Below are 72,089 nucleotides of genomic sequence, written 5' to 3' on the forward strand. Positions count from 1 at the left end.
TAATAGAGCTGTTAATCCTTAAACGGCTGAAAAGTTATTCAAGAAACATACCTAAGCAAAATCAAGATTAAACACTTTATAGAATAAATAACACCAATTCCAATCGGCATATTCTGCTTAGACAAAAACGGGACAAAAAGTGCTTTGACACGCGGACAATCAGACAGAGTCAGACACTTAAATTTTCCTATTAGGGGACAAAAAGTGCTTTGACACGCGGACAATCAGACAGTGTCAGACAGTAAAGTGATCCTATAGGGGTTCTATATTCGATTGCGAGTAATGCAACCCTTGAAAATCTAACTGAATTATTTTCAATGGTAGAATATTCTTGCATACACAACTTTCCTCTATAAAAGACCCAGTGCTGGGCATAGGGCTCCTGACTGCTCCAATGCGGGTTGGTGGACTTTAACGACTATTATCAAAAATTAGTGAAAATAGCCGGGACTTATACCAATTTTCTGGCTTTGGGCTGGTACTCGGTATTCTTCAACAGAAAACCCCAATACCTAGCAAATTTTGGTCCGACACGGGATTAGAATCCTTATTTGTTTGATTGTCCTACCTTCCAGCTCTACCTAAGCAACCAATCAACTTCATTTATTTATTTATTTAGAACCAAAAATTTAAAAATAACATGAAAAGTACACGACGTGCACAAAAACAACTTATCTCTAAAGATATATCTTCCAGAAGCCCTAAACTTTTGGCATAGAGTTAGTTGAAAGGACAGAGAATAACATACCCTACTTTCTTTTAAAGGAATCAAACGGTTCCCACACAATTTGTAAGAAAACGTAATAAACGCGGACAAAGAAAACTGGCAACAGCTAGTTTGAACATAAGTGTTGACCATGTTAACTTAATCAGAATTTATTCATACATAAATAACACCCGGAGTATACCTACCTAGTAAGGTATGATTAGAAACGGCCAAAGAACCATCTCGGAAAATATATTCCCAAGAACCTGATCATACCGACGATAGTGCTAGCCGTCAATAATCGATCTTAAGCAATTAAACAAATGACCATATGTGCGAGCCGTCTTGCTATAAAATTACTTGTTCCGCGTGAGGCAGCAACATCTTTTTATAGGCACTGCTACTCAAACTTAGAAACCCCCTACACAGAGTCGTAACCAAAAGGAACTACTGTTACCTAAGAAGAAATCTTTAAAGGATGGGTCCAGCGGAGTTCACTTGCTACTTATACCATTGATCACTACTATACTATTGTTCACATAACTCGAATATGAGGAGGATTTTTACGTTTAACGCCATCTTTCTGATCTATGGCTCTTTGGTTAAAACCCTGTACCACCACTCGATGGGTCAAGTAAATCGCTGAAGGTCGGCATGCAGTGGGCAATGTCAAAAGAATTCGACCTTTATTTAAAAAAATAGTATTAAGAGAGATTTAGATGAGGTTTGCTTTTCACATGGACAACTGTATGTTGCGTGTTCCCGAGTCGGCAAACAAGATAGTCTTTATATCTACGCAGACAGTGGACAAACAAAAAATAATGTTTATTCATAAGTATTGCCAAATAAACTTATATGTATGTAATGTATTCTTTATTTTGTCGCTCATTTCTCAACCATTCCATAAAAATTTGTCACAGCGAAGCGTGGCACATTTTTTCGACTATTGTTGCAGGCATCGGAAAGTACTGTAGGTGGCGTGAATTTGGTGCATGTCGATGTCATTATGTAACAGAATTAAGTAACCTAATGACTTATGGCGGTAATTGCGGTCTTGTTCTTGAAAAAGAGATGATGGACCAGCATTCTATCCCTATCCCTACTAATATTATAATTGTCAAAGTAAGTTTGTTTGTTACGCTTTTACGCAAAAACTACTGCTACCGATGCTCACGAAACTTTGTACACATGTTTTTTGAAGTGTTAGAAGTAATATAGGATACTTTTTATCCTGACATTAAGCTATGTTCCTTTGGGAGAGGGGATGAAAGTGTTTGACGATTTTACACCATAACTCGGACAAATTATAACCGATTTAAATAATTATTTTTGTACTATAGAGGTTATAAAATGTGTTTAATTGTGTCCAAACTTTGTGTAGATCTGAATGTGGTTGGAGATAGAGGACAAAACTCCTCAGCAGCAGCAAAACCCTCGCTTAAGGCTTATAAGCTTAAGGCGATATGAATACTTTAAATTTTTTTTATAACAACAACTAAATTGAATGCCACATCAAAAAACAAAATCAAACGTAGACAAAGTCTCGGGCAAGTCAGCTAGTACTATTATAACTTCTTAATTTTTTTTTTGTATTAAAGCTTTTTGCGACAGAGTGTCCGGGCAAGTAATATCGCCATGCTTATTTCTGCCGCCAAGAATTACTGTGTTCCGGTTTGAAGGGCGTGGTTGACGATGTAATTAAAGGCACATGAGGCTTTCTCCGCCTCAGTTTGATAGACACAGGGTTGCACTTTGTAGGTCGTGTTCAATCAATCAATCAATCAATTTTTTATATTGCTTGAATGCATATGCAACTTGTTCCTCTCATGCCCTGCGAAGTGGAGCTCTGTTTATAAGCAACGATTTCTATTTACCATCTGTTTGATACGTCCATTATTATCATCATCATCATCATCATCATCATCTCAACCAATTGACGTCCACTGCTGGACGTAGGTCTTTTGTAGGGAGTTCCACAATACACGGTCCTGGGCCGCTTGCCTCCAGCGGCTCCCAGCTACTCGCCTGATGTCATCTGTCGATCTCGTTGGGGGCCGACCTACGCTGCGTTTACCGGCCTCGCCATTCCAGCACCTTAAGACCCCAACGTCCATCGGTTGTCCGAGCTATGTGCCCCGCCCATTGCCACTTCAGCTTCGCGACTCGCTGAGCTATGTCGGTAACTCTAGTTCTTCTACAGATCTCCTCATTATTATTATAATACAATTTAAAGGAAATACTTTCACGGCTTAGCTACAAAACAACAATGAGCAAAAGGCAAAAGCTAATTTAGCTGACTGCGATCGTTTTTTTTCTGTTACACTACAAATTATTTGTATATTTATACATACACTTTATTTGTACATCGAAAAAAAAAAAAAAGGAAAATTTTTGTCCTTGACTGCAATCTCACCTAGTGGTAGTATAAGATGGTCATAATGCAGTATAAGATGGAGGCGGGAGTATGACAGTTATATTTAACCCCTTCTCCGTTGAATTCTTCGCTATTATCCGCTACACATATAGTCTCCCATCTATTTACAGGCATAAATAAGTATTGCTTACCGCCGCTACTAGGCACATCTTTCGATAATTTGGGGTTATTCGTGATAAGGAATTACAATTTTCGGTTGTTGTAATTTAAGTTTTTAAGCTCCTATTGAAAAATTATCACTGGCATCAGTCTATTCCTGATATAATAAAGCGGTAGACTTTTTTTGTATGCTTATCATGTTAAAACGCGTAAAAATATAAAACTTCAAGAGCGAGTTCAAAATCTGCCAATGGGTTAGATGGCTCGTTTAAAATTAAAGCAACACTACGACCTGTACCGATGCGGGTGGAACCGTGTGGGTGGACAATGCATTTCTTATCATTTTTTATTTTCGCTAAAAGTGCAAACCTATCTAAAACTGAATTTAAATACAATATTGACCGAAAGAATCGAATATGTAAATTATCAAAAGTATTATCGAAATTATTTTATGAATTCTATAAAGTTATGTGAAATAATTTTGAGAAAATTAAACTTTTTGTATATACTCTTATAAATATATATATATTTTATTGGTATAATTTTCCCTAAAATCCCTTTCTAGCTACGTCCTTGCAAGAAGTTACCTCACCGCAAAACTGGTATAGAAAACTAGATTTCCACGTTGAAGCGTTTAGAACGATTAGGCTGAGTTTGTTGATACGCTATCAGCTGTTCAAGCGCAGTCCGCCATGGTATTGCGCCTCGGACGCATGCGCACAACGCTCATCCGCGACTTCAGACGTCGCAGGCGATTCCCAAGAAAATTCAGACTGAATATAAGTCAAAATAAAATTGAAAAAACAGAGATATTTATTAAAATGGATTATAATTAAAACGCGATGTCACGTGGCACGCGTAAAATTGTTCGAGTGTCAAAATTTTTACTCGCTGGCGTGACAGTATTTTGTGTTAGTTGGATAGCCAGTGTCAACGAGTGGCATTCGGGGTTGCGATGGAGTGAGCGGCGTGTACAGGAGAACCTGTCAACTATGAGGACCATTGTCGGCTACTCGGAAGCCAAGCAGGCTGAGCTTGACAGGCCTTCCCCGGTATCCTGCAGCACGCTCCCAGCTTTCCCGAAAATACCTTTTATTGTAAGCATTTACAGTTTGTAGAGAAATTGGCAAAGCAAGTTTTCTAACATATCTAAAATAACAAATAGATAATTCGATATTCAAAATCTAAAAATAACATGATTTGTAAATAATATGAACTCTTTCAGTACCTAATATGAAATCACGATTAAGCTTACGATATAATATTATGGAAACATTTTAAAGGAGTAAGTAGTAATTGTTATTTATATTTCTAATTTGAAAAAAATATTTTCAGTCTATTAATATCCCATAGGGCTTCTTTAACAGAGATATTTAGAGCTCCAACCAGCTCTTTATATGGTTGGCAGTCTTTAAAATTTATTATTTATTTATTAGGTATAGCAAATAAAATTTATGAAATCGTGATTGGTTAATGCTTAGATTATTCCTTTGGAATAAGGAGGATTGGTAATCTGTTAAAGTATTTTTATTTCTTTGCATTTTTAATGTGCTAATGTCAGAAACTACTGATATATTGCCCTTTTTCATGTGAAAGGTTGTACGTACTAAGCGCGGATGAACCCGAGGAAAACTTCTTATACTGATATAAATCATATGGCACTGTTAAATTTAATCTTGTATAATAGCTCTTCATGAAATCCCAACAAAACATGCAACATAATGCAGTGAGGTTTTCAAACATAAAACCCCACGTAATTTAATAAAGTCATTCCGTATGAGTGTTATGCAGCAAAATTGTCCATAAACTCTTTAGTTTCTACCTCACCTACCTACCTAGTGTATAGGAATCATAGCGAACATATACCGTGGTATAACAGACCCAGTATGAAACCTACACATTTTTCTCATGGCGACATCGGCTAACGTCCTCTTCAGTACGTTCGATATGATATTTTCATTACATTTACTCAACCACCTTAAAGGTAATAACAAAAGTATAAAAAAGGTAACTAAAAATAGCCAGTATTTTTCTTCATACATAAAAACATCGCATATTGGTAGTAATCCCACGATTAATTCTGCACATTTTATTAGCTCATAACGCGATTTAATAACATCGTCCTCAGTAAGTGCTATCCGACAAAATTGACCATAAACTTTTTTTCTATAAACAATGCCTGCATTCACATAATAAAAATAACAAGTACCTATCACTCGTAGAATATCAAGCTCAAACTAGCCAATAAAATGCAAATGAGGCAACTTCCTGGCGGATTATTCACAATACAATTACTAGCTTCCTTGGCGAAATTTTATCCATGCGTATTTAATTTAAAATAGTGCACATTTCATCTTTCATACTAGAGTAACCTAAAATATAAACACACCAAACTGTAATGACATGAAATGAAACATATACATATTTATATTTATTTACATATAAATCGGTATATATAAATATATATGTATGCACAGAATACTGAATGACTGACTTGTTTTTGAAGGTCTGACTAGTTTTTATAATTGCTCGTTTATTTTTGTTTTGTGATAACCTCAAAATTAACGTTTTATTTTTAGTCATATTTTATGTTATGAATCAGATTAGCTTGTGTTATTCTTTCTACTTATACTTCCAACTGACTCTAAGTCATAGTTTGTAAAGTATATTTTTATTTTAATCGCGTTATTTTGGTGTCAAACAACGCATAATCAACGTACCTAGTTTGTCGACGTTCTTACTACAAACAAACAGTAATAACCGTCAATCTGAACTTGAGATGCAGTTCTTATTCCATATCGGAAGGGAGTTTACCAAGAGAGACTACCATCAAACGCATTTCGTACGAAATTAAGGTTACAACAGCGATCGAAAAAATTATTCGCTGGGTTACAATGACAGCCTGTTGTTCAAATACTATTAAAAAATAAAATAACCCACTTTTTTCCCCACTATAAAGTACATAGCAACTTCCTGGGCCAAAAAAGTTGTCATGTATTTATTTGTACGTCTGTTTTTCTGTCATACTGGATAACAAGTTAAGTCATATTATCTCGTATATTATCATTAATATGTGATAACAATCCGTATTAGAGCTGTGCCTATGTCTAGTATTTATGTGTAAGCATATTATGTGTATTTATGTATATAATAACATTTCACAGTGCCCGGTCATTGCACCCCACATTGTTAAGCCTCGCAATTTCTTTTAACACAAACAATATGTAGTTAGCACTTATTTACGACGTCGCAATTAACAACACTTAACATGGCTAGAATACTATGTTTTGCATAAAGTCTATGCAAATAACAAAACTCTGAGAAGATATTATGTTGATAAGAGTACAATCTAAGAAATAAGCACATAATTTACTTGTATACCTATTTATTATTCGCGTTTTCTTCCTGGCTGAGACTGGGCATGGTTGCCATCAATTGGCTTTTTCATAAACATGTCCTGAAATAAAACATCGTGGTGCTAATTGAGCATAAAAGTACTATTAAAGATGTAATAGGAACAGAATAATATATGTGCAGAATGAGATAAAGAAAAATTAAGAAATTAATATATACGGGTTGCTGACATCTTGCGCGCCTTCTTAAAGCAAAAAGCAATTGCGACGGTATGTTTGTATCAATACATCTAATATCATGGTTTTGACACGTCAATAAAATAAGGTTATTTTTCCAAAGGTTTGGTAATTTGATGATAATAGAATAATTTGTGTACATTTTTCACAAGCCCAGCGCACGGTATGTATCGGCTTATGTACTGATTTTCAGAGAGAGAATATAATGGTGTATGGACAACAGCGTACTCTGTGCTACTCGTACCATCAACTACGATCACGAATACAATAACATGATTATGGGCCTCCCGTTGGGAAATAAACTTTACAATATTAAATATGTATTAGTGAGGACAGTCCTAACATTTTCATTTCATAGATGGAATCCCTATTGATAGATGCAGAATACAAATGAATCAACTGAATAATGTATTCTAGGCTTAAGGTTAGGCACGAGTGGGCACTGGTTTTAGAAGCCCGGTTGCCGCATAGATTTTACTTTACCTACTTATAACTATTAGTAATGCAGAAATGTATCATATTCATCGAAAATTTACCGATGGGTCATTCGGTTCGATTCGCGGGTTAGGCCAAAATTCGTTATGTTACGCTATGTTAGTTTGTTCTGTTACGGTTGTGTACGAAGAGTGCGGAACTGTTTCCGTGACACATGGCCGTGAAACTTCTGAAAAATATTACTATAGAAAAAACGAGAGATAAAGAGTTTTAGGATTATAAGAGTAAATTATTAAATATTAAATAATAATATTAAATAGTAAACAATTATCAATATATGACGCATGAACGAGAGGGGCCTCAAGGATCTAATAATGCCTTAAGTATTATGATAAAATTTTAAAATTCAAAATGAAATTTGTTTTTTTTTTAAACTCTAACGTTTGTTTTTAATAAAATAAAAACCTTACATTCATTTCTGCTGAGACTTATCTGCTGCCTAACGAGAGAATATCGGGAAAGTTCGCATCCAGAAGTTATTCAGCACAATAAATCTATTATTCCTTCCCGATATGGTCAAATCTCGGCCACTAAGCTGAGAATCGTGCCTGACCTTATCCTTAGTAGATACAAAAAGCCGCATAGTAAAATTTATTCCATCGATATGTTCTAAATACAGTTTTGAATATTTTAAGCTCGAGCAACGTATGAGGTAATACTCATCTTAAATGTTTGAAACTAGATATTTAAAGATTTTTTATTTATTATACGTGGTATTAATTATAATACTAATAATATTTTTTTATTAGGTAACTATGACCCATTTAACAGAATAATTAAAAACTAACCTAATCAAAAAAAAAACTTACATTAGATATTAATATTAAATATACAAAAAGTTACAAATTACAATTTCTGCCTCCAGGCAGCCCTACTTGGAGTTTAATATATAGCTTGTAAATTGGAGAGTCGTATCTATTTATTAATTTATATTCCGCTAATAAGTCGTGTCCTTAGTACCAGTTTTATCCTTTGGATTCGGTGAATCGCCTTGCTAGAAGACACATCAGTAATCTAGAACATTAAAAAAAATTGACGACTTAAGAATCGTCACCAGATTGCCTGCCTTTCGATATTAGAGATATATTCCGGAGAGTGAGCTCGAATTTCTAAAATGTGATCTAGCCTTCAAAACGTGTGGTGTCGTGGGGATCTTACGCTTTTAATATTCCGTTTTTCTTTAAGTTTTATGTTATGATTTTCACGTTCCAAAACAGATTCATCTACCAAATGTATTTTATAAACGAACGCCTCTCTTAGAAGAGAATATATTCTTTACAAACGAAATAAACGTCGTATAAGAAATTTATAAACAATGAAGTACCAATAACAATAAAATATTGATTCCTTCAATGTGCTGGTCACGAAGTAGACATTTCATACAATCCCATACTTTTCAATATAGTAACAATAGTATATATTTCTGTTATCGAAAGTCCTGGAAGGAAATACCACTAACCTAGCTATATAATTTATAACAAAGTTCTTTTAGCTCTATAGTAACCTTTTTAAGTAATTATTTAGAGGTGGGATCAATCAATTTTTTACACTGTAGGCACCGTAAGATAATGGAGTTGAAATGAGGCTAGGAATTGATTATATAGTATTACAGACGAGTAAAATTTTATATTATACCTACTTATATGCCATTTGCCATTTCTGCCATTTTGTTCGTATGATGACCAAAATAATGCCGCAAATAGGAGGTCTTAATCTTTTTATTTCACGCATTTATTTTAAGGGGTTCATGCCTTACAGGTGGACTACGGTCTTAGCCCGATCCGAGTAATGGATTGATATGACGACCTTCCTGGCGCAACGGTGAGCGCTGCGAATTTAAGTAGGAGGTCCCGGGTTCGGTTCAAATTCCCCCTGCCGGGATATAATTTCTGAATTTTTTCTGGTCTGGTCTGGTGGGAGGCTTTGGCCGTGGCTAGTTACCACCATACCGACAAAGACGTGCCGCTAAGCGATTTAGTGTTCCGGTGCGATGTCGCGTATAAACCGATCGGGGTATGACTACCATAACCCCTAACAGGTTAGCCCGCTATCATCTGCATCATCAGCATCACCAGGTGAGATTGCAGTCAAGGGCTAACTTGAAGTTAAATAAAAAAAAAATAAAGAAAATTATAATGATGATGATGAATCAAGGCCTAGATGAGGCAGTAATAAAAGAGGCAGGTGCGAAAGGGGTAGTACAGTTGTGTTCGTAGTTGTCGCACTTTATATTAAATCGCCTAATTAAAAATAATATTTCACTTAGACTTATTAAAAACTATACCTTAATTAGTACCTGGAACAGTACCTTTCAATATACTTAACTACTTCCGGAGGTACACTGTTTACGTTTAATAAAGAGGTTAGTAGTTAAAATAACTGTCCGGAATATGCAAAGTATTTGTCATTAAAATGTAAAACCTTCAAACGTGACTAGGCCTCAAGTCACGTTGCTTGCTGTATTTGACAAAACTCGGACCAAGTCAAAGAAAAAGCGAGTCCCCTTTCAAAGTCACGGTCGGATATCTTGTTACTGTTTGAAGGTAATTTATTTCATACTATTGGTTGCCTACAACTTCGTCCACAATAATCTCGGTTTGTGGGTACAATTTTTTCAGTAAAAAAAGTACATATATTATCTAGGTCATCCGGATTAAAACCAATCTCATAAGTCTAATCGGGGATTTGGGTATAAAGTTGCGTCAGTTTCAGTTAGGAGCTGATTCTTGCACACGCACGTAAGAAAGGTTCTTCTTGTAAATCTCCCGAGAATGGTTCTTTTCAGGAATATAAAGAATAGTATCTTCAGCATCACATTTATCCCTGTTCTAATCTCTGCAACGGTTGAGTAATTCAAACAAACAAACACACTTTTGTATCCATGGGATTGACCAATAGTGACTATAGAAAAAAGTCTATACTAGTGATTATTAACGTTTTCTTCACAAACTTCGAGAACTAAGATTCACCACGCTAATTGATCCTTTTTTGGTCTTCAAAAAAATTTTCAAAATCATCTTAGTATTTTAAGTAACCTACATGCAAATACCGGGTTAGAAACTCTTGTTTTTATAATTAAATATTTTTGCGACACCAAAAAACCTGAAATAAATTCAATAGATCAAAAGATCTCCAGCTCTCTAGGGAAAAAAATACCAGGTATTTATGATATTAGTACTAAGTGGGTACTTAATATTTGTGCGTGTTGTAACAACGAGTTAATTTTTTGCAAATAGAAAACTGGAGAGTGGCATAAGCTATTTTAATCCCGATTTATGTGTATATAGACCATTTTGACACCACCTTATAGAATTACCACCGCTCGCAAGGCACAGTTTATGGATTTTAAGTGAGACATCCACATTTTAAACGAGATAAATCTTTTGTGTAAAATATAAAATATTCAATAAATTTTACAATAAATAAACGGTGGATAAAGATCTCACGGAATTGGTAACCATAAAATTGAGTGAATGCAATAAAAGAAAGATCGGAACAAATGCTCAGAAATAAAATACGCTGGCGTGCGCGTAAAAAGGCGATATATACAGACTTTTTGACGACCGCTCTGGAATGAGCCTGTACTCTGTAGTAACCGTGCACACACGGTAGTTCCCGTGAGGTAAGCTGTATCTTTTTGCCATTTCGTAAAGTGCAGTTTCTACTCGATCGTCGCATGTTTATTATTATGATATTACGCCTTCAATGTCCCACAGCTGGGAAAAGGCTTTCTCTTTAATTTTAGAGATACAATAAGAGTACAAAATTTTTGGATGACCTCCAGTGGCGCAGTGGTGTGCGCTCAGCGCTGTGGTTTTAAGTGGTAGGTTCCGGGTCGATTTATAATTTCTTAATTTTTCCGGTCTGGTTTAATGGGAAGCTTCGGCCGTGGCTAGTTACCACACTACGAGCGATTAAACGTTCCGATATGATGCCGTGAACAAACCGATTAGGAGTATGGGTTTAATATCCCCCGATTGACATCTACCTACTCCTACCTATGTCTACATAGGTCCTTTGTAAGAAGTTACAAAATCCTGGCCCGCTCTTTTCTAGCGGCTCCCAACGACTCGCTTGTCGTCTATCTACCTCGTTGGTACACCTTATCGCCATTACACTTTAGGACCACAACGGCCATCTGTTCTTCGAGCTATGTGCCCCGCCCTTTGCAACTCCAGGTTCGCGACTCGCTGAGCTATGTCGCACTCTCTAGTTCTTCTACGGATCTCCTGATTTCTGATCTCCCAATTTATTTGATCACGTAGAGATACTTCTAGCATAACTCTGAAGCCCATAGTAAGCGACCAAGTTTATGATCCGTAAGTCTGAGTCCAAACCGAGGAACAATGAGTAATACATACATTATGCTTAGGCCCAAACACTGAACTTTCGGTCGCAATTTTTTCGGATATTTTCCCACTCATTACGTTTAAAATATCTTTCCCGATTATACTACAAACAAAATTTTTTAAAAAACTTAAACAGCGTTTTAAAAAGAGATGAATTCAGAATTTGACATTATCTGTCTTACGGTTATTCACTCAAGAACGAATCGCAATTTCATAATAAAAATGTACATACGAAGTGTCAAAATATAATTTACAAAATTAATGTAGTTAGTAAAGTCAAAGATATTAACCGACCGGCCTATTCTCTGTTTGCTTATAAAGCGGCAATGTTATAAGGTTACAAAAAGAGGATAATTTCAAATTGCACCCATATTCTTTGTTCTCCGTAAATGTAAGGGCGCATTTCTCTAATAAATAACATTTGATGATCTAATAAGTAAACCCATTCAATAGAGAAAGAGTATAAAACAATACTTGACACGTTCGAAAGCACAATAGCTAATCAAGCACGACTCCGCTCATGCGCCATTTTGGAAATCGAAGAGTCCTAAGTTCCAAGCACTGTAACACGCAATAGTCAATCTTGATTAATTGGATTAAGATTGAATTTGCATTAGCAACTTAAGAAATATAAGCAGATTCTGTTTAAAAAGCTGGTATAAATCAGTGACTTTCCTCCGAAGCAGAAAACGAATGCTCGATTTATGCAAATGAACCGGCTATAAAGTCGATGCCGGAATGCATTGAAAGTGACACATCCTTAAATTAATTACTGCTAACCACGTTCTGAAGGAGCGATCGAATTAAGATAATAAATGGTAACTGCTACCGGCACACGCACTAAAGACTTGCTAGCCATAACCCGCGGCATTGCTACTCGGTACCTGCCGATCAGAATAGGGCTTGAAACCGGTTTCATTTACCGGTAAAGTTGTTTTCTATTAATTTTTTATCTTACATAATTTTTTAAAATAATTGTTTTATAAATATAACCTAAAATAAACTATTTAAAACTAAATACAATCTAAAACGTCTTCGAAACCACCGCAGCGTGGTGCAGTTCCTAAGATGCTGTCAGCATTGCCCCTTTGGATGGCCAAACTAACTCTATTAATTCAAATTCAAAAATTATTTATTCATGTATGCCTCAGACGCACTTATAAAGCGTTGTAGCGTATGTCCACTTAAACCAAAAATAAACGAGGGTTCCAAATGCGGTCTGGCACACAATGAACTTAGCTGGTAATTTTTTTTAAAACTATCTCAAATTTAATTAATAATTATTACTGTTCTAATTTTTCCTATTTCGATTAACCAAAATTAACCGGTTTTTCCTAAAGGCTAACATCTGCTAGTCACCCTAAAAATGGGCTGGCTCAACTCGGAATGACTAATGTGGAGTCATTTACATATCTTTGAATGGCTGACTGTACTGATTTTTTTCGCAATAAAAGTTAACTAACAACATTTTATTAAGTACAAGTGATCCTACCTAATTTTAAAAGCTACTGAATTATGAAAGCGGTTTTGCCGTTATATTTGCAATGAAATGAATGAAAAGAAAACATAAAACTTAATACGTGGGAAGCAGTCGTTAGGTAACATATTTCTTTTTTCAAACTCCACAAAGTAAAACATTTATTCGTACATTCCTTAGTAGTAGCGGTTTGCAAATTTCCCAATTAGGTAAACGATGACCATAATTTGCGCCACTCACAATAAAAACGGATTTTTTTTAAATAATGGGTCGGCTTACATATTTCTTTTTTTCTGACCATTCATCATTAAATAAATGTTATCATAAGAAATAGTGAATGCTCAGAAATAAAGTTGGCTTCATTTTCGGGAGGCCGAGTTCTAAGTTATGTGCGCTAATATCCCTTTTTTATCAATGAAGGAAAACATCGTAAGGAAACCTGCATGCCTGAGAGTTCTCCATAATGTTTTTCAAAGCGGTTCCACCAATCCCAACTTGGCCAGCGTGGTGGACAACGGCATAAACCCCTAATTGCAAAGGTGACCCTTGCCCTGAGGTGGGCCGATAATGGGTTGATATGATGATGATAATGCATTTGAGGATTGACCCGCGTAACTTTAGCTTTTAGCTTAACTCATTTTGAGAAATATCACCATTAGCACACTCAGTGGCGTGCACTTTATACATGCGCAAAAGCAATGCCTACCCTAAAATTTATATATTTCTCGTATAGCAGTAGGATTTAAAAAAAGATTTATATGATCTCTGAATTTTTACTATTAGAAATATTTAATTCCATGTAAGTACAGTATTTTATTTCTTCGCAATTAAAATAAAAAGCAGTTTGTTATAAGCCCCACTTAACTTGGTCATAAACCCATTTTATCCCCGAGACTCGAACCATAGCCCTCAAAGAAATTACCTCAATATCAAAGTGAAAAACAGAATAGGTAGGTATGTAAAAACACATATTATGCCTTTGTAGCACGATCTACTATTTTTTATTAAGTCTATCAACCAAACCTGCATACTTTACTAAACTTCTATTTAAATATAACTATTTAAGTTATAAACTAGTTTTTAAGTTCTAAATCTAAGCTGAGTACCTACTAACAATAATTGTATATGACTAATAAATGGAACGTGTTAAAGGTAACACGTAGATTTGTATTTAATATCGATTTTAATTGTTTCTTACTTGAATTTGTCATTTTGTAGATCTGCTTACGATACGTTTAAAATATAAAAGTGTAGAAGTCTATAATTACAATTATAGACTTATACACTTTTATATTATAAACGTTCAAGGTAAATATATAAAAAATTGTTTGAGGTGTAGTAGATTTTTCCTATAATAGTATTTTTCTTTCCAGAATCGTACCTGGTCACCCAACACCCAGAACGTATCGTGGCAACATGTGAGGGGGACATCTGTGTCGCTGTACGCCGCATACTATGACGAGAGAACTCCTCAACGCTATATACGCATTCTTGCTAATTTTCGCGGTCAGTAGGAGCATTCCATACATTGCCATCTCTGAACATGCATGACATACCATTGTAATGGTGTGCTCTTCGAGTCCTTTGAGCATCATCTTCGTTTTGTTTCATATTTATTAAAGTGTGTTCACCCCCAATTTTAAATACCAAAGTTGACGAACCAGCGAGATTTGCTTTACTAATTTAGACATAGTCCTAAATAAACATAGCATTTTTATGAAATGAAATGAAATGAAAATACACTTTATTGTACATCTATCAGAAATTAAATTATAAACAAAAACAACACGATAAAACACAGGTACAATAGGCGGCCTTATCGCTAAAAACCGATCTCTGCCAGGCCACCCAACTAAGGAAAGGGAAAAAAAACACAAGCTTAAGGGCTAATTAGGTTGTACACAAGAGCAAAATTACAGTTACCAAATTAAAAATAAATATATATATCAATTATTATATCATACAAAGTACAAGCCTGCAACACAAAGAATAGTGAGTCAGAAGCAAAAAAAAAAAAGAAAACTAATTAGGGTGGCATAAAATGTTTTTTTAAAGAGGTTTTTGAAAATCGGTAGTGACTGCGCGCGCCTAATTTGACAGGGGAGAGAGTTCCATAGCCGAGCAGCTTCAACTGAAAAGGATTTAGAATAGAAAGAAGTACTATGGGAAGGAATTTTTAGCATAAGATTATTTTCAGAACGGAGAGAGCGACAGTGAGAATCACTGAGAAACACCCCGAAGGTTAGGTGGTTGAAGTTTTTTTCAAACACCCCATACTGCATATGCCGTATGGTGACGGCAGATCAGAATATTTTTCTCACGACCCCTCTTCTTCCCGCCGGTGTCGTACGAGGCGACTAAGGGAATATAACGAGCGGGCAGCAGGGTCCTCTGTGCTACTACTACCATCTACTACGATCACCCACCCGCCTGCCCAGCGTGGCGTGGTGATTATGGGCAAATCCCTCAGTTCGGAGCGGCCTTTAGTCCAGCAGTGGACTATAACAGGCGGTTGATGATTATGATGACCGCGAGGGCAAAAAGTTCCTGTTTCAGGGCCTAGTATTTAAATAACTTCAGAGTTCATTTTTCATGCGTTCGAAAAAAAATTCGAATAAATTCAAAATTATGATATTGCCAACTACCGAACGACTATATTCATGCAATAAGTAAGTAAATTAATATATTTATTATATATGTAATGCCACGAATCTTGCCGTGGAGTCCGGTGACGACACCCTGGGTTTAGAACGCGTATTTTTGCTATATTACGCTTTTGATTGGCCGTTCCAGCGATATAAAACGACAGGTTCTACTCTTCAAATGTAAGGCACTGGTCTAGACAACAAGCAGATACTTACCGGTCGTACCGAGGCGATGCAGACCAAGATCTGTTTGGTCGTATTGCCTGGAGCGGTAATAATAGAAGACCAAATTCTAGTCGTTTTCGAATTAACAGCGTAGTTCTGCTATATTCACGTCGTTAGCAACTTTGCAACTATTATGGGCTGGAACCAATGGACATTCGTGTACAACCGTAGACTCGGGAAGCGAGCTCTGCCATTGACTATACCAGATTACGACTGAGAACGATATTGTACGAATACAGTGAAATTAGTTTCAATGATTGATAAAAGTCGTGTATATCCGCGGAGCGTACAATTTTTTTTTTCTAGTATGGGAGACAGGGCAGTATATTATGTACTTTACTTTACTTTACTTTACTTTAGTGTGTAAATTTATGTATCGTTTTTTTGTAATTGCGATTTCCCGTCCATGCATGTATATTCCGATCAATTAGGTAACTCGATGAGATCACTTTTTTAGTGGTCACCTTTTGCCTCTAATTTTTTTATGAATATTCTTAATTCATCCTATACTACGCAATTCAAATGTTTAAATGAATAAATAAAATAAAGTTAAAGTAGAGACCGGGTCTTGCTTTACAAAATTAATGAGAAAATGGTAAAACTGAACGTATTTTCTACCGTTCAAGCAATGTGTATTTTAACAAGATAATCAAGTTTTTGTACATTTATTACTTACATAAAGTCGATCATTATCGTGTAGTGTAGGCGTTTTGTTTAAGAATAAATAAAACAAACCAATTAATTGACGTTCAACATTGAAGTGCGTATTTAAATCTTTCGCTTTATTTTCGTAGGTCTTTTTACAAAAAATTTTTTTGTTGCAAGCGCTGCAGTCTTATAAAAGGGAGATCCCGGAATCGATACCAGGTATTTGGAAAATTTTAAGCCAAAATTTGGAGCCGAAGCCTCCCTGACCACTGGTTCGACAGAGGCTAGTTACTGACAAAGTCACGCCGCTAACCGGTTTTTCCCTACAATTAGGGGATGAATTTGACGTTAACCCGCTAAATTTCAGTCTGTATCATCACTCACCACCAGTCAAGGGCTAACTTGTAGTGGAATAAAACAGTCAATGCGTTGGGAAACTATAGGTACCTATAGATGACGTTAAGTTCCACGTTCGGTATGATTAAACAGTTTATCTAAGTGTATAATTTTCTCCATGTTACTGAGTAGCTATAATTATAATCAACATAGTTATAAAGGTCAAGCAATTTGTAGCAAAATAGGACTAACCTAATATTTACATATATAGCTCTCATGAAATAAAAACTTACCTTAAACAAAACAATTACCATAAACAAGACAGTACAAAAAAAAAGAAAATAGTTAAATTGCTGATATAATTTTAATTCAATCTTACTTATCATTAATACTATTTACTGATTTTGGATTGATACTAATTTTTATGTGCTTTCATTTAACTTACAATGTTAATTTGTGTAGATCCAATCTAGAAATTCATATTTGAAACAGGAATTTCTTTACATAGTATTAAACAAAGTCGCTCCCGCCCTTCTAAGAACGCAACGGACTTTAATGCATTAACCCACAATAACAACATTCTACAAAAGAAATGGGTTTTTTAAGCTATTTAAAAAAAAAAAATTATTGTTCCTTATCCAATTAAGTACATTTAATACGTTGTGCATTTCATCTCTCAGAATTGTCCTTTACAGAATGAATATCTTAGAGGATATCAGTGATTCAAAAAGCGGGGGCATGGGTTCGACATTTAAACTCCTTATACTAATAAACATTGCACCCGTGCGAAGCCGTAGCAGACCGATTGTTATTAATAAAATAGAACTGTGATGTAGGGTTTTTGTATACATGTGTAGGGTTTTTCTCGTCCGGGGAAGTACTTACCTTACGCCATGCTTATTTCTACCGCCATTCAGCATTGCTGTGTCTGAAGAGCCGGTTACAGGCACATGAGGCGTAACAGGTGTTAAAGGACTCTTTTGCTGCAAACTGCATTAAAATCCGTTGCGTTCTTAGTTTAAAAGATCTTAGCGTACAATGTGTCCATCAACCTGAGTAGTATTGATCAGGTTGATGGACACATTGTAGGTAAACTTCGAAAGTTGATTTTTGTTTTGTTACATATGTTCTACTTAATCAATGCATAGACCTGTATCTAGAACAGAAATAGCTTGCATCTTAGATAGTCATGCGGGACGTAGGATACCTAGATACATTCTATTGCAGAAAAGCGATAAAAAGTGCGAACCATTGCCGAATGCCGCGCAAATTAAAAAAGCTTTAAGTGCGAACCAGTGCCGCGCAAATTAAAAAAGCTTTGTTTAAAGAACTAAACAGGAAAACCTTGTAAGGTCGTGCCTAAATTATGTTTAGCGCTTTAGGATATTGGCTTTTTGTCATGCCTGCATGGCACAATTTACTTTGCCAAAAAATTTAAGCTTCCTTTGCGTCGCGTCTGTGGAAACTTCTGGAAGTTTCCCGCGTTATAAAAATCGTAACTAATACGGACAAAGTATCGGGCAAGTTTATAATAATAGCAAATACTGTGTAAAACAAGGAGTTAAAAAACAAGGTTGCAAGAAATGCATCGGTACATTATACTCCTTATCGTGCTTAACTGAGTTAAATATCCTTTTCAGTTGAGTCCCATCTATAATCTAACATGAATAGCAAGGTGTAGAACAACTATACTCGAAAACACCTGTGTAATGTTTTAAAACCTGAGAAAAAAATGATGAATGGCACTCTTAGTTTCTTATTACCTCATCACGAGTGATGGGCGAATTCAAACTGACTACAATTAGAGTCGAAAATATGAATCATTTGTACCGGACTAAACCAATTTGAAATATCAATATTATTTACTAAACAAGTATATTACAATACTTAGTCGATACGGATTTACTTACTTCCAAACAATCTCCTTCGTTACAACTTCGCTAGAACCGCGATAATGATCGCTAGTAAATAGTTCCATTACCTTCTATTAATGTCTCACTGTAAAGGCCTCATTGTCGTAGAAAAAAGGGCTAGAGAGCATAAACCCTCTATGCTGCTCCAGTACGGCCTAGATTTTATTTTATTTATTATAATCATATGTTCATGAAAATAACCGGCACAAAGCTTTAAGTTCTTTCCAAGGTACGGATTAGACTCCGCCAACTTCCTGACTCCAGGATAGTACTGAGATTACCGTAACAAAGAAATCTAATCAACTTTAAACCTCCTAATGGCTTGACCTGGAAATGGAACATAGGAACACACGATCAACGCAGCAGTTAAAAGTAGCTTCTATAGTATTTCTTAATGTTTCGCACTCATCGACTAGGAATAACTCGCCCATCACTATTCTTCGGCATACCTAGGTGGCGCAATTGACAAGTTTTATTAATACGCCCTCGGGCGCATGCGCATCTTGATGCACTGTCGGTTAATTAAAATAAACCTACCGTCATAAATTATTCACATGACATTATTAACGTTGGTGTACATTTTTTATCTGCCAACCAGAAAAGGGAAAAAGAGTTTTATTCTTTAATTATATGTTCCGAGCAATAGGTAATTAGCAGGTAATTGTTGAAGTCTTAATAAATATCAAGAACATAAGGTAAAATAATTGTAATGTTTGACATAAAAAATAGAACAGCTAGATACGTAAAAGCCTACTCGTTTGCCTATTTAATAAAACTACTACCTCTTGGTTCAGTGGTAGAGTTCAAAGAGACAGTATTGAACATTTAATTTTCAACAAAGTAACCAGTTGGATTTCGAAAATATTTTTTGCATTTTGTTAGTCGATTTCTTAGGAGCAGTTTTTTCTTCGCACGTCACTTCGCACTTCTTCGCATTCTCTTCGGTTCTCTAGCATTTAGGTAAAGCAAAATAAGCTGATGGCCACATTCCACTTTTTTATCGGCTTCGTATTTTAAAAGATCACTTTTAGTGATAAGGCCGCCTTTGCACCCTAGCACTAAGTACTATTATTGTTTTCCTTGTATTTTTCCTATTGTGTTGTGTCGCAATAAAGTTTTCTGTTCTATGCTATTCTGATGACGACAACGATGATTAACAACAAGGCTGCTTGGAAGCAGGCCACTCCGCTCTCATCTCTCACAAAACAGAAAAATTCTAAAGAATGTTAAACTTTCAAATGATGTTGGAAAAGAGCAATCTGCATTTGAAACTCATTCCTTGCCGGCTCTTCTCAGTGGAATCTGCCTTCAGAACCGGTGGTAGAGTCACTACAAACAGACTGACTTGACGTTTCAATAGTGCTTACTAATTAGGCCTACTTGAAATGAATGAATTTTGAATTTTATAGAATTTTGATGGTTACAAATTTACCTAGGAACGTGTAAAAAAGTTACTGGACCTAGAAAGTGTAAGAATAAGATGAGAGACGTCGTAAGCAATTAAACAATTGTCTGGCGCATATACACAGGTCATTTATTAACACTTCACAGAATACTTGTTTTAAGTGCTTGCCTGGACCATTTATTTAGATCTGACATTGTTGTTTTATTTCCACCGTACGTGGTGAGGAATTGTAGTGTTTTTGCAAGTAGGTGCGTGTGTTGTTTTTAAATGTTTTAGTCAAGAACGTGTCGGTGTATTTTTTATTTTTTTTATTTTATTATGATTAAACGAATGCAAACTACCTAGGTGATCAAACTTACGGAAATGTGGAAGACGGATTTTAAAAATGGGATTTTTAGTAGGTAACTTGAAGTAGAATCACAGTGCAAATTATTCAATGATACTGCTTGTCGTATAGCCTTCTGTTTAGGAAAGTATGTTTTTCTAGGATTGAGCGGGCATATTAAATAACAAGAGTTTCCACAGCGACGATCAAGTGAACCTTAGGCCGGCGGATAACCAGAGATGATACGATTTGCTTAGGTTCGATATTATTTGGCTAAGATTCGCTGCGATAACAAGAGAGTGAGCACGAGTCCGCAAAATTGATTTGAATAAACATAAAAAGTGACATATTAATAAATCACTAACAAGTGAAAACGTGATAAATATACAGATAACAAAAATAATTTTTCTCAGATTCTAGTCTGTTAAAAAAGTGTTCTGTCTACAACTTATAGATTAGTAGTACAGTAGCTGAAAATAACTCGTTAAAGCATAATATATATTAAAAGTACGAGTCAGATAAGTTCATACTCATTTGTCACCGCGTCGTGTGAATTCCTTTTCGAGCAAGACATCCCTCTCGTCCATAATGTAGTGGCGAAGACGATTTCTTGAAATGCAAGAAATATTATGCGTAAAGTGTTTTTAACACCAAACAAAACCTGCCAAGTGCGAGTTGGACTCGCGCACGAAGTGTTGCGTATTGTTATCCTTAAAACCGCACAAAGATCATGTGTTTGTATGGTAGGTAGCCTCTTGAATGTTTAATTTCTTCTTTGAAGCGGCAACAGAAATAATACTACATCATCTGTGAAAATTTTTACTTTCGAACTGTCACGGTTCATAAGATACAGCCTGCTGACAGACTGTAAGCCAGACGGACAGACAGAGAAGTCTCACTAATAGGGTCCCGTTTTATCCTTTAGATACGGAACCTAAAAAGCGCATGCTGTCAATCTATCTCAGAAGAAAAAAAATCTTTTATGAAAATTGTAACTGACAATTAGAAGCGATCTTTTGGTGGTACGAAGTTCACTGAGTCATCTGGTTTAAACTGTTCCAGTTCTGGGAATCGAACCCACGGCCTTGAACTCAGAAAGCAGGTTCGCTGCAAACTGCGCTGATCGGTGTCAAAATAGTCATATGACCTTGATAGTAACCACTCACTTGACAGTCACTTGAAAGTGATGATGTGTAGTATCCAATCGCTAGGGCATGCGAGGAAGACGACCAACAAAAAATCTACCTTAGACGTAGGTGTTCAAAATCTTCACGTGCCTGTAATTACACCGGAAAACACTCCCTTCAGACACCGCAATACTGCTTGGCGACACAAATAAGCATGGCGGAAATACTTCCCCCTACTTCCCCCTATTCCTTTTTCCCAGGGGAAATACGTCATTCCGAAACCATTCACCTGTTTAAACGTCAACAAAAAATTATTACTTAGACATGTATGTAATTGAGTATTATGTAAGTTTATAATAACATAAATATATATCATAAATATCTATTATAGTAAAGGTATATAAATTTATATCGGTATTTTTGTAGTTAATATGTAAATGTAGTAGGTATGTATGTTCATGTAAGTTTCTTTTTTTTTTGTAACATCCTTTATGCACCACCCACTTTCCACTTTTTTATCGGCTTCGTACGCTCAGTTTGCCTTTAAAAGATCACTTTTAGTGATAAGGCCGCCTTTGCTCCCTAGCACTAAGTACTATTACTGTTTTCCTTGTATTTTTCCTATTGCTATTCACTGCTAACAGAGCATAGGCTGGAACTTTTTATTTAAGTTAGTTGAGTAGTATGTTTCAAATTTTCGAAATTAGTTCGGCTCCGGCTATGGCAGGCGGTTTTGGTATGTTATCCTTACCGGCAGCAACGTAATGCCAAGGATTTTTGTATTTTGGGTATTGTATGTATATCGTATCTTATATTACGTGCTATTGTCTGTAGAAGGGATAGCCTTTCCAGCATAGAATTTTAACATTCCGCTATTTCAAAGCTATGAGTAGATAAGTTATGTCAACATTGTCTAGAGGTAGCCAAATAAGGCTAAAAGGCACTTTTAATTCACAAGAACAAAGTACAAAATTTTACATTTTAGTAATAACACTAATCAAATAAAAAAGTTTAGGTAAAGCGCAAGTTGATGCCTGCGACTTCGACCAAGTAAAATTTACACTTTGCCTTAGAACTAATAAGTTAAAAAAATACCGAATACGGTTACTCAAATTTAATAGTCACGTTTTATTTTTAAGATTTAGAAATACGTGATCTATTTTTTATTCGTAACTTTTCCTATATTTGAAACACACATTCATCCCCCGCTTCACCACTTTCGGATATGAATTTACACCCATAGAGTACGTTGTGAGTCAGTCTGTAATCAGTCGTAACGGTTAATAACTATAAGAACACAATTAGTGGAACTAATAAATAAAATATAAATATAATAATTTGTTAATACTAGAGAATTCGGATAAAGATAAAGTTGGAAATAAAAATTACCATTACTTACTTATCGACTATAGATGAAAATTATATAAATTATCAAAGATCTTATTTTGTAAATTGAAAAATGGAATAATCTTATCAAATTAGTGTATTGTCGTAGGTCATCGATATATCTGCAAAGTTATCGAAATCAGACCATTTGAAGAGGGTCAAAAACAAGTCCAAAGAAGTCGTCTTCAAACATATAGGTGAAACTAATAAAACGCGTAAATAAATTATAACCGGTAAATAAAACCAATGTAAAACCGCAATTTAAAAGAAAAAGAAACACAAAAGAGGTTTATATTGTAAAATAATCTGTTTATAATAACTTATCCGGTGGCTAGAAAGAAACTCCATCGGGTGATCGTGCAGCATCACAGTATGAACGCACGAGTGAGATAAGTTTACACTCATTTGTCACTCGAAGGCGTCGGGCCTACATCGAGTGGATTCTTCCCCGGGCCCGATAAACGCCTCTGCCCATATAGTACTGACACATTAAAACCGCGGTCCTGCTTTTTTCTTATTATAGGATGGGATGTCCAAGCGTGAAAACTCTTTTGTGTGACCTATTTTTTTGTTTTTAAATATACTTGCCATGCTTATTTCTACAGCAGCATTGTTGCAATGCTGTCTGTGTTCCGGTCTGAAGGGTGCTGTTTCCGGTGTAGTCACAGACACATGATGCTATACACTTAGGTCTCAGATTGATGGACACCGAGCCATCTGCTTGGTCAGCCAATTAAAACCAGTAAAAAAAAAACTTACGCTGACAATATTAGTTTATTCATACAACTCTAGTCTTTCATAGACCACTTTTTTATGATTTTTAAGATCATCCTCAGCCTCCTGCTTTAGTTTAGAGGGTTTTCGTACACTACAAGTTAGCGCTTGACGACAATCTCGTCTGGTAGTAGATAGAAGCAGGCTAACAGGAGCATGGGAGTCAAGATTAAAACCTATAAACCTTATCGGTTTCTTTCTTTTCGTGATATTGTACTGGAACAGTAAATACCCTGCCAGCATATATTTCATCGGCACGGCGCGGTGGTAAGCTACGACCAAGAAGCCTCCCACCGGAAATTTAATAGTTTAGTTAATCATTTTTCAGATTTAAAAAAAACCGAACCACGATGAGTTCTATACCAACCATTATCCAATTGTGTACAAACCATTTTTTTTTTGGCACTGCTTATTATATTATGTATTATTGAAAAATATGCAAATAATGTATATTTATTGTAAATTATAGTTTTATTAACGGTTATTATTTTAGTGTTTATTTATACTTCTATCCTCAGCGAACTACTCCTGCGGTATTACTTCTACTTTTACCTATTTACTTAGAGCTTTTGGAATAAGATTTGTATGTGTATGATTTACTTTGGTTATTTTGGGTGAGATAATAGGATGTTACCAAAGATATTTCTTTGAAAGTGTGAGTATGACCACTTCGCACTAACTGTTTAATATATTATAGTAGGAAGTGTCGTCCAGGTGGGTAGACGGCAATCGAAGAACCGTTGTAATGACGGTCCTGGGCGTTGCGATCGCAAGAAAATAGCTCGGATAAATAACTATTATAAACCTACGCGGAACTCCATTTGTCTTGTACGTGCCTTTCACTGCACAAAAGGTGGTAGTTTATTTAATTATAAGAATAAGAATGAAAAATAATATTCTGTAATTTAGTATGTAGTATTATACAAACAGAACCGGGGATAGCCCAATGGGTAAAACTTCGACTTCACTTTCGGGGGGGCCAAGTTCGAATCCCAGCACGCACCTCTGACTTTTCTAAGTTATGTGCGTTTTGAGCAATAAAAATATCACTTTCGTCAGCCTTAGAAAATCTGCATGACTGAGCGTTTTCCATAATGTGAAGTCTACCAATCCTTATTGGGCCAGTGTGGAGGACAACAGAGGTGGAGGTGTGCCTTAACCCCTTTTCATAGTGGTAGGAGACCCGTGCCCAGGAGTGGGCCGGTAATGGGTTGATATGATGATGATGATTATACAAACAAGGTAACAGAACATTGATGGATATTCGAATAATAAACGCTTTTTCTTTTGTTTGCAGGTCGCAACATATCATCTGAAGACTCATTATTCTGCCAAACAAGATCAATCGATCCGAATAAATATTTGGTAGAAGTTGTTGCAGCAAAGCCACAAGAAATATGGTGGCATGAATGGGACAACACACAATCTGAAGTAGTAACTCCCCTTCTTCTTTCATGCCCCTTGACAGAGGCTATTAGTGATACATCGGTAATATCCATTGTCACCCAACCATGTGAAGATCCCTCCAACGGTATAATACTGACCCCACCGAAGACTAAACAAAAATATGAAAGAAACTTCACAATATGTGTAAAAGATATGACATTCAAGAAAGATATATCAAAAAATTTGGTTGAGTGGATTGAAACAAATAAGCTGCTCGGAGTAGATATGATTGATATGTATATAGATAGCTTAAGTGAGGAAAGCGAAGAAGTTCTTCTTCATTATCGCTCGCAAGGCATAGTCCGTTTATTTCATGTTCCTATTAAATATAGTTCCGAAAGATCTCTATGGCAGAGAAGGAGGGATCATATTTTGACTTACAATGATTGTTTGTACAGAAATCTAAGAGAATCTAAATTTATTGTACCCCTAGATGTGGACGAAATTCTAGTGCCAAAAATAGCATATACTTGGGGAGAACTGCTGAAGCGATTGACCAACCAGGGTTGGAATTCAAATCGATATTCCGCAATTTTAGTTCAAAACGTTTTCTTCTTCGACTTTCTGCAAGAAGTCCACAGATATAAATCTAGAAAACACACAAACACAAGTAAAATTTATATGAAAAGAGATGACGTGCGAATAAACGATGATCCAAACTTAGTATTAGAAGAAATTGATTTAATCCATGATAAAGCTGGTTATAAATATGGAGTAGATAGTGAAATTTCAAAAAATACGATACAAAACAAACACAAGTCAGATTGCGGCAAAGAAATGCCAATACCTAAAATAGCCAGTCATACTGTTAGCTCAGCAGTTATTAGCCCTATAGGACATTACAGCAAGAGCTTTATGCTCACAAAAAGAGTGCTGACAGCATTTAATCATTATCCTTTGGCTAGTCTCGGAGCGGCAGGTATCGCTGGATGGTCGGCGCCCTTTAATGAAGTGCAACTCAACCATTACAAGGTAAAATAAACAAATATTAACATCATTAATCAATTTGTTGAGTAATTGCAACTTTCACAATGTTATAATAAGTGTACGTGACTTGTACTGGTTACAAGTATTTATTTCTTTTAAAGAATATTAGAGACACAATAAATGAAAACAAAATAGCAAGCACCTAAACAACAAAAACAAACGAATGTGCAGACTCAAATTTAATATCGAAGGACTTTACTGAAACGATAATGTACTACTTCTTATATCTAAAGTTAGGATAGGTTAGACCTTAAAATATATACAGCATATAATAATTATATACACTATGGTTTTATTAGGTTAAATAAATAGTAGCAGTTTTCATTTTTAGTCGCCACAATACATTGGCTCACATAGTATTTAGCAAAACAAGTTTTAATAATGACGATACCTTTAATATTTTTGACGGCCTCACTGGCGCAGTGGTGAGTCCTGTGGTTATAAGTAGGAGGTACCGGGTTCGATTCCCGCCTGGGGCAATTTTGAAAATGACTATTTTCTCTAATCTTATCTGGTAGGAGGCTGTGGCCGTGGTTTTAAAATTCCTGTATGATGTCGCGTATCCGAAACCTATTAGGAGTTGGGTTAGGGTTGGGTTTAATATAGATGCCACACCCGCAGGTTAGCCATTTACCATCTTAGTATCATCACCTACCACCAGGGAAGTTTGCAGTCAAGGGCTAACTTGAAGTGGAATGGAAAAAAATGACTACTAACGTATTCGCAACGCACGTTTGGATACAAGGGTATTCTAAAAATGGAAAGCATTTTCTTTGTCTAATAAATGTTTTCTATAACATGCAATAGTTCGTGTAGAATATTTAAATTCGAAAATCGTGAAGTCGTGAGAAGATGCTGCGTTATTTAAATACAAAGCGTTCAAAGAGGAATTACAATAATTTTACGAGCTCCCAGCACGATTGCCTTTTCTAAACAACAGTCTTATGTTACAGGAGTCATGCAACTCTACAGTAGTGTCAGAGTGCGAAATATATTCGAAAACAGCCCGGATCGACCATTCAGCAGCTCGTTTGAAAAGACGCCTTACAAGAGCGCTTGCCATGGCACTCTGTTCTAAATTAAATAGTGTCTAAACGTGGTGTCTTTCATTTCTATCAACCCCTTTTCTCCTAATTAATTTATGGATAAAAAGAGAAAAGCTTTAGCCTTTAACTACATTTTTGTGGATTTAAATTACAAAAATATGGCTACAAATACCTAATATATCGAGATAACTAACTAATCGACTTAAAAAGTACAGAAAACCATTGTGGGGCTGAGTAAATATATGCTTTTATTACGAATACATGCTTTCATTAACGAAGGTAAAGTTAAAATTTACCTTTGCATAAAACGCTGTATCAAAACCAATCAAATTCATCGAGATTAAAACTGATCAATTTCATAATGATAAGGTTTCTCCTTCATCTAAAACAAGATAGAAAAATGATTGTTCTCGTTTTTCTGAGTGGTGTACAAATAAAGAGTATAAACAGTTTAAAAAGTGCTTATGCTAGAACAACTTAAAATAAATGTATCTATTTTAAATTTACCAAGCGGTGACAGCCTAGTGGTTAGGACATCCCATCACAAATTCGAAACCCAGAACGCACCTCTAACCTCCTCCTAAGTTATGTGCTTTAACCAATTAGAAAATCACTTGCTTCGACGTTGAAGAAAAGCATCGTCAGAAATTTGCATGCCTGCGAGTTCCCCACAATGTTCTCAAAGGCTTGTGGAGCCCACGAATGCGCATTGAGCCAGCGTGGTGGACTACGGCCTGAACCATTCTCATTTGAATTTGCAAACTTTTGTTTCGTGAAAACAGGTGATATCAAGCGATTAGGTCACTCAAGCAATATCTAGCTTAAAGAATAATTATTAATGCAACAACAACAAAATATGTATCAACAAAAGATAATCTTAATACAGCCGTGTTATGTAGTACTGTAAAAGTAAATTAAGAGGAGAATGCAATTCCTATAAGAAATAACCTGCAATAAAATGATTGATTACCTAATGGTTTTAACTTGGTTACTGTGGCATTAAAATAAAATATCAATGAAAACGTGCATTGGATAAACCCTTTGTATCAACCAAGTATATGCCGTTAGACCTCTCTTTAGCTGCGCTAATGTGCTCTGTCACATCGTTATGCTTTTTGTTTTTGAATGCCATATCTTTACTTTAGAGGACAAATCTAAGTTATGGTCCGTGACAAGTACATTTGCTGATGTATTTGTAACGACGTGTGATGCTGTGGGAATATAAAGGCACATACTTATTCATCTTCATAACTTCCATCAATGATCATTCTCTACTGGGCATAGGATGAATCTTGATGGTTTCTGCCCGTCCAGCTTAAAGAGGCCCCAAGAATGGAGACGCCGCACTTGAAAACACTGATAGACCTCCGTGTCATTCTTAATTATTTAAGTTCCTACTGCAGAGAACATGTTTCTCTATCAATGGGAGAAGGTTCTAGAGATGACGAAATGTTGATTGGCAGCTGTAACAATCTGGTTTAAGATATTTATAATTCCATAAAGGAATTTCCAATAAAATTGAACTTACAGGCTAATTTACAAAAAGAGGGTAAATTGTAAGTTGGTGGTTTTGGAGCACCATCGCATCAAAATCATATCGACGGTCAACTGCTGACGCGAACCGCGGCTATGTCACTACATAGGTAACATGGATTCATCCACAACTAGATGTGACAACTGAAACTGCTACTTGGTTATTTAGTTAGGTAATTAATTTATTTATTTCTTAGATAGAAAATAAATTTTATTTTTAAAATGTTAAATTTTCGTTTTAAGAATCCCACTGTGATCGTAAAAGGAAAAATCGTCTATAAACAAACAACACTTCGCAGTGCATGCAAGGAATACGTCATACATAGTGCGGCACTGTGTCCATAGACCTGAGCCTTGGTGCTAAGCCTTATGGCTTTAATTACTCCAGCAACCATGACCTTCAGATCTGAATACAACAATGCTGCTTGGTGGCAAAAAAAAAACATCGCGTTAGTAGGTACTTCCCCGGATGAGCTTTGTAACAAAAGGCTCAACTACTACAAAAATAAGTATTGGATAGAAGCAGGCGTTACTTTGCGGAAATCCATAATATATTATGAAAATTAAGCTTAATTTGCGATTCTCCGCGAACAGCAGGAGAATCTGTTGAATTCAGACAGCCGATTGGCGCAGTTTGCAGCAATTGTTAAGACAACAGTTATTTATTGTAAAGTCTCCTGAGTATGCTCCGGTTTCAGAGCGAAACGTGCGTAGAGGGTACATTGCCGAGGATCTGTTTGGTGTGGAGTATACGCATTGAAGAAATTATAAATTACACCATACAGATTCTCCTGCTGTTCGCGGAGAATCGCAAATTAAGCTTATTTTTATAACAATTTTGATGAAATGTATTGTGTGAGTTGGAGTGTGTCCCTAGATGGTATAGATACATAACTGAACCCGGTAGGTGGCGCTGAGAGCTGATCTTTTCAATTTTCAAGGCTCCGGATATTTTGTTCGACTTCTGCAAAAATACTGAACCGTTTAGCAAATTTAAGAAGTTTCAGTAAAGGTTGTACCTACTTATTGCAAATTCACAGAAACTCACCAAAAACTTCAGAAAAACTTCATGCACCTAAATAAAAATAAAAAAAATTATAGAAGGTCCTTCGACTATTATACATCACATTTCATCTCAATTCCATTAATTAGTTATTTTTAATAATAAGTAATTATACTCGATTTTTCTAATAAGAGAGTTTTTGTAAAGTTTTGGTTTTGTATTCATGTGAAGACCAAAATAACAAAGGCATTTACAGAAGATAAATAAAATTAAACAAGGTAAATAAAATACAATAAAGAGTAGGTATGTCTTCGACCTCACTAATTCAATGCAACGTTCCCAATGCTGACAGGAAACAGTAATGTATGTAATTTATGAGCTAAATCTGAAATTATCATTGAATAGGAATTCACCAATGTGGTATCAACGTACCACATAAACAACAGTTACCTTGCCTTTAGATTACTTTTTACACGCCTTTTATCGAAGAGGCTACATGGAAATAGTGTCTGAACCAACTTTTTATCGTCATATTTACATAAACAAATACGTCGAATACAGATTATCAATATAATCCATTTAAATAACATGTTGAACCGGTGGATATTTAAATGTTATGATGCCAGTTATGATGTCCCCTCACTGTCATTTACTTGGTAATCATATTGTACATTTACACATATAGGTAGCATAGAGTTAAGGTGGTTGTGCAATGACCCACTCTTACATTCAACAGTAGCAACTGGTCTATTAATATATACTTAGGTACCTATTCAAGAATGTCTCCCAAAATATGGAGCCGAAAAACCGAGTTCGACAATAAATTTTATACTTACCAAAAAGTATATAGATTTTTGTATAAATCTAGCTTGAATACTATTTATTACAACTAGCTTTAAGTCGCGCGAAAAAAAATGCAACTAATTTGATGGAAAATGTGGGTGTACCCCTATAAACTGAATACATGTGTGCGTAACCTTTTCGAATGTAGGTACATGCGTGATAATATGTGTGATTGCGTAAAATTTGCATGCAATAGCAGCAATCGCGATTCCGTTGTCTGTCTCCGACACTCCTCATCGGATCTATGTGAAATAACCCCTCTCGAACAAAAAAGGAATTTAGCGAATCCGTCTATATATTCCGCCGCAGGAACACACTTTAAAAAAACAATTATATATATACATATATATATATATATATATATATATATATATATATATATACATATATACAGTTGTCAAACTTCCCCGAATGACCCCTATCAAAAAGCTCGACTACTACTAAAATCTTAAAACTAAAAATCGATCAATAAATTGAAGATCAAGTCTAGATATACTTTGTCTTTCTTATCTTCCCTTAGGATTGTACCAATTCAGCGGTAAAACTGCTAATTGCGCATTTAAACGGTCAATCCATACGGCAATAAACAAACATCGCAAATTGAATGCTAGTAGCAATTCAAGTCCAATTACTATTTTATCGTTTATCTTCAATGAGTGTTTCATTTTCACGTACATTGCAATAAAATTGTCGCATTGTATAGGTTACTGGATAATTGATTAATGTAGCATCGATACGGCCTTATCGCCGATCGCAGCGTACGCACAATGTCCAATAAAGTAGGCGATTTTATCAGATGCTGTAAATGAATCAGTGCAGCAGTTTGCGGTTCGGGGAACTCAAGATGCGACTAGCTTTGTTTATTTGCTCAATACATTTGCGTATTGAAGTAAGCAATAATATTACGATCTTACAAATACACGTAGAATAACGACAGAATAGTTAAACCCTTAACCTGTTCGTTTGTATTCGATCCAATATTTAAATAAATCGTAATTTATAAATTTTAAAACCCGAAGATCAATATAGTGTAAGTAAACTATTCTTCTTGTCAAGCCCTATGATTTGTTTGTTACCAATATTGATAGAGTTGTGAATAGAAAAATGTAATTCGGCTTTTTTTGGTGGCGGCCATCTTGGATTTGATATTTGTAATTGTTTATAATTGATTTGATACTCATATTGAGGGAGTTGTGAGAACATACGTAATTCGCCATTTTATGACGCCATTTCGTACCGATTTTAAACAAACAGCTAAGAACACTCCCGACTAATTCACCTTTCAAAGGTTAAAACAAAAGAGCATAAATAAAATATAACGATGAGTGCAGCTTAGACAATCACACGGCGACGCCTGCCACTCGACTGAACTAAAATTAAGTATGGTCGTATTGACACATTGTAACTCATGGATAGTTATCTTCAACATGTCTTCAACGAAACTATATATTATCTTATATTTGAATACAAGTAATATATTATCCAACATTTCAACCTTATATAAACAGGAATAAGGGTTACGTTAGATGTAAATAAAAATGGTAGAGTATGATTAATACTCATCATGCAGTGTGTTTGTCCTGTTTTGTTGTACAAATCAACGACGTCTGGAATGGAATTGTACCCTTGGGTACCTTGTCCGGTCTTATAAATGAATCATAACAAGTATAGAGAACATTATATCTATATTAATGCTTAAATCACTGATTACGCTACCCGAATTGTATAAATTTACAAAGTACCTACATATTTTACCCAGCAGTTCCTGACCGCGATGACAAAGCAGTAATCGTTCCAAACACCGACGGTCTTTGCTATCTTTTTCCACCCACCATGATAACAGTGATAGGGTGGAAACGTAGCTGCACAATATTATTTATCTGGAAGTTAAAAGAACGCAGTTTTGTCAACTAGTGATACAACTACTAGTGAAACTATTGTACTTATGTAACATATGTTTAGCAAACCAGGAAGATTTAGTATCTAGAATTTCCACGCGTTACAAGTTATACTTCTTAGACGTAACAAGATAAATATCTTTTGAATTTTTTTATCTTTCGCCTTATTCTACGTTTGTAGAAAAAACGACACTAACAATAGAAAAAAAGGTATTATTTGAATTATTGAAAGTCAACTGTCAAATCTTTTTAGAAAAACTAAAATGATGATTATAGCTAACTTTATGTTGTCGGTTTTTTGTGACGGTGTGCGCGTGCATCGTAAAAATTTACTCTCACTATTTTTCCCTAACGCGCCAAAAGAAGTATAATTTAAAATATATTAAGAAAAAAACCTACCTACATCCATAAAGCTGCAAAGACTATGTTTTATGTATACAATAAATCAACACTTCGTTTATTGGGCCTCACTAGGCCTCAATAGCACTAATAAACGCCGTGTCAGTGGTGCCATTAGAGTTTATTTAATTCCTTGGAACGATGTCAGTACAAGCTGTAATTGTTACTCTTGCACGGCGGGGTTACAGCAGCCATTACATGGTGAAGTGACAAAATAATATTTAGATTATTCACTCTCGCTTTGTCACGTAGGTATGTTAAATTATGCATATTGTAACATAATAAGAATCTGCCTTCCGGTGGTAGAGTCACTACAGACAGACTGACTTGTCATTTCAAAGGTGCTTATAAACTACTTGAACGAAAAAATAATTGTATAAATATATAATATAAAAATAAAATAAATATTTTATTTACTTAGTAGTTTGCCAGTTACACATGTTTATATGCAAACTCCAAATTAAAAAAACAAGTGAATCTAGTAGCGAATTTTGGAGTACTTGGCCTAAATATTCTTCTGCTACAACAAATAATAGGTACATGTTACTTATTGTAGTTCATATCAGCATATTCTTTCTTAATCTCAGGTCAGGTGCTCATACAAACTTGGATGAACGAGGATGAAATTCATGTCGTGAAACTAATTTTATGCCATCAATTTTGTATTGAAAATCTAATTAGAGTTTGTTTTTTCCAGTTTAGTATGAAACTCTAGGTAGCAAGAACACACGTAGCCTCCTTACGGAAATTATTTGCATCAGAATATTGAATTTCCTGCCCTCTAACAACTAAGGACGAGGTAGTGTACTGTATGCAACCAATGCACTATTGAAGTTTATCGTATCCTGCGAATCTAGCCTCCGAGGCTGCAGGCGGTCGATGACCTAGGAACAGCGTTAGGACACCTAGGTTATACCTCTATGGTATAGCTTAAAGTACAAGCTGGATAGCACGACGAACCCGGATGCTTGCTTGATTTATAGGACAGATAGTGGGCCGCCTTTCGAATAGCAATAAACAAGAATATCCTTTTATTATGCATGTTTCTACCGGGAGCAGTTCATATTTGAAATGTTTAAAATACATTATTTGTTATAATGTATTTTAAAAGTATGGTTACAAACATTTGTATAAGTTATAAGAAAAACTACAAAAAGGTGGTTTTAACGCTAAAGTTAATAACGGTATGAGTATAGAGTGACAATTCCTACCTGCCTAAGACAATAGTCACATCTTAATCGCGGTGGGTAGGTATATTTTATATATTATCAGTTAACGGGCAACTTTTTAAAGTTAGAGGGTAAAAACATAGGTTATGTTCGTTAACTTTAAGCTTTAAAACTTTCTTACCAGGCGCAATATGCGCAAAATTATTAACTTACCAAATATGCGAATGGTGTTAAACAGCTATGCTTTGTAGCTATGCTGTAGTTGCGGCTACTTTACGCACAGATTACAAAACAAACCTAGATAAATTTATAAAATCTCAAAAAACGTCGCTAAGGTACGGTAGAAGTGGCAATACTCGGCGCGGACACACAGCTCTTTTCATACAATGGAAAAGCAGTAATAGTTATACTAGTCTCAAAGAATGAAACTACTAGGCCATGATACGCGCCACTTCTGTCACCCTAGTAGTAGTAGCTATTTAAGTTAAGAAACGGCGCACTAACATGGCACGTTCATCTGTTTAAGAGTCGTCTGTCTAAAGATGATGTTTGGACGATCATAGAAAATTAACTAATTAACAAATAAGCTAACGCCAAATGTACGTTTGCTTACTATAAAACTTAAATGTAGCTACTTTATAAACTGCGAGAAAGTTTAACTTAAGACAGCCCTAGTATAACAAGAGCAAAACCCTTATTAATTCTTGACTCTTTGCACGCGTCCTGTCCCATCACACTTCTCGGCCACCCACGCGTTTTAATATGCTTGTAACACGAAATTGTTTTCTATTAAAGGATAAAATCATACTTTGTAGGCTACTATCAGACGAAGAACTGTACATAATAAAAGTTTGTAAGATTGACGTCTTATAAAATACTCTCTGTGTAAGTTTGTGTTGTGGTTTTAAGTTTACGAATGTTGTTATAGGTATCGTGTCACTAACACACACATTTCTATGTAATGTACGCATCAAAAAACATATCGTATGGGCCTAATTTGGCTTATTTGAATAAATATATTTTTGACTTTGTATTTCTGAGAAAAAGTACCTGTTAAAGAATACTTTGGGTTGAGGGAAAAAGATATTTTATCTATTTAAAAAGTGTTTTTACCCGATTTAAAAAAAAATGTGTAGGTTTGGAAATAAAATAATGCGTATCGAATTTCGAATTTAATCACCAAATATGGACAGTATTATTACAGCCCTGGCAGTAAAATATCCAGTAGTATCTACTAACTAGCTAAGTTAGACATAACAGCAAACGGTTAGCAACACATCCAGTTCTAGGCCTGCGCGGGAACAGTTATTTTAACGTCCTTTTATGGTCCAACATTTGCTTCCGGGCAGTATAAGATCTCAAATAGGTAGCTGTTAGTAGATAGTCTGTAAACCTAGTTAGACATTAGGCAGATACTATTACGTATTCAAAGGTTATAAGCAATTCTTTATTAACGAAATACCTTTTCTACATAGTTACATCAAAACAAAGTCGCTTTCGGCGTTTGACTACATCCGCTAATTCCTAGAAAACGTGGGTGTACATACTCTTACAAGTTAGCCCTTGACTGCAATCAATCCTGTTGGAAAGTGATGATGCAATCTAAGATGGTAACGGGCTAACCAGTTGGGAATATGGCACTTTTATTAAACCCGTACCCCTAATCGGTCATCTACGCGACATCGTACCGGAACGCTAATTTGCTTAGCAGTACGTCTTTGACGGTAGGTTAGTAACAAGCCACGACAGAAGCCTCCCATCAAACAAAAGCCATGAAACCAGACCATCCATGTAGGTTATCAAAAAATCTTATCGAGACTATGTCATTTTTTAAATGTTACATTAAGTGGACCTAAGATACCATTTAGAAAATATAAAAAGACTAGCTGACCCCAGCGCCATCTGTCGGGCTGATTTGTGAATCTAAACCATCCAGGGTGCCACCCAAACGCATACCAAAAAATTCATTCAAATCGGTCCAGCCGTCTAGGAGGAGTTCAGTGACACAAATAATTCTCTTAGCAAAAATAATACTAAATTAAATAAATAGACGACCTACCTGGCGCATAGTTGAGCGCTAAGGTTTTAAGTGGGAGATCCCGGGTTCGATTCCCGGCAGGGACAATTTAGGAATTTATAATTTCCGAAATTTCTCTGGTCTAGTCTGGTACCGCCCTACTACCAAAGACATGCCGCAAAGCGATTTAGCGTTTCGTTGCGACGCGTCGTCTGGACACCTATTAGGGGTATGGTTACATCTGCCATACCCGCTAACAGGTTAGCCCGTTACCATTTAAGACTGCACTTACCACCAGGTGAGATAGCAGTCAAGGACTAACTTGTAGTGGAATGAAAAAAAAAATACTAACAAAGATTATAATAACTTAATACAGGCGTTCAAAATACACCATACCACATGTACACTGCACGACACGGCATCGTTGGAGGCAAAACACGGTGTAATGAGCTCCGTGTCAAGTTATGATGAAGACGGATGAATAAGTTTAGTGAATATAAATGAGCTGGTTACGTTTGCTTCAGTTGTATATTTACATGTTTCTCAGAGTTAGACTGGTAGGTCGATGACATTTGCGATGCAGAGATTGCAATTTGAAACTGGTTGTAATACACCCATATACATTTTACATAACGTGCACAGTTCGTACCTTTGTAAGATGCTTCTAGTATGAGTTTAGATGACGTTGAAATTATATTTGTTGCCCTCTAAAACTTCAGAGCATAAGAGAGGCCCTCTAATAATATTGTTATTGTAAGCATAGATAAGACAAAAGCATATACCCAGTGGCGTGCACTGGTTTTCTAACCAGGGTATGCATACAGCAGGAAAATTGCATAAAACGTTGAAAATCCTCTTCTTATACGAGTAATATATAAATTTTAGGGTAGGCAGTGCTTTTGTGTATGTATGAAGTGCAAGCCACTGCATATACCTACCTACCGAGGTATCATATTTATCATCATCATCAATACATTACCAGCCCACGGTATATAATTAGCGTGTTCACCTTCTAAAGCACGGGAACATGGCATAGGTGAAGTTTACCCCCGTTTATTATTTGGATATTATTTCCACTTGTCGTCAGTGCTCTGAGAGTTAAAACAGCTGTGGGAGAAGATAAATTTTTATCCTTTATATAATTAATAATGATAATTGTCTCCTGCCCATGCTAGCCGTGCTGGTGAAATGTAGATTGCTGTTCTTCTCATATCTTTGAGAACATTATGGGGAACTCTCAAAGTTTCCTGTCGACGTTTACCCTCACCATATATAAGTATCATATTTATAAAAGTTAAATATATAAACCAACCTATAAACCTATCATATAATATGAACCTACTACGCATTTACTAATATTGGACCCAGGACTCTCTTACAGGAAAGACTTAATAAAGAACACAGACTTTCCATGATACTCCAATTTTCAAGTAAATAGTGATAATTTTTTTGTTTATAGGTATTAATAAACAAATAAAGTGTCTCAGTGTGAAATTTCACGTAAACCCGTAACAAAAATAGGTAAATGAATAAACTTAACAACTTTTGGCCCGAAACGGAATCGAACTTAAGACTTCAGGCTTACTACTATAAAAACGAAACAGTTATAGTAGGTAGGTAACATTATAAAGTCCCTCCTTTGTTGCATGAGTCAAATAGAACATTTGTGAATAACAGTAGAGACCACAAACGACAGTTACTAAAACCATAGTTAACTGGTCCATCTAACACTTTTTATTTTATTCCAAAGAACTAAAACGGCTGTTAAGCGATACAGTTAGGTATATCGTAATCGTTGACAGAGCCACAGCTGCCAGAGTTTTTTTTTTTTAATAATTGAAGGACCAAGCAGAGGATTGCCAATAAACAGAGGACACTTCGCAGGGCATACAAGGAGCACATCCCACAAAGTGCCGCCCGTTTTCAATCTGAAGTATCATGTACATTGACGGCAACCACGTCTTTCAGACCGGAACACAGCAATGCTGCAGAAATAAGCATAGCGGTACTACTTCCCCGCACGAGCTGAAAAAAGTGTTAACCAATGACAAGCTATGTCAGTGCCTGAGAGCGTGTGTAAAAATTGTTGTTTTAATAAGACCGTAATCTTTTTCCATAGCCATAAAATTGGTACCGAATCCGTAACCACAAAAGTCCACCAGTCGCAAAAAAGCTGTACTATTATTTACTTTCTCACTTTGCCAAATGATTTTCAATTCAATAAGTACCTACTATTAAACAAGGACGTATCACGTTTAGGGGCCATGCTGTCGAAGACGACACGCGACGGTTGGGCTTCATGGTTGTTGACCAAAGGCTGGCGGGAGCACGATGAATAAGCAAGTGCATGCCCACCATAGATGATGCAGTCTAAGATGGTAGTGGGCTAACCTGTTAGAGAATATGGTAGTCATACCCCTGATTGGTTTCTACCGACATCGCACCGGAACACTAAATCGGCACGAACTAATCGGATTCGTCTTTCTCGATAGGGTGGGAACTAGCCACGGCCAAAGCCCCACCCGACGAGACCAAAGAAAATTCAGAAATTATAAATAAGGAAGGAGCAAGCGAGAAGTCAATTAAAGATTACTTAGTGGTTTCACTTCTATCACGTCTATGGAACTATATAATAAGATGAATTATTCTGCAAGAAAAAATGCGCGCAATGTGAATATTTAATATTATTTATTGGAGAATGAATTTTCCATTTAATATACCTAATCTATCTGCTTTGCATATTCTTTCGGCATAATATGTTTGAGGTATTAAACAATGCTAAGATAATTCGAGCTTTTATTAGAAATTATAATAGACTAGCTGTTGCCCGCGACTTCGTCTGCGTTTGTTTTTGTTCTTCTGACGTGGCATTAAATTTAGTTGTAGTTCTAAAAAAATTTAAAGTATTCAGTATCGCTAAGCCTTAAATGAGGGGTTTGCTGTTGTCCGCTGAGGAGTTCTGTCCTCTATCTCTAACCACAGTTAAGGCAAAATTAACCTCTATAGTACAAAAATATTTATTTAAATCGGTTATAATTTGTCGGAGTTATGGTGTAAATCGTCAAACACTCATCCCCTCGCTCAAAGGAACCGAGCTTATTGTCGGTATAAAAAGTACCTATCCTACATTACTTCTAACATTTCCACGAATATGTGTACAAAGTTTCGTGAGGATTGGTTCAGTAGTTTTTGCGTGAAAGAGTAACAAACAAACTTACATTGACATTTATAACATTAAGTAGGGATTATAGATTAGATTGTTGTAGAAGTTTTAGCCTTTCTCTTTGAACTACCGAGACTAAATTACTTAAATATTACCGCAAGATGTCGCTATTCGTATGCTAGAGACCTCTATGAGAAAATCTTGATACCACGCCGTACGAAGGTTTTTGTTGTAAGCTGACAGTCTCAGCAGGGTTTATTAACTGAGCAACTATTGGCTCTCCGGTTCTCCTCGAACGGCTTTATCCAGACGCAGCGTTAAATTGCGAGAGCATACTTGAGGACCTGTTTCATAGAAAATTTAAGTAACGTCCAAAACCCACTGAAATAGAAATATAATAGTATGTAAGATAAAAATACAAACACATTCTTACCTGAGAGTCATGAGAAAAATTAAGTTAAATACTTGGGGCTTTCCCAACGATGGAGTTGGTCTTATCCCAAGAGACAATAACATTGCTGTCAACAGAATCGTTATTTTTTCCTTAGCTGAAAAGTTAATTAAAGCCATAACTTAAAAGCCTGTTTCATACCTGCCGCTACGGTTGTTTTCTCGTGAACCAACTTATTTAGTCCTAGAGACTCTAAATTAATTCCAATTTTCTTGTCAAAACCCTTCTTTGAATAGCTGTAGTTAGGGTATTGGATGTTTACCGAAATAAAACATATTCAAGTAACTTGAAGTCATAATTGATTATGTACCTCGATACAATATTTCTGTTTTTTGTGCTCAAACAGACAGATAGACAGGGTGATTCACCCAAGGAATAGTGGCAGTGCTCAATAAATTAGTAAACTCCTCACAATACGTGCCGTTACAAGAATTACTGCCTTCTGTATACTAGCTTTTCGCGAGAAAAGATTGACTGAAACAACTACCGAAACAATTACAGTTGACTCAACACTCCACATAGCGGTAATCTCGTCCAAGTATTTTAAGACTTTTTTCTTTTCAGCTTTCACCAAATTATCATCATGTGGAATAGTAATGTCAACAATAATTGCACGGTGCACTAATCGATCGCGTAGCACTATATCAGGTCTATAAGATGTGATACACCAGTCAGTGATAATCGTTCGATCCTAGTAGAGCAATTCTCTGCTATTTTCAAAAACTGACTCGGGGTCATACCTTTAAGGTGAGGTAAAGGAAAGGAAAGGCAAGTTATTATTAGCACTTCTCTGTTTTTCATTTTCCGAATTTCGAGTATTTGAATTAGCACTGTTAACCTCTATTTTAACCTTCCACCATCACTTCTTGTTGTTATTAATTAGGTATCTTTATCTGTTACAACACTATCTTTCAATCAATAACACAGTTGCTAGGATAATTTAAATATAAACACAACAAAGATAAATGTCACATTTTTGGTTGAATATCTATGAATCGCTGTTTTAAAGTGGATCGCAATATCTTCAGCAATATCTTAGCATACTTGTTAAGAAGAAAAGCGTCATGCATCTCGACAAGTTGAAAATATTAATAATTGGACCCTGTGATGTAATGAACTTACTTCAAACATTGGATGGCACGTTCGGAGATCGTTGAGATCCTTAATTTTGCTCGAGTTTTAACAGTATAAATTTCCTTCCAGAGTGGGAAGACATGTATAGCTAACTACTTGTCAGAGTCCACAAACATGGATGAAGCTGGGGTACCAAGACCAACGCAAGGTGTGCGAATTGTTGAGTTCGAACTTCCGCATGTCAATGTCAATGATAAACAACTTAAAGTTGACATCGAAATGTGGGACTGCAGTGGCGACCACAAGTAAGTGAAATCACAGTAGTACAGTACAAGTAGTACCTATTAACTGGTTACATAAAAGCCGCCACACACTATAAGAGTCGACGCCAACTAGAAATAAATGATCAAAATCGTGGCACAAATCTTCAGCTGTTACTAATGAAACATTAAAAATATAGTTAATGGAAAGTTGACTAAACGTGTCCATTACATAGCGTAATGTAAGTTCGATCGATTTATTTAGTCCCGTGACAGTACTAAAACTTTATATTGTTTCTAAACAAAAACGTCACGCTTCCTCCTCGGCAACCTTAAGCCGTTTTTATACCGATGGTCATTATACATGAAAGTAGTAGGTAACAGTTTTTAGGCATGTCTATCGATTGAAAACTGGTGGATATTTTATTAGGTAGCCTGTTGTGCCTCACTTTGGCATCGTATTAAGGCAACATTGAACTACAAAAAGTATATTATGCATTACTCAATCTATGATTAAACCAAACTGTGCGAATCTGTTCTTAGTTCCAATCGATTTATTATGGTACAAAAGATACTACCGAAGGGTTGAAATACATTTGATCATATTTCATTGTTATTAGAAGTATAATCAATCAGAAGTACCTATACAATGGCTAGAATTTTTTTATCACCATTTTTCTAAAACTAGGCTTTGTTTAGGCAAAGCCCTTTTTTACAAGTAATTTCATGTGTAACTAAAAAACCTAGAATAATTTATTCCGTAGTCTGCAGCAATGTGCCCACACGACAGTAGTGATGTTTCAATTTTTTTTTACTTTGAAAAGGCTTTAGAAGTCGGTTTTTTAAATATAACATTTATTAAACGGTTGCAGCGCGGCACATTGTCGTTGTGTACTTACCGATTCAACTTGGACAACAACTATTATCTTCTCATTTTATTAACTATGTATTCTCTTATCAGTATGTCCTACCATTTTTTATAAATACTTACTTTAGGTACACATATGTATTTTTAAAAATAAATATACTTAATGAATACAAAAAACTCAATTAATATCGCATAATAATATTCGTAGCCAAGTGCGTATACTGCTCACTATAATTCTTTTTCTAGGCATCATTCCAATGAGTTACAATTTCTGTACCTACTCCATACAAATTTCAGTATACGAAAAAAATAAATTGTGCTTTCGAGAATGAACATAATTAATCACTATTTTTATCAAAATTCAAAATTCAAAATTCATTTATTTCAAGTAGGCCTAATATAAGCACTTTTGAAACGTCAAGTCTGTCTGTTTGTAGTGATATCTCTCAGTTTGTACTTCCCTTTATGCCCGTATCAGGTTCGAGTCGTGTTGGCCGTCCCTCCGTCTCGGCGTCCAAGGTGTCATATTAGTGTGTTCATCTAACACTGCTAATGTAGCGGCGAGGGAAATGGAACTACTGTATAATTATTTTGTAAGCCAGGCAAAATTGACACCTAAGCAATGCGTGGTGTTCTATAATTGCGAAGATGATCAAGAAGACTTTGACTCCTTAAGCCTATGTATGTACCTTTTTTTCATCAATTATAAGGACGCTATATCTATTAAGAATGACCTATTTAAGCTTTAATAAAAAAAAAAACATGTTATTTTTATTGTTTTCTATAAAAGAAATTGGAAATAATAAAGTTAAGCTAGCAGTGGTATCTTTTTGTGACAGAAATCTTACGGGGCAGCTTTGCTTTTTTCTGCCCCCAAGCAGGGAGTGGTTGCCTTTGTAATTACAGGCGCATGAGGCTGCTATCACCTACCCTTCAGGTTGACGGACCTAGTCTTACGTTCGTTAATTATAAAAAAAAACTTAACATTCATTTTTCGCAGCGGTGATAGCCCAGTGGGTAGGACTTCGACTTCACTTTCGGGGGGCCGAGTTTGAATCCAATAACCTCCAACTTTTCTAATTTATGTGCGGTTTAAGCAATTGAAATATCACTTGCTTCAACGGTGAAGAATAACATCGTGAGGAAACCTTCATGCCTGAGAGTTCTCCATAATGTTTGCAAAGGTGTGTGAAGTCCACCGATTCGCACTGGGCCAGCGTGGTGGAATGCGGCCTTAACCCCTTCTCATTGTGGAAGGAGACCCGTGCTCTGTTATGATGATGATGATGATGGATACTTTTCCTCAGGTTGAGTTCTTTATTTTAAAAACTAACGAGTGGGTTTAGGCGATAAACGTCAGAAACAAATAACGACGGATTGATAAAAGTTGTGAGTGTGGCTTGGATGAGGGCACTATAACTCATATTATTTTTAACTGTCCCAAACTTACCTATCCCCTCTATGACGTTCTTCCTCCCAAAGTCCCCCGTCCTTTGAGTGTTAAATGTTTTTTAATGTTTGTTTTCAGTCCTTATTGTAGATTTTTATGTAAATATACAGTAAGTAATAAAATTAAAGTATAATGTACAAAAAATATCCGTGTTAGATATATATGCATGTGTTGTCTGTGCTGCCTTAGGTTAAAGAGCTAACTAGCTAATAACAACTATTTCTTGGTACAAGTTCAAAATTAACTTTTCATTAGTTTCACCGATCAATCTCCTTCGTGCCTTCTTCATCTACAAGACATTGGCGAAGTACCTTGTGCCCAGTTGGCACAGACAAAAGCCATAAACAAGAATTGAATTGAATTGATAAATAATGGAAGTAAATACAGATTAAAAACATGAAAGGTTCCGAGTAACATAGATAACGAAACACCAGCGTACGTGATACACAGGCGTAACAGATGAACAAGAATTCTACCTGAGAAGCCCAACCATATTCCCCCCCAGCCTTTTGCTTCTAGAACGAGCCTGGATGGCTGGAGTAGCGAGCAACAAAAGCGGGGAAGTTCGAGAAACAACAAACTACTTTCACGTGCAGAGGGAATGCAAATAAACTCAGATCTTTAACTAAATGCATAAATTACCGCACTCGAATGTATACGATTTAATTATAATCGTAGGTAGACTTACAATATTATTTAAACCTGACCAGGAAAATAAACAACCTAGCCATAATGCGGATAAAAAATTAACTATTTTTTGCAAATGTGGCGTCCCCAGCATAGATTTTTATCGGGTTTGCTGTGATTTGTATTTCATTTAAGATTTATTACTATTATAATTAATTTTAAATTCCAATATTGTGTTGATTGAATTTATATCGACAAATGAAGAATTTTACGAATATAGTATTACTTGAAACACAGAATTAAGAAGATACAGAACCCTCATTCAGCCATTACACACTTATCCTATTTTCTCCATTGTATAGTAAACGTTTATAACATTAGGAGGAAAAGAACCACTAATAAAGTGGAGTGGTTTTTGATGTTTCAATTTAGTCGTGTACACGGTTTCTGTATTTTCTTAATTCTGTGACTTGAACTTAATTTTTGTTTCTGACGTTTATCTTAAGCCAACCTACTACTACCTACCCACTATACAGTGCAAATAAGGGTCTATGACATTACTTGAACCTATTCATTTCAGTTAATTAAAAACTATTTATATCCTAGAAGATAAGTTAGTTAAATATATAATAACATTGCAGACTTAGTTATTGTAGCCGTGCTTATTTCTTGCAGCTCCCACGTTTTCCAAAGTATCACAAGTGGCTGTTAATTTAAAAACTGGAGGGAATCGCTTGAAAATCGACTTTTCCAATTACGTCACTTCCTTAATACAAACGATAAATAAAGTCTAATTTCATCTAATTTTAACGTTTTATTTTCCAGTAAGTAACAACCTTTACCGGTACCTACATGCAATACTCACCTCTCCTGAATTTTAGCATACATGGTTTCTGAAAATCATCCATTTATTTTGTTCGCCTGTAACATAATTTACGTAGTTTTTTCTCTATGGGAAATGATGCACTTTTGATGATTTAACTGAAATATTAGGTTTGAAAGTTGCAAAATTAAGACAGTTTATATTTTATTAAAGATATGTTTATTTTAAATCGAGTAGGCTTTAATCAATACAACTTTTACCTACATTACATTATTCAAAAAGAACGGAAGTTAAACGTTTTCTATTTAACAAAACTTGATTTTTTATTATTATTGCTTTCGATTAGGACACTATTACAGGAAACCTTTTTATGATGACCACGTCTCTAACATTAATCTAAGCTAATCGCAAATCTAATCACTTATGTCTCTACTATTTTTCAGCCTGAATTTTGTCTCGAAAGTACTAATTATGTATGCAGTCACTTATCACATAGTTCGGAAAAGGTAGTTTGATCACGATAATTCCTACATACTTAAAAACAATAACTCGATTATAACCTGCACTCAGTCTTAAAACATTTGGCTCGTATAATGAGTACTTCTTAGTGAAAAAAATTAACTTAATTATGTATAGCTTTCGTCTATTTTAAACATAATATTATTTATTTTATACAATTAACCTTATCAATTAGAAAACTAGAACGAATCGATTAACTTCCAAAAATATTTACACTATTTGCTATATTTATGACCTTGTACAGAATATCTTACTCTATCAGGATAAATAAATTATAAAAAAAAACTTTATCTTTACAAGCCTGTTACTAATAGAATTATCACCTTAATCACACTTTGCAATATGTGGAAGGGTAATTTTCAATAACAATAATTTATATATACCTATTAATATTTAATGCCTATCATTTTTCCAATTGCCACGTTCATTGAAATTTTTCCGATCTCTATGACCCCTTCCAGAACCTCCGCGATTCCATCGATCATTTCCGCGACCGCGGTGTCCGCCTCTATTAGGAAATCTTTGAAAGTTTTGCTCGTTTTCCATATAATTAAAATCACCTTGAGGACCGTTAAATCCCATATTACCAAAATTAGGGGGACCTCCAAATTTATTGTTATTATTAAAGCTATGAGGCGGCATGTTCGGTGCAATGCCTAAAAGGCCCGGCGTAGGACCGCCTCTAGGATCAGATAAACCCTGATTAAAACCATGTAAATGATTCATAGGATTCATCCCACTCAAAGCTTGCATGTTCATAATATTCATATTACCTTCCATTGAGCCCGGAGCTCCTGGCATATTATTGGCAGCGAATGGGTTTGTATTCTGATTGAAATTACTAGGGGTTTTTAATAAAGCCTCTTTGGGTTTCGGTAAATACGAAAATTCACCATTGTCGCCTAGTGTTATGCCTAAATTGTTAAAAATACTACATAATATGGTATTGTTTTGAAATGAAGTGACATCCATTTTTTTACCTGGCATTTGGTCTTGCTGGAACTGTTTTATCATTTGAGTAATAGGTGCTAAATTTTGGTTAACAAAAATTTTATGCGTAGAGCTTAATTCCTTATACCAAGTAGAATTTTGTAAAACTGAGTGTATATCTAATGAATTACTTTTCTGTTCTTGATATGAACTTTCAGTTTGACTTATTTCTTTTGGTTTCCTACGTGGATCTATTCGTGGACCAGTATTTACAGGTTTAATAGGCTTTTCACTATCGCTATTCGAATCTTCTACTGATAGTCTAAAGACTTTTCTTAGCCTAGGATCCGTCAGAGCTTGAGATTTGGCTGTGCTATTTCTAATATCAGTATAGTCAGGTCGCGGAATATGCACTGGGACTAATTTGTATGAAATCGGAGGGTGACTATTAATAGAACCATTAATCTCAGAGGCCGGCGTGTAATTAGACATCACTTTAAAAGGTATTGCTAAACGCAAGTCAATATCACCACTTAAGTTCTGCCTCAAATCTGTATCACCAAAGCTTGGAGTTTTATAATCTGTTTGCCTTAAATCTACATCCGTCCTTCTTCGTCCGTCAGTTGGTTCACCGTCTACACATTCATAAATTGACACCCGCGGAGGTTTTTTACTAGGGGGGGATTTTATTACCTTTTCAGTAGCAGAAACTGGAGATCGTCTGGAGCGAGGATCTCGCGATACGTTTTGCTCTGTCGGCTCCTGGGTGTTTGATTTGGTATCCTGTAAATTATTCTTCATAGTATTTAACAGTTTTGTGACTTCTTCGCTGATGTCAATTTTTGAAAGATCTCCAAGTTTACTTAAAACAGTCGATGGTTCTACAGCATGAGGTGCGGGTGGAGACATTAGCGCTTTTTGTGGTGAAGTACTATATGACTTCTTTTTGTTACCTTTCTCTTCATCGCTTGAATACCATTTTTCATCAATCAATAAATTGTTGTCCTCGTCATCATCAGTAGTAGAGCGACGGTTCCTTTTTTCAACATTTTTGAAAATGGGGTCCGGTTGCAGGAATCGAATGTCAGTATCACCTTCTGTGTGTAATAGATGTTCTTCTGTATCAGGTTGGAGGCTTGGATTGGCTTCTACAAAAGGGAGCACTCTGTGGTCAACATCTTTCACTTTCTCGTTATCCAAGGCTTCATTTGAGATATCAATATTTTCTTTATCTTTAGAAGCAAATTTAAGCGCATCTTTAGTATACTGATCGATATCAATCATATCTTTACTAAATGGATCCTTTTTTATGTGTTTACTGACAGAAGAGTCTTCATTTACGCCTATAACGCCAGTTATACTTGGAAGAAAACGCATATCAATATCTTGTTCAGGTAATTCAGATGGCATCGTAGTCATACTATTTGTTGTAGGTGGTGCAGGTGGAATTCGTAGATCCAAATCTTTTACAACGTTAGACCCAACATATTGAGCCTGTTGCTCGATATTATTAATTAATCCAAATTTTTGTATATTCATTGTATTCAATTGAATTTCGGTTATTTGTTTTAATGATATCCCAATACTGTTTAGCTGTAATACAGTCAATTGACCCAGTTGATCGAGATTTTCAATACCCATTTTAGTAAGATCTAAAATTTGTCTGGGTGATAATACCCCGTTCAAATTTTTAATACATAATACGTTACTGGTACCTACATTACTATTTGGAGATAAGTTTGAATTTTGTTCGTCGTTCTGCCACCGTGATTGACGCACTTTTGGGGAAATTTTATTTTGTCGTTCACTAAGGAACTGGTTACTTTGAACAGAATCAAAATTATTTGACGGGTTTGGAATATTAAAATCAAAAAGTGAAGGTATACTAGGTTGCCTAACTTGAACATCTGTATTTTCTGAAAACTGCTGTATTAGTTTAGATTGTGTAGTTTGAATCATTTTCATCGCTCCTTCCCTATTTAATCTTGGAAAATCACCTAAAATTTCTTTAGGAGCTGATTCAATATGCTTAAGTAGAATATTTTTGAGAGCCTCATTAAGAGGTTTGCCATGTGCAAACTTACATTCATCTTTATATATACAAGGAAGCCCAGTATGGTAATATTTACATGGAAAATCAGCATGCATATATAAACACTTATCTCTCTTTGCACAACATTCCATAAGATAAAATTTACACAATTCCATTTTCCGCGGAGGTTGAGCGTCATGGGAATAAATACAGTCGTCACCTTTATGACATTTCCCTTGCATATAATACAAGCAAACACCCTCAGGGTCTTGGATTTGGTGATTACCTCGTCGTCTGTCATTTTTATTTTTATTTCTTTCACGCTGAGGTCTATGTCTTTGTTGTCGATGGGTTGAATGCCCTCTGGAATCATGGCTACTGTCAGATTCATAAGATTCCTTATCTCCATCTTGATACACTTCTTGAGGAGACTGTCTCTGAACTGGTGACGCTCCCCTAATGCACATCATTTCACTCTCATCCATTTCATCTGAATAATCTTGCTTTTTACGTTTTTTGCTTTGTCCCTCTTTCCCATCGTATTTTTTTCGTTTCTTATGTTTACGGCGTTCCTCAACATCTTCCTCACCTAGAGCTTCATTAGCATTCGATTTATTCAAGGCTTTTCTTATAGCTTTTTCAACACTACCAGCGAAATCTTCATCTACTGAGTTAACGTATTTACGATTTTTTTTATTTTTATCTTTAAGTTTTTGTCCGCTTTTATTTGATTTAGATTTCTTTTTCTTACCTGACTTTGAAAAGTAAAAATTTTGAACTTCTGTCTCATCTTTATCGACAGTTTCAACAACGGGCACTGCTTCTTCACTTTTTACTTCAGTATGAATTTCCTTGGACTCCTCACCATCACTTTCAATCTCACCGTCTTCTAGGTCTTCTATATTAGTTGCTAACTCTGCCATATTTTCACTGAAATTGAGACAACATAAAATTAATATAAAATGCAGTTACTATCCGTAACCGTACAATTCTTTTTTAATTATTCTTTAACTTAGATCGTTTCTAAAAATTAACAAACGTACTATCTAAACATACTACTTCTATCATAATCCTTTTTTTTACATGTTTTTATTTTATTAATACCTTTATTTGTCCAATACATAAATAATCAAATATATACATAAGATATATTTTGTTGTTAAGTATTTTCGATAAAGTTCAAAAATACAGACAAACGTGCTCAAGTAATTTAAAAAAGAAGAGAATCTCAACTACCTACCTTATCAGTCAGTGATAACTAAGAATATTGCTTTTAGGAACATCAAATAAGAATAATGATTTCACACGAAATCTAATTACAAAATTGTTAATGAATAAGGCCGATTGATAACAACCGTAGTCACTAGCACTACTACAGTAGGTAAGTACCAGTCTCATACAGCATCCAAAGGCACAGTGTAACTTATGTAGAGATATTTGGAAAGACGCTGATCGCATATCAGCGTCTTTCGGTCTAGTAAGTTCAACTTACGAGTTTAGTACACCAAACACATTAAATATACCTACTTGAAGAAGCTTCTCGAAGAAGATATCTATTTTTTTTAATTACCTAGGTACCTATTCTTTTATACCTATCAACAATCGACATTACCTATGTAAACATATAAAAATATTTAATATATTTAGGTAAGTTGTTTACATACTATGTGCCAATGTCAATAGTTAAGGAAAAATGTCTGAAAAATGTATAAAATTGCGTGAAGTCTGTAATCAATGATCTAAAAATAAAGTTACCCATGACATAAATAAAAGGTAATGAATCATAATTTATAGGTAAGTAGGTATGTCACGTAATTTTAGTGAACTTTGATTTTAGTGGAAAAGTATATACCTAGGTTCCTACCCCTAATTTTTAGTAATAATTAAGTAGGTACCAAGGTCAGACGTGGAATATTTTTGCTTTAAACAAATATTATTAATTCTATCATCATTTCAAAAACAAGTAGATAAGTAAATTGAGTTAAGTATATTTAAAACTGATTTAGTGATTGAGTTACGCGAAATAGTCTTTATTCTGTATTCAGTGGTCATTACGCATGACGTCACACAACTGGCAACGCCGCAGATCAATCGCCATTTTGGTATAACCCGACCGCTTTGAGATGATACCTATAAGTTTTGCAGTTACTAAAAATAGATTTTTTAATTAAATTGATAGCACATGACAAAGAAAATGTACTCTTCGACGAAATATTTTTCGATGTTACACATTAACTAATAAGGCAAAGTAGTTAATTATCAACTATTGACACTGTGATTTCACCACAATCACATTTGTGAATTATACTCACACATACATGTATGCCATTTGGAAAACTGAAGTCCTATATTAACCTAAATATATATGTACCTAATCTTTACAATCATATTTAACATTTATTTATGATTACGTTTATATCGTTTCAAGCGAGAGCAATTACTATCGATATTCTCTATACTATACCTAATAAACGTCGAGGAAACGATAGAGTCGATTGTCATTGGAATGATTTCTCCAGGTAGGTATCACAAATTAATTTAAGAAAATTGCGCAGTTTTGAATTCAACATGTATGGCAGGAGTCAATAGACTACTGACTAACTGTTCATAGCCACAACTTTCAAGTAAATTATTAGATACGGACAGATATGCAAGCAGTGGGTGGCCGTTCACATTTCACAATGTCTCGCTAGGTTGGTGCGCTGCGCTCTCGCCTCGCCACGATATTGAATGACGTCAACCTTCTAGAACGGCAAGATATTTGTCCTTCCTTTTTCGAGGTCACGCGTACAAAGCTCACTCACACAAACACAGGCTTACAAATATTGGCGTATAGTGACTCGCGTCTATTACTAACCAACCAATTGAAATAGGTCGATTTATCTTTTAACTAATTGAACATACCCTTGACGTTCCAACAATAATTATAAGAACAAAAGAAACTCAATAAAGACAATAATTTAGGAAGTTAAAAATCAATATATCAATATAAGCATCATAAATAGTTACCACCACCATACCTCATTAGTTATAATAGGTACCTACCTACCAACAAGTTACCAATCGTTAATTAACTGAAGTCATCGTTAGGAAATACTTAACAATGACAATGATAATATTTCATGCAAATACTATACAAATTTTTCATACAAAATACTAAAATTTTAAAAATGGCGTCCGCCATTTTGAGAATTTTAGTCAACAACGAAGTATGTTGTTTTCATAATTCAATGATTGTTCATGAAATAGGAACTGATACTGTTGTTGAAAAATATGTGTAGCAATACATTATTGCACGTGTGTGACAATTTGAGCAGATCAAGCGAGCACTTAATGCGATAAAAATATAGGGGGCACGCATTTGATTATATGGCCTAACAAGTAAATACATAATAGTGTTACCAATCTTACATTAAATGAACAAATCACTATGTGCGACTACTATACGCCATGTAAAAGAAATCTTTCATAGCATTGCTGCATAAAGACGGCGTAACAAATAGAATACGCAAAATATTGATTTCAAATTCGGACGACGACTGCAACGAAACAAAGGCAAGATTCGTAATAATTTAGTTCAATATTTTAACGCTTAAAGGCGCTCATGTTTCTACATTGCTGCCACATTGAAAAAACTAAATTTCTAGTCAGTTTTGTTTCTATTTTACATATATTCATATCCAATAAGGCCATATATGATTATTTTTTATTTTTTATTCGTTTTATTATTATTAATTTTAAATTACAGCATTTTATCGGCACCAAATCATCAAAGTTCGATAATAATTTGTTATGATTTGACTTCTCATCACAGAGTAGATTACAAAATGTTCTTGAATAAAATATTAATTATTTATCACCCTTTCTGAAGTTCATAAAAAAAAATAACATATTTGTATAGAATTCAGAACACATTAAGAAGGTTATTTCGTTGAATTGCATTTTACGAGTCCAAAGAAATAATTTTATTCTAGGCTCAAACCCAGAGACAAAAAATATGTAATTATTATTCTGTGGAGAATTTTGACTTTTGAGTGATAACCATAGATAATACACGAAGTGTGATAACGAAATTACAGTCAGCGTTTTTGTGAATGCTGATTGTGTTTGTCTAAATTAAAAGCAAAAAAATAAGTATTACGGAATTAAAGTATATTTTATTAGCCCTTTGACTTGATTATAAACAGTTGCTTGCTTAAAATGTGATTAAAATATCCGTTTGTGCAATTATTTTGGTTTCATTCCAAGGTTTGCAATAAAATGTCTGATCCAAGTAACCCTTTTGCGGGTCTATTAGGAGTGTCTGGAACTGGATTGAGGAATACAAATGGCGCGGAATGTAACAGCAGTCCAGTATCATTGGACTGCAAGCAGTCGCAAGAGGAGGCCCGGATTCAGACAATAAACAAACTTGTTGAGAATGTTTTCCATTTCACCATCAATTCAAGTGCTGTGGATGGCCAAACCGATGAACAGTTGGTATATCTAGAAGAACTAGCGCAAGCTATGAACCCTAAGGTTTATATTGATTTAGAAACATTGGAGCAGGCACTTTTTGAAAGATTATTGTTACAAGACATTGAGAACAATGTTATACCCAAAACAAACAAAGCGCTTAAGGAACATATAACACAGAAACAAGTCTTTCCATATTTATTTGGCTCCATGGAAAATGTTCAGAGTTTCAGTCAAACAAATAACCAGTATATAAGGGGTGCATTGGAAAAAATGAAGGAGCTTATTCTTCGTAATGCTGTGACAGCATTAAAACAGCCTGCACTATTTGAGGGACAAGAATTTTCATTGCAGCTGGTAGAAATATTACAAAGTGGAGGGCCCCAAAGTCATACATTTTTTAGTGAATTAGTAGAAGCATTTATCGCTGATGGTAAGTGTAGTTTAGCTCTACCAAAAGACACCAACATCATGATCAACCTAATCATCTTTCAAAACTGTTGTGAACTAACAATACATATGTTAGTTTTCCATTGGACTTGCTTGAATTGGCCAAATCTTGCATAGGAGATAGGGTTCGTAGAATTTCTATTGTTAAGAAGAAGTCTAGACTTAATAATTATTCATTGTAAAGTCAACTCAGTCAACATCTCCTGAGGAGGAAAACATGCATAACGGGTACATTACGGAGGATCAGAGATTGGTGTGGAGTATACCGATTGAAGTAATTATACTGCTATTCGCAGAGTATAGAAAGTTAAGCTTAATTTTCATAATATATTATGGATTTCCACAAAGTAATTTTTATAAATAAATATACTACGACAATACACACATTGACATCTAGCATTGTACTAAGTTAAAAGTAATAAACTATAAAATAGAAAAATCCTTCCTGAAAATAAGTTAAGTTAACTTCAAGTGCACACCACTGATCTACATGGGAGCTTCACGTCACATTAGCAGAATTGCTTAATGTGGCTAAAGATATTTTCTTGTGTACTTCTTGAATTTATTGTTTTTTCACTGGAATTAGGTAAATTCCTAAATCATTTCAATGAAGAAGTCAATGGTATTATTGGTAACAATAAATATAACGATAGAATTCAAAAATAATTCAAAAAGTTGATGTTAATGGAAAGCAGTCTGACGGGTCATTTGTGAAAATATGTGTCCCTGAGGGGTCTTTTCTTACCTTGCTAAGGACAATCACGTGATAGGATAGTTTACGGAAGACACATCACTGATGTTTAAAATTAAATGACGCAAAAAATATTGACTATGTAAACAAATGTCCCGCTAAAGTCATACAATAATTTAGCTCTGAATGAAAAAAAACCAAGTGTATTAAATTCACGTTACCTAATGTGCAACAAGAAAAACAATTGTAGAACTCAATGATGAGGTATTGGATCCGGTGGATATATATAATTATATTAACATATACAATATTTCTAGGTATAACGTTAGATGCTAAACTTCAATGGGCCCACATATAAATAATTTATCGAACAGACACAGCTCTGCATCATACGCAGTTAAAAAGATATAGTATGACAGATATAGAAACTGCGTGGCTTGTGTATTTAGCTACTTTCACAGCATTATGTCTTACAGCATATTATTATGGGGTAATGCTGCTGATATTGATTCTATTTTTGTACTGCAGAAGAGGACTGTTTATGCTATATATAAAATGGGCCCCAGATTCTTTAAGAGATAAATTTAAAGAAGCTAACATTATGATGGTGCTAAGTCGATGAATGCAGTTATCTTTTTCACTAACATTAGTGTTAAATGTTAAATGTATGACCACTTCATAAGTGCTTGTGATAAGGTATACATGAATAAAACATTTTGAATTTGAATTTATAAACTAAAAAAAATATTGTCTTTTCAGAAACTGAAGATTGTCAAAACCAACTGCGAATATCAATGATACCAGTTCTAAAGAGGATTCAATTTGATATAGACAAGTCAAACTTAATAAATCTACCCATTTACATATTACCATCAATACAACTATTTGCAGGTAAAAAATAATCTATATTTGTCTTTTTTAAAGCTGATGCTGAAAGTGTAGATTGATTCACTTCACACTTTAGATTCCAGTGCGAAAGTCTGCCCCTGTCTGTCCTAACCAAACCTTCTAAAAAGTCTCAGGATAGGCACACTCTCACCAGCATGTTAATGGGGCACTAAAAAAGCCTGATACCAGTCCCAAGATTACAAAGCTCAGATCTCTATCTACTTGTTTACAACAAATTACAATTACTATTATCTAAGTTGACTATTTATGTAATCTGCCAGGGTCTGCATCAACTAGTTCTCCATCAGCGCTTGTTTTTTTTTTTCAAGTTGATTATTCAAAAATAAGATGCTTTAGCATTTGTGCAAAATTACCCACCCAAAAACAATCTGTGACCAGTTTGGTCTGGTCAATAAAGTAAGAACATGAAAGTGGTAAATATTATTTTCTTTGTATTAAAGGTAATCCACATTTAGCATGGATATTGTTGGAAACATGTGAACCAAAAAATGAGACAAATGGAAGACTGTACCAAGAATCTGTTATTGGGGCTTTGTTGAGCTTGTCAGTTTTACCTCGGAACACTACAGCCATGCATGATTTTTTTGATAATCCTATGGACCAGGTATTATATTTTAATTGTGAATATTTTAATACTCTGTATTTGAATCGAAACCTTAAATTAAATTAAATAAAATAACTACACATTTTTGTCTCATGTATAATGTCACCATCATATGACCCCCATATATATATCCAGCCAACATAGATTACCCATATTGTAGGTATGTAATGTGTGAGTAAATCTTATTTATCTTATTGAAAAGGGAATTTATATTACATTTTATAAAGCCTTGTTTTTTGTTCATACTATAATTTGAATTAGCACAGGCATTTTTTTTTCTTTTCAGGCAGCCACATCAATGATCGAAACATCTATCTGGAATGCATCGTCACACCTTACGAATAATTTGCACAAAATATTTTTAACTCTGCTAAAAGGTGGTCCAACAATAAAAAACAGATTACTATCATGGATAGGAAAGTGTTTAAAAAATAATGCTGCCAGAGGAAAACTTTGGAATGTTCAGGTATTGTTTATATTATATATTCAGCTAATTAATTAATTCTTTGATAGCTCTAGCATTCACAGTGCCTGGCATAAGTCTTATACGTTACTATAACTGTAACAAAAGCTTGGGTGTGAATTGCTCTAGCTTCATAGCTTAATATAAATAAACTCTGAGATGGTGATAACAAAAATATTTAAATTTACCTGGCTAAGTTTGTTGTGGGCTCTTCTTAGACCAGGGCGCGTTTGGAACCCTCGTAGCTTTAGCTTTAAGTTGGCGTACGAAGTGATCACCATCCACTTACAATTATATAAATATATATGTATGCAGGCTTCCTAAGTGCCTTTGATAGGCCTACACGAATAAATACATTTTTTAAAGAAATTTTGAATTTGAATTTATAAATCATAGGGAATATCATCATTATATCTGTTTAAACAATGGAATTATTTCAACTTCTAGGCTGGAGTAATGAGTGTGGCAACGTTACGCTGTGTTTCTGATGGATTTATGTTAAACCTTGGTGCAGTTCTTTTGCAGTTGTGCCAACCATTTTGTACAATGGCTAATGATCCAAAGTCACTTAAAATTGATCCTACTTACGGTGCAGTACTGGTAAGTATTTTATAATCGTTATGTTATCAAATAGATGTTTAGGACACACTTACATTCTGGTTTGAAAGGGGACACAAAGCTGATCGGGCTTATTGCTAAGTCCTTCTGGGAAAGTGACTGGGGCTCTCAGGTAGCCCTCCCATTGTCCTGATGCACTGCAGCATCAAGTATCTTTGTGTAACCAATGCCTCCATTCTTGTTCTGCACAGCCACCTAGACACTTGGAAAGATATCTGTTCAATTGTCTGTGACCTGATATTAGTCACACCATGCTCGTAACTTTACCTCTATGCAAGCTGAGTAGTTTGAAAGTTTAGGAATGTGACTGTAGTCTGTCTGTCTAAAAAAACAAAAAACTTGAAACATTAGAAGTAGGAATAAACTTACCGTGCAATATACTAGGTTACATTATATTCATAATTGGTTTATAGGAAATTGCATACAATTCAACAATAAACTACCCATTGACATCTTGGAGATGTCTCTTAAAAAGTTCAAAGTCTGTATTAAACGTAAGCTTTTAGACAAGTCCTATTATAGTATAAAGGACTACGTAATCGATAAAAAAGCTTGGGTGTGAATTATTGCTCTAACCAGGTTGCTCTTCTAATAATTTTAAAAGACATTGTGTGATGGTGATAACAAAAAAAAAACACCCTGCTAAGTTTGTTGTGGGCTTCTTCTTAGATCAGAACACGTTTGGAACCCTCGTAGCTTTTGTTTTAAGTTTACGAATGTGGTTATCGCCATCATCTCACTACCGTGTAATTCTTATGTACACATCAAAAGTGCCACCTATGGGCCTACTTGAATAAAGATATTTTTGACTTTGACTTTGCAGTTAGTTGCATTTGGCCATAGTTTCGAATGCTGATATAGCTTTTTTGCAACTAAAAATTTTTTTATTTGCAGCCAGAAGAATGTGCAGCAAAATCTGTCCATCTTGATTGTCTGCACACTGAAACATGTTTATTGCCAGCACGTGAATCGGAGGATGGGCAAACGATGAAGAGGCCGACCGCTGACACATACAGTTTTGTTACAGAGTGCTTCTTTATGACACAGAAGTGTATTGACTTAGGTTAGTTGTCGCATCACCATCTTTATAACTTTTTTTAAGTGTTACAAAGTCGAAGGTCAGCTCTTTACAAGTCAGTGACTGGCCATACAGGATGTTCACGATTCAATGCTTACAATAGACCCATTATTTGGTTATTCACGATAACCATGGCAATCGGTACATTTCTCGAATAGGAATATTCCTTTTTTTTTTGCGTAGTCCTGACTTTTAAAAAGTAACGTCTATCGTTTTGTGATTCTACCAACGCTTCGGAAGATGCCTCCAAAATCTTATATTTTAATACATTTTACTATTTTGTTCTATTCATTATTTTGTGCAGTTAAAAGTGAAGCCAGTTTCTTCAATGCTTTTTTGTCAAGAAAATAATAAATTTTATAGGAAACTTAATTAATATTCTTTGAAATATTTTGTGAATTTATGCAATGACAGATCTAAAACTACCCTTGGAATCATATCTCTAACTATATAACATTAAAAAGGAATTTCTGCAATCTATGACAAACTAATTTGTGTCTATATCTAGTAAATCGAGTCGAGGTACTACCTAAGTCGTCTATTTGTTTATTCGGACTAATATAGGTCTAACAGAAGCTATATTATCATTGACTTCGGAAAGTAGCACCTACTTCTATTCAAAATTCGGTCTAAGAGAAAGAAGAAGAAGGAAGGAAATTGTTTATTTGTCCACATAATTGCTCACTGGGTCACACTATGATATCGGAACCGTTGGCTCCAGGCTTTCAGCCTGTACAGTAAGATTATGGTCAAATAGGTTCCCGTCTCAGCACGAAGCCAAAATAAGCTGCGGCGGTTGTTTGTGTGCTAACAGACGTGCTTGCGACTGCTTAATTATTTATGACAATACCTTAAATCTATACATAACAAAAGTAAAACATGGTACGAAATATAAAATATACCGAGCTAAAATGAAAAGCAAAAAACAAAGTCAGCCAGTGTCCATGGTAACGTTACGTGGTACTGTTACGTTGGTGTTTTACACACAAACACATAAGGAAAAAATAATTTAATGAATGCCCTTATAATTATTGTTTTAAGAACTATTTATTTTTTATTGCACTAACAAATGTGCTTTGAGTTTTTCTGTATAAATCTTAAATAAATCGTTGGTTTCCAATAAAAATACTTTCCAATTATGTTACGAAATAATTTATGATAAATAATAATAATTTATTTTTGTTAGGTGTACGTGTGTGTGCGGAAAAACTATGGCGCTGCGGTCAGGACCTGGGGAGAGCTCAAAGAGCGATTGCGGATGCAGCATCGGCCCACCACATGATTGAACCTATGCGACAGCAGGCACAGTTCCTTATGACCAAGTAATTATATATATATATATATATATAGCATTTAACCATTTCAAGGCTTTAGACGATTTAAAATTAAACAATGGATTGGTGATTTTTCATTTACGAAATTACAATTAGCAATCATGCATTTTATGTCCATACTAAATTATTAAATAATCTAGATTGTCTCTGCTAAATACATAAAAGTTTCTATGAGCGAAAGCAGTAAAATAGAAGCCCCATATAAGTCAATGAGCGTGAGCAAGACCAAGCGAGAGCTCCGATCGTTTACGAAGACACGATCTGAGCTGTATCGTGTAATTTCGGCGCTTAGAGCAATAATAAATTCAAATTCAAATTCAAATTCATTTATTTCAAGTAGGCCTACTTTATAAGCACTTTTGAAACGTCAAGTATGCATGTTTGTGTGACTCTACCACCGGTTCGGAAAGCAGATTCTACCGAGAAGAGCCGGCAAGAAACTCAGTAGTTGCTCTTTTCCAACATCAACATTTACAATCATTTTGCTATCTTGCGGGAGATGAGAGCGAGGCTGGCTGCTTCCATTCTACCTTGTCATTGAGGAATTCATCAAATGTATAGTAACCTCGCTGTACTAGATGCGTTTTTACACATTTTTTAAATGTATGCATTGGTAGGTCAAGAATTTCCTTAGGAATCATGTTGTAAAAGCGTATACTCAACCCCACAAAGGAGTTCTGCACCTTTCGCAGACGATATGCAGATATCACTAATTTATGACCGTTTCTGGTAAGTCGATTGTTAATTTCAGCTTTTGATTTATAAAGATTAATATTTTGCCTCACAACAAAATAATAAATAATAATAATAATTATGCCATCAATAAGTCATTCTATGAGTCGGTTGCTACCACAGAGTCTACCTGCCAGAGTAACGTAGTGCTTGTATACTCATTGCCCATGCATCGTTGAGCAAAACATAAAATATTGTGTTTATTTACTCATTGCTATCAAGTATTGATTATTTTGTGAATTGCATTGCGGAATAGTGGAGCAACATGAGGAAGAGATGTTTATTGTAAAGCAAGCACGGCTTTTCGGCTTCTATGGTAGTACCGCCACTGCAACCAAGTGATATTTTAATTGGTACGAGTTTGTCATAACTGCCATACCCTCTAACATGTTAGCCCGCAGTTGTCACTTAAACTCTATCATTTACCAGTACCCTCAGGTGAGAATGACTAACTTTATTGGAGTTTTGAAAAGAAGTCTGTGTGAAGCTATGGGTAGATCTAGTGAGTTTAGACAGACTACAATGTTTTATGAAAATTAAGCTTAATTTGCTATACTCCGCGAATAGCAGGAGAATCTATATGTTGTTATTTATAATTTCTTCAATCCTTATACTCCACACCAAACAGATCTTCGGCAATGTACCCTCTACGCACGTTTCGTTCCGAAACCGGAGCATCCTCAGGAGATGTTGACTTTACAATTATAAATTGTTCACCGATGATCTGTTTGGTGTAGACAGTGGCGTGCATAGAGGATATGCACAGGGTATGCGGATGATATAAAATGAAGAAAATATCCAGTACGAGTTATAAAAAACTTAATGAAAGACATTGTAAAACAAGTATACGAATTGAAGTATAGCAAATTAAGCTCAATTTTCATAATATATCATGTATAAGTAACGGCTACTTCTATTCAATATAATAAAAATAAAAATAGCCTTTATTTCTAGAAACATGCGATAAAACAATGCAAATTAAAATTATTTAAGTTCATAAAAACATTTACAATACATATATTACATTATTATTAAAACATTACATTAATTTTAATTTGTTGATATCATTATTAGAATAATAAAAAAATATATAAAATTAAGTAACTATATATGTAATATCATAAAATTTCTTCTATTCAATATACTACAATGTTAATTCTTTAACAATTAGGTTCGTCAGCTTTCGATGCGCGCTTCTTGAGAACGAGATGCTAACAAACCTGCACCGCCTGCAAGCCATGACGTGCACTTGGCTGGCGCAAGTGGCGGCGCGACCTAACCCCGAAGTGCCGCAATCCAGCTACGCGCCCTTAACTGTTATGCCGATGCAAATGCCTATTACTACACCACCTCCTGATACTTTAAGGTCAGTATTAGAGTACAACAAGACTTTAAGATTATAATTTTCAATGACAAACGTTGATGTTCCTACAATAGAAATTATAATTCTGACGCAAATGTGTCAACAATATTAAAATATTGGATAGAAGCAGGCTTAACAAGTATTCATTATAAAGTCAACATGAGGATGCTCCGGTTTCGGAGCGAAACGTGCATGTAGGGTACATTGCCGAGGATCTGTTTGGTGTGGAGTATACGCATTGAAGAAATTATAAATTACAACACACAGATTCTCCTGCTGTTCGCGGAGTATAGCAAATTAAGCTTAATTTTTATAATATAATCTTAAAATAATTTTATTCGTGCCGTGTGATGACAGCAGAATACAGTTGTCTCCAACTCTCCTCTTCCCATGGGTGTCGTACGATGCGAGTAGGGGTATTTAACGGAGCACGGAAGCAGAGTCCTCTGTAGTACTACTACCATGTACTGCGACCACCAACTGATCTCCCGTTGGACTCTAGAGGACTTTAGTCCAGCCGTGGGCTGCCATTGACAACTGCTTCAAGAGGTTGTAGAAAGTCCAAGCTGTTGTCAAAACGCAAGTGGAAAGTTGCATGAGCTCGTGCGACTGCGAAGCTCAGGCGAGCCCGGCGGATATTAATGATTTTACGTGGTTTTTAAGTGACAAAATTTTGAAATATTATTTTTATTAAGTGTTTTAACAACCCTTATTGTACTTTGAGAGTCGCGATTACTCAGATGCGGTATGAATTTCGTAAAGATATAAGGGATATACTTATGTACAGTCCGATTCAAATTTTATGTCGTCGCGGAAGTTAGCTACGAGTGTAGCTTCGCGCAAGTAACCATATCGTCCCGCTGATTTGCTGATACCGAATATGGAATTCTGCGCAACTCAACGCACGAAGTTCGAGAAGTCAATAAAGTATGATTCGGACTGTTCATTATTATCTATTTGTGACAAAATACTATGTGACAATGAGATGGGCGAGCACATACTTAGTTAATCCATAATAGGTTTAAATTGATTGGCCAGGCAATAGTTATATGTTGTGTTAAATAGTGAAAGTTCTTAAGTGCTTGCGACGGTACATTACACACGAATGTACCGCGAATTAAAATATCAAGCAAGTGATAATTGAATTGAGAAACGACGAAAGAAAATGTTGAAGGTGTTGATAAACGGCGACACAGCACCTGCATGTTTTAGAGTTCTCCATAACGTTCTCAGAAGGGTATGAGTTCTACCAATCCGCATTCGGCCAGCGTGAATACGGTCTAAACCCTTCGCATTCTGAAAAGAGACCCGACCCCTTTAGTGGGGCTGATAATTATGCTGGAATACTTTATGTTACCAGATGCATTCCAGAATTCGTACTAGAGAATATAGTTGTGCTGATAACAATGGCACGGCGTACTGTAGGCGCCATCACCGAGGAAGCTGACATCGCAGGACTGTTGGAACCGGCGCTGACGCTTGTACTCACCTTCATGGGCGACTCGTCGCGGACTTACAACCCGCACTTGAGGTGATTTAACCACTATTGTTCCGTTGTCGTCAGCAAATGAATTACAATAAACGCTAAAAAAATGTATGAATATTATGTCGCAGTGGGGAAACAGTTTTTCCGAAAAACCTGAGGATGGTTGCCATTGGATAATCCGAGCTAGTTATTAATAACCCCATTCTCTCCCTCTCTCTCTCTCTGGTCGTTCCTTCATTACTGGAGATCGTAGTCCTGGTGAGATCTCAACGTCGAGTTGGTACTGTCTTCAGCCGCTTCTGTTGTTGGCCATTTTGGCGATTTGATCGAAGGGGCACGAATTTGATTTTTTCAACTATAATTTTTCAGGCTATCATTCCCCCGCCGATTGAATTGCTCATAAATATTTAATGTTACAAACTAACCTACTCGTAACAAACGAATTGCGTGAAGTAAAACAAGAAAATATGACCTTCTCAAGTTTGTACATACAAAATGTATATGAAAATTCACATTGCGGGAGCAGACGTATTAAGAGCAACGAAGAAAATGTACTAAGTGACACTGTTTTTACATTAGTTACCAAAAAGTGTCATTATTAAACACTAACCGTTTTTTAGGTTTTGGTAACAAACATAAGAAAGTCACGCAAAGTTGTTTCTAAATATACGTTACTTTTAATCGTTCTAGGTGCTTAAAGACTGGATATCACTAAACCCTAAAAAGAGTTGAAGATTTTTAGCCTTCCGTACCCAAAGGGTAAAACGGGACCCTATAACTAAATCTCCGTTGTCCGACCGTCTGTCTGTCCGTCCGTCTGCCATCAGGTTGTATCTCATGAACCGTGATAAGTACAATTTAAATTTTCACAGATGATGTATGTTGCCGGTATAACTAAAAATGTCTACTAAAACAGAATAAAATAAATATTTAAGGGGACTCCCATACAGCAGACATGACTTTTTTGTCGTTTTCACAGATCCGACTCGCCCTTGGCCGGTTTTGTTCTTTATATTTCCATTAAATTGGTTTTAAATAATTAATTATTAGAAATTTGATGGCACTAATTTATGATTTCGTTAATGCTCTAGGGCTCGTCTCGCAGAATGTCTCGAAGCAATGTTGCCGAATCACCCGGATGATCAGCAACCATTGAGCAATATTGCGTCATTCTACAGGGAGCAACTCTTCAAAAACCACCCACATAGACTGCAAGTAAGATTATTTACTTATATTATATTATGTTAAGTTGCAAAGTTTATTAGGATAATGTTTTGGTGGATGTGTTCAGTTATCTTCTATTCTTTAGTTTTACCGTCCTCTAACATAGAACCACGAGGCATAGAAAGTTTAAATTGATATCGCATATTAATATAACTAGCGGACCCGTGAAAATTCGTCTGCACCAAATCGGTTATTACCGGAAACACGAAATAAATGACATTTTCTATAAATGAATCCTAGCTAGATCGATTTATAGCCCCCGAAACCTGTATACTAAATTTCATGAAAATCGTTGGAGCCGATTCCGAGATTCAAATTATATATATACAAAAATTGCTCATTTAAAAATATATGATATTATCTTGCAACGTTTATTAGGATGTATTGGTTTGTCTGTTCAACTTTCTTCTATTTGATTTTGTTTTACCCTCCTCTCCCCTAAAACTATATATAGAACCGCGAGGCGTCGAAAGGTTGCACCCTTAAATTGATATCGCATCGACACATACGAAGCGTTTCGCTCTCTAGTTTCTAACAAGCTAAGATCTAGAATGTCCTTACAGCTTTCGCCATCTCGGTTTCCGTTACGTTTGGATACATGGTGACAAATCGATGACACAGGCGAAACTTCTTAGGATACAGCTCAGACGCAATATAGTTTCGTTCGGTTCGGTTTTTTACCGGATATACTTCGGGTTAAGCTTATTTTTCATAATATATCATGGAACTCCACAAAGAACCGCCTGCTTCTATCCAATATTTAACATATCATTCAAGATTTTAATGAATTATGAGCAAAGTTATATAATTATTATGAAAATTGTGTCTTTATTTTTTTTTTCAAACAACCCGTCAATGTTTGATCTTCATTGAATGAACTGTATGCACAATACCTATTTACTAACCTCTATGATCCAAAAACAATTGCGTAGTACAATTTATTTCAAACCTAATAAAGACATAACTTGCCAAAAGTGCAAAGAGTGTATTTAATTATGTATTGTTATGATTTCACAGCTCTTGCCTTGCCTGCTGGACGTGTTTGTAGGGATAGAAATGACGGGGCAAAGTGTGCAATTCGAGCAAAAGTTCAACTATCGCCGTCCGATGTACCTCGTTATGGATTTCCTTTGGGGCATCGAGGAACATAGGGACGCTTTTACGTGAGCTTTTTTTTTTATTACAAAACATTATCATCATCACCGACCTATTTCCGGTCTACAACAGGACACGGGTCTCCGCTCAGAATGAGATAAAACAAAATAATAACTAATAGTGTATTATATTTTTGGTTTTTTCTAACAAAAAACGTTATTTGGAGGAATAACTAGCATTAATCCTTCTTTATTATTGCACCTTCATATATATAAATTCCCCACATTACAATAAGATTTTGATTTTACCACATCGTCAGTTTTGAGGAAGAATTAGCGAATGAATTTTCTTTTCGAATAAAGCAAGATCAGGGTTGCATTCAGGAAAAAAATGCATTATTCCTTTCTTAAGAATTGCACCTTCATGTCTTTGTAAATGTTTCCAGGCTATTAGCAAGAGAAGCCGAATCTAACATGGACGCAGTGCACCCACCGATATTCCTACGCTTCGTCAATTTATTGATGAACGACGCCATTTTTCTGTTGGACGAAGCGCTGGGGAACATGGCCCAGATACGCACGATGCAAACCGCCCAGTATGTATCCCATTTTTCAATAATTACTCCAATTAATTAGAAATATGGACTTCATAAAGAAAAAAGTTGCTTATCTAGTATGGAGGGTAGAGGTAAGGAGAGTCATCTTATATGGGAGAAAAATTGAAAAAGTGTCCAGTTGTATGCGCTAAATAACAGTTCAAAAATCCTCCACAATGGCGCTGGTGGATGCACAGGGTATGGTATGAATGTAGCAATCGTAGATGAATTGAAGTATGCCGAGTTAAAAAATTTAATGTCATTATCGACTAAAGTAGTTAATTATTGAGAATTTCAACAACTTACGTTGTACAAAATATTGTGGTAAATATAACCTTGCTTCCTTGTTTATTTTCAAGCCTACTCTAACAATATTTGGTTTGGCGCTTCTTTTAAGAGTTACCTTGATGCAAATGTGGCGCCATCCTAATTTAATACATTTTGACGACACTTTTTTATATACACAGATGATCCTCCTTACCTCTACCCTCCATATTATCTAGGGCATGTGTTTCGGCATGACAGATACAGGCTACTGCGACTGATAATTATGGGCAAAGTTGCTGGAAAGAGACGCATGGGTTGCAAGAGGAAGTCTTGGTTGCGCAACATTAGAGGGTGGACTGGGATCGCGAGTGCCGCCCAGCTGTTTAGCCTCGCGAGAGAAAAGGAAAATTATTTAAAACTGACATACTTCATAGTTGGAGAGCCACCTAAAGAAGGAGATCATAACATTATAATATCTTAACCATAATTTTTGCGAATATTATAAATTCGAAAGTGTGTCCGTTTGTTTGTTACTTACGTTCGGCTTAACCGCAGAAAGAACCGATCTTGATGAAATTTAGCACGTATATAGTTTGTATCCTGGAGACTGTTAACGTTCTCGTGGGACATAAATATAACCAGCTATCGTTGCGAAATATTACCGAAAAAAACGCGGACAACTAGATAATTACTACACAATCCTCACCAAAAGTCCGAAATTGCATTGGTTGTGTGTTCCGTGCAGAGAATCGGGAGCATGGGCCAACTTGCCCGCTCAAGAACGCGAACAGAACCTCGCCAATCTGTCACACATTGGCATGCTAGCACGGTTCGACAACATCCTCGGTCGGGACACTATACGGACCCTTGTGAGGCTCACCGCGCACGCTCCGTACGTGTTTTGCCATCCCACCCTCGTAGACCGAATCGCCTCCATGCTCAACTATTTCCTGCTGCATCTCGTGGGACCTAATAAGAAGAATTTTAAGGTGAGTTGCACTTGCTTACGTGCCTTGTGAGCTTTAAAATGGTGGAACGTTTCGGCCGTGACTAGTAACCACCCTACCGACAAAGATGTGCCGCCAAGCTGTTTAGCATTCCGGAACAACGTCGCGTAGGTACCAATTATGGGTTTACCATACCGGGTTTAATTTACCTGCCTAAAAGAGAAGGCTGCTACCATTTTTGAAAAATTACTAATTAACCTATGCTATTTCGTTTGGGTTATTGTCTATACATAACCCAAAAGAAGTAGTAAGAAGAAAAACAATAAAAAAAATATATGGTACAAATATAGCGTAGCAAGTTAGCAATCGTCTTTTTGTACTTTTCTTTACTGTCGTGTCGACATTAAAAAAAAGTATAATATTTTAGATTTCGATATATCGAATTAAATTTTTCAATATATTTGCACTTTTTCAGTTTCTACTGTGCTTTTTTTTCTCTTATTAGATTCTTAATCCCAGCGGTTTCAGTTCGTAATATAACTTACCGTAATGTACCTTACCGTATTTTAAATGGTTTCGATACCGATATGTTGTTCGTCCATATTATGTAAAGTGATTTTATTTAGCTCAATATGCTATATTTGTGTCATTATCAAAATTAAGCTTAATTTGCTATAATACTCCGCGAAAAGCAGGAGAATCTGTGTGGTGTAATTTATAATTTCTTCAATCCTTATACTCCACACCACACAGATCCTCGGCAATACACCCTCTACGCACGTTTCGCTCCGAAACCGGAGCATGAATGTTGAATAATTGTTAAGTCAAAGTGACTTAACAATTATTGTTAAGTCAAAGTGACTTAACAATTATTGTTAAGTCAAAGTGACTTAACAATTATTCATTGTAAAGTCAACATCTCCTGATGATGCTCCGGTTTCGGAGCGAAACGTGCGTAGAGGGTGTATTGCCGAGGATCTGTGTGGTGTGGAGTATAAGGATTGAAGAAATTATAAATTACACTACACAGATTCTCCTGCTTTACGCGGAGTATAGCAAATTAAGCTTAATTTTGATAATATATCATGGATTTCCGAAAAGTAACGCCTGCTTCTATACAATATATTTGTTTCGTAAACTAAACCATCCTTTCATACTTTTTTTTTTATATCAATTCAAGCAACAGTTATATTTTATATAATAAACAAATTTTGTTTTTTTGCCATTAATAGAAATAAGATACAACACTGTCTACCTCTTTCTCTCGCTTTCAGGTGAAAGATTTGAAAGAGTACGAGTTCGATCCAGCGAAAACGGTAATGGACATTTGTCAGATGTACGTGGAACTGGGCAACAACCAACGCTTCTGTGCCGCCGTGTCTGACGACGGCCGCTCCTATTCGCCGCAGCTGTTCACGCTTGCGGAGGCCGTACTAGGTAATTAAGTCAAGTCAAAGTCAAAAATATCTTTATTCAAGTAGGCCCGTAGGTGGCACTTTTGATGCGTACATTACATGAGAATTACACGATGATGGCGATAAACATTTTTTCTTGTATAATTCTCCATGTGGTGTACAAATAAAGAGTAACAGTAATAATAATAATATTCGCAAACTTAAAACTAAAGCTATGAGGGTTCCAAACGCGTCCTGGTCTAAGAAGAAGCCAACAACAAACTTAGCCGGGTGTTTTTTTTGAGAGCTGTGGTTTTAAGTTGGAGGTCCCGAGTTCGATTCCCGGCAATTTTCGAAATTTTTATTTCCTATTTCCTCTGGTCTGGTCTGGCGAGAGGTTTCGGCCGTGGCTAGTTACCACCCTAACGACAAAGACGTGCCGCTAAGCTAAGCGATTTGCCGACTAGGACACTATTCATTGTAAAGTCAACATCTCCTGAGGATGCTCCGGTTTCGGAGCGAAACGTGAACAGATCTGTTTGAACAGAACCGAAGATCTGTTTGGTGTGGTACACCATACAGATTCTCCTGCTTTTCGCGGAGTATAGTAAATTAAGCTTAATTTTAATAATATTCTATTTCTTTTATCCATATTCTTTTCTATTATCCATTCTATTCTTTAAAGTTTCATCCTATATTTATATATTTGATGAAATTTAAAATAATCACAGATTTAATTACCAGTCTATTTTATTCTTCATTATTTGCTTCAAAAGTAGGCGTACATTGCCTTATTTATTATTTTCAACTCTCTACTAGCATTACAGGTTTTTTTTTTCATTCACTAGCGTAGACTTTAACATTCTGATGCACCTACCTACGTAAATAAGAAAAAATAAGGCTGGTTTACATTTTCAACAGTGCGCATCGGAGGTGGTGGTCTTATAACATCGCTGCAGGAGGTGGCAGCGCGAGTTGGCACGCTGGCTGTGCAGCGGCAACGGGACGAGGAGATCCTGGCGAACGCGCCCGAGGAGTTCCTTGACCCCATCATGAGCACCCTCATGATGGACCCCGTCATACTGCCAAGCTCGAGAACAACCGTCGACAGAATCACTATCGCCAGGTATGTTTTGTAACTATACTCCGATCGTTTAGTTTTTTTTTTATATTATAATAATGGACGGACTAAGCAGGCTCAGTTGATGGTAAGTTTTCATTCCACTACAAGTTAGCCCTAGAATGCAATCTCACCTGGTAAATTATGATACAGTCTCAGATGGTAACAGGCTGACCCGTTGTGGTATAGCAGTTATAAAAACCACCTACCTACGGTACATCGGCGGCACGTCTGTCTGTAGGGTAGTAACCAGCCACGGCCGAAGCCTCTCGCCAGACCAGACTAGAGAAAGGTCGGCATGAAGTCCAGCGGTTCCGTGCAGACCTTGCAGATAGGGAGGGGTGGGGGTGGGGGGGAGTCCGTGCAAGTCTTCTGTCTTCAGGCAGAAGTCCGAAGGGATTTTTTCCGAAAATTATTGGAATGTTTCATACATTGAATTAGGGACCTCCAACTTAAAACCACAGCGATCACCGCTGCGCCAGGGAGGTCGTCCCGACAGACTAGACGATAGAAAATTCAGCCATAATAAATTGCCAAATTACCCCCGCTGGGTATCGACTCCCAGACCTCCCACTTAAAACCATATCGCTCACCGCTGCGCCAGGAAGGTCCTCAAACAGAGCAAAATTTCAAAGCGCTTGCAATGATCACGTCCTGCAAAGTTCTGCCATCAAACGATACACAGTAATGCTGCTTCGACGTAGAAATAAGTATTGCTTTCTGATTTTTGTTGTCCAGGTAAGGCTGCACTGCACCGAGCTTGACAATTTTTTTTTTTACATATATACTACGACAATACACACATCGGCATCTAGCCCCAAAGTAAGCGAAGCTTGTGTTATGGGTACTAAGAAGAATGATGAATATTTTTATGAATAATATACATAAATACTTATAATATACAGATAAACACCCAGACATTGAAAAACACTTATGTTCATCACACAAACATTTTCCAGTTGTGGGAATCGAACCCACGGCCTTGGACTCAGAGCAGGGTCGCTGCAAGATAGCCGATATTCTGGAGAAGGATATAAATAACAAACAGAAACACTTTCGCATTTATTATATTAGTATGGATATCCATTTCAAATAATTGATAACTTATAACAATACCATCTTTCAGACATCTTCTAAGCGATCAGACGGATCCGTTTAACCGTTCTCCGCTGTCTATGGATCAGGTGAAGTCGAACACCGAACTCAAGGATCGCATACAGGCGTGGATCAGCGAACAGAGGCAAAAGAATGATCCTAATAACGTCAATACTTCTTAATGTAAACGTCTATTTATTGTACATTTTACTTGAACGAGTAAGGCTAGACTTATATGAAGGCTTACTATCACAACTTCAACTGAATATTTTCTGTACTTCCCTTTTTGTTTCTCAATGTGATTGTTTTGATACCATCAAAAGCCTATAGCAGACGAAGTCGATGACAGTTAGAAATATGACTATTTTCGAATAAATGTCATGTAGCAACCGAAACCTGAATTTGGCAGGATTATATAGCATTCAGCTATATAGCCTTTGAGTTTTATAAATTTAAAATGCATATGAACAATTTCGGAACCGGCAGGATTTGAACATGCGACTCTGGCAATCGCGCCCTGAGCGCTTTTTCCGACTAAGCTACGGCTCTCCAAAAACACTAATAAAAATAATAAAATTATACCATTGAGATTATATATTTCGTCATATATGCAATATATCAGAGTTACTTGGCCGAGAAACGCCCCCGGTTACTCCAACTGCCCGATTTAATAACTTTTCCAACAACAAGGTCGTCTCGTTACAAAACACATGCATAATTTAACACTGATAGTTGTAAACTTATCGCATATTTTGTATGAGCATAACTATTACAATATAAAAAATGTGAGTGAACTTTGTTAGCTTAGTGACTAACACTTAGCTATATCTATATACTTAGCTATCCTTCGGGAGATCGATTTCAATACCCGGCAAGCATATCTAAATACCCGTAAAGCAATAAAATATCACTTTATTACTTTAATTTTTTATTTTATTTATACAGTGTAGGAAAACATGCCTGCATGCCTGAGAGTTTTCCATAAAGTTCTAAAAGACGTGTTATGTCTTTGTCTGTCGATTCGCACTTGACCATTGTGGTGCACTACGTCCCTTCCCATTTAGAAACAGGAGACACGTGCCCTTTAGTAGGCCGTTAATGAGCTGACAATGATTATGTACTTCTGATTCAATCCAGAATCTATCACTATTCCTGTATTTGCATACTGTGATAGCCAAAAAAAAGCAAGTTTTATAGTGTCCATTATAAATAAATAAATTTCAGTACAGATAGCACGATCCTACTTGGCCGGCATTTAGTTCGCTCTTCGGGTTCGCACAAGTACAATGTACAATATCATTATATAATTCATTAAAACTGTATCTTCGCAGCCACTCGTTACTTAGTTCCGTGCGACCAACTTAGGTTGCGTTCTGTAAATTTTTTTGATTTATTGAAGATTGGCGAAAAGTTATCTGCAGATCTTTGAACTATTAATTGTTCTTAATCGATATCGATTTATCCCTGCATTATCTACACGTACTGCTAGATGTCTATGCAGTGCTGTGAAACAACAACAGCATCGAGAATTAAAAAAGAATAAAGAGTTTTGATCAAGAATACTGTCTGCTTATAAGATTAAAAGGGTATTACATTACACCTTACCTCCTTGAACCGAAAGCTGACACCAACACAAACATTCCAAAAGATACTTTACGTCAGGCTAAGTTGGTTGGCCTTGAAAAATGTGCCAAAAC

The 72,089-nt window shown here is 35.7% G+C and overlaps 4 protein-coding genes across 9 annotated transcripts in view; 3 read left to right on the top strand and 1 right to left on the bottom strand.

Moving 5' to 3' along the window:
- The first annotated feature begins 3,945 nt into the window (after nucleotides 1–3,945).
- On the top strand, nucleotides 3,946–27,461 carry LOC120628758. The gene is made up of 4 exons (XM_039897367.1): nucleotides 3,946–4,336; nucleotides 14,524–14,656; nucleotides 25,232–26,352; nucleotides 27,321–27,461. Exons 1-4 carry the CDS (start codon nucleotides 4,082–4,084, stop codon nucleotides 27,459–27,461), a joined length of 1,650 nt encoding a protein of 549 aa, XP_039753301.1. The 5' UTR covers nucleotides 3,946–4,081.
- A 12,138-nt stretch (nucleotides 27,462–39,599) lies between these two features.
- LOC120628793 (intraflagellar transport protein 22 homolog) lies at nucleotides 39,600–44,962 on the top strand. The gene is made up of 4 exons (XM_039897412.1): nucleotides 39,600–39,611; nucleotides 41,093–41,268; nucleotides 42,570–42,772; nucleotides 44,844–44,962. The coding sequence occupies exons 1-4, from the start codon at nucleotides 39,600–39,602 to the stop codon at nucleotides 44,960–44,962; spliced, it is 510 nt and encodes a 169-aa protein (XP_039753346.1).
- A 237-nt stretch (nucleotides 44,963–45,199) lies between these two features.
- LOC120628655 (protein suppressor of sable) lies at nucleotides 45,200–52,011 on the bottom strand. Of its 6 annotated transcripts, none has more exons than XM_039897199.1 (2): nucleotides 51,884–52,011; nucleotides 45,200–49,402 (listed from the first exon to the last, which is right to left on the bottom strand). In XM_039897199.1, exon 2 carries the CDS (start codon nucleotides 49,393–49,395, stop codon nucleotides 45,904–45,906), a length of 3,492 nt encoding a protein of 1,163 aa, XP_039753133.1. In that variant the 5' UTR covers nucleotides 49,396–49,402; nucleotides 51,884–52,011; the 3' UTR covers nucleotides 45,200–45,903. The 6 variants fall into 6 exon arrangements, with proteins under 6 accessions (XP_039753133.1, XP_039753134.1, XP_039753131.1 ...); XM_039897200.1 differs by lacking the exon at nucleotides 51,884–52,011 and adding an exon at nucleotides 51,518–51,622; XM_039897197.1 differs by lacking the exon at nucleotides 51,884–52,011 and adding an exon at nucleotides 50,937–51,461.
- A 533-nt stretch (nucleotides 52,012–52,544) lies between these two features.
- Nucleotides 52,545–72,089, top strand: part of LOC120628687 (ubiquitin conjugation factor E4 A) — a 20,075-nt gene continuing 530 nt past the window's right edge. Inside the window, exons 1-16 of the mRNA XM_039897249.1 lie at nucleotides 52,545–53,360; nucleotides 54,828–54,959; nucleotides 55,418–55,581; nucleotides 55,868–56,047; nucleotides 56,492–56,644; nucleotides 57,557–57,725; nucleotides 58,927–59,062; nucleotides 60,978–61,172; nucleotides 62,530–62,700; nucleotides 63,747–63,870; nucleotides 64,897–65,042; nucleotides 65,420–65,569; nucleotides 66,582–66,825; nucleotides 68,058–68,220; nucleotides 69,099–69,303; nucleotides 70,424–72,089. The exon at nucleotides 70,424–72,089 is cut by the window's right edge and continues 530 nt beyond it. Coding sequence (XP_039753183.1) covers nucleotides 52,733–53,360; nucleotides 54,828–54,959; nucleotides 55,418–55,581; nucleotides 55,868–56,047; nucleotides 56,492–56,644; nucleotides 57,557–57,725; nucleotides 58,927–59,062; nucleotides 60,978–61,172; nucleotides 62,530–62,700; nucleotides 63,747–63,870; nucleotides 64,897–65,042; nucleotides 65,420–65,569; nucleotides 66,582–66,825; nucleotides 68,058–68,220; nucleotides 69,099–69,303; nucleotides 70,424–70,574 — 3,111 coding nt within the window. The 5' untranslated portion in view covers nucleotides 52,545–52,732 and the 3' untranslated portion in view covers nucleotides 70,575–72,089. The remainder of the gene's footprint in view (nucleotides 53,361–54,827; nucleotides 54,960–55,417; nucleotides 55,582–55,867; nucleotides 56,048–56,491; nucleotides 56,645–57,556; nucleotides 57,726–58,926; nucleotides 59,063–60,977; nucleotides 61,173–62,529; nucleotides 62,701–63,746; nucleotides 63,871–64,896; nucleotides 65,043–65,419; nucleotides 65,570–66,581; nucleotides 66,826–68,057; nucleotides 68,221–69,098; nucleotides 69,304–70,423) is intronic.

The sequence above is a fragment of the Pararge aegeria genome, chromosome 13, assembly GCF_905163445.1.
Source record: "Pararge aegeria chromosome 13, ilParAegt1.1, whole genome shotgun sequence".
Taxonomy (NCBI): domain Eukaryota; kingdom Metazoa; phylum Arthropoda; class Insecta; order Lepidoptera; family Nymphalidae; genus Pararge; species Pararge aegeria.

Bases quoted from the DNA above. Each gene is read 5' to 3' on its own strand.
- LOC120628655 (XM_039897197.1), bottom strand. From the start codon at position 50,974: ATGACAATCGACTCTATCGTTTCCTCGACGTTTATTAG. The intron at 49,403-50,936 runs GTATAGTATAGA...TCTCAATTTCAG, and splicing joins GTTTCCTCGACGTTTATTAG to TGAAAATATGGCAGAGTTAG.
- LOC120628793 (XM_039897412.1), top strand. The intron at 41,269-42,569 runs GTAAGTGAAATC...TGCCCGTATCAG, and splicing joins GACTGCAGTGGCGACCACAA to GTTCGAGTCGTGTTGGCCGT. The intron at 42,773-44,843 runs GTATGTACCTTT...TATTTCTTGCAG, and splicing joins CTTTGACTCCTTAAGCCTAT to CTCCCACGTTTTCCAAAGTA.
- LOC120628758 (XM_039897367.1), top strand. From the start codon at position 4,082: ATGTCACGTGGCACGCGTAAAATTGTTCGAGTGTCAAAATTTTTACTC. The intron at 4,337-14,523 runs GTAAGCATTTAC...TTTTCTTTCCAG, and splicing joins TCCCGAAAATACCTTTTATT to AATCGTACCTGGTCACCCAA. The intron at 14,657-25,231 runs GTCAGTAGGAGC...TTTTGTTTGCAG, and splicing joins CATTCTTGCTAATTTTCGCG to GTCGCAACATATCATCTGAA.